This window comes from Mytilus californianus, unplaced genomic scaffold (assembly GCF_021869535.1).
Source record: "Mytilus californianus isolate M0D057914Y unplaced genomic scaffold, xbMytCali1.0.p SCAF_8, whole genome shotgun sequence".
NCBI lineage: Eukaryota > Metazoa > Mollusca > Bivalvia > Mytilida > Mytilidae > Mytilus > Mytilus californianus.
The window spans coordinates 33,957,261-34,023,194 of record NW_026262734.1 but is presented as its reverse complement, the minus strand read 5'-3'; the positions used below and the strand labels follow the sequence as shown (position 1 = coordinate 34,023,194).

General features: G+C 33.8%; 1 long non-coding RNA gene across 2 annotated transcripts; it reads right to left on the bottom strand.

Annotated features, from left to right (window-relative positions):
* Positions 1-5,638: 5,638 nt before the first annotated feature.
* LOC127711798 (uncharacterized) lies at positions 5,639-15,088 on the bottom strand. Of its 2 annotated transcripts, none has more exons than XR_007986886.1 (2): positions 14,723-15,088; positions 5,639-6,721 (listed from the first exon to the last, which is right to left on the bottom strand). It is a non-coding gene; the product is annotated as an uncharacterized LOC127711798 (long non-coding RNA). The 2 variants fall into 2 exon arrangements; XR_007986887.1 differs by lacking the exon at positions 14,723-15,088 and adding an exon at positions 8,515-8,552.
* Positions 15,089-65,934: the final 50,846 nt, after the last annotated feature.

Below are 65,934 nucleotides of genomic sequence, written 5' to 3'. Positions count from 1 at the left end.
AACAAGAAGAACCTCTCCGGTGGTTATTACGGGTGCTGTCCCAGAGTGTAATCATATCCAGTTGCATATGCGACACCCGCCTTGTTGCTCATATTAGATGTGTTAATAAGTTATATGACCTGATTTGTTAATTGGCTCTCATCTAACTCAACACAGCATCAAATTCGTAGCTTAAATAGGAAAAGAGTTATGTTGGATATACGTCACTGAGACCTTATTATTCGAATATCTAAATCCTTGTTTTTAACAATATGTATACCAAAAAGTAAAATCACTATAATACTGAATTCGGAGGAAAATTCAAAACGGCAAGTCCCAAATCAAAAGCGCAAACACATCAAACGAATCATATTCCTGACTTGGTACAGGATTTTTTTTTATGTAGACAATTGTGGATTAAACCTGGTTTTATAGCTAGCTAAACCTATCACTTGTATGATAGTCGCATAAAATTCCATTATATTTACAACGATGTGGGAACAAAACAAATAGAAATGATAGGCAAAAAAAATTAGGGGAAAGCCGTCAACATTGTGTTATAATTTTAATCAGTATAAAAACAAACAATTATGTAACAAAGAAGCTTAAGAAAGGATATAGACACAGCACATTAGCACAAATGAACGACAAGAATACAACAATAGCACAATAGCACAATGACGTGATGTAAAAGAACAGAGCCACGTCATATGTATCTAAGAAACACAAAGGTATATAGACAAAGCACATTTTACCTTATTTTTACTCTACATATACATGTTTACTATCCATGTACCTTTCGATTATAGAGCTAATAGTCGAGTGCCACATTGATAGAAAACATTATGTTTAGAGTAAACCTATGGCAAATTAGTAAACATATGGTACAAATAAATGATGTTTATTAGAAATAGGGGATTTATAATATTAAGGGGAGGTACCATGTGGACTCAACAGCGGGTCCTGTTATATTTACTCTGCCCACTTTTTCCCTCCAGTGCTCCAAAGATTTGCTTGAAAAATCTGCAAAGAAAGTAAAAAAATTACTTATACTGATAAAGTTTGATTTTGTCCCGGTTACCACAGCATTGACAGAAACATTAACCTACATATTTAACCTGTTAAAATATAAGGATCGCATATTCAGTTTTTTATTGAAGCATCTTCTGCACCTCACCATTTTTGATGCTATAAATTAGAAATATTTATAATATATTGTTATTGCTCGCAATTTCTTCTAAATATAAACCCATTTAAACTGGTTCACATACATGCTGGCGTCACACCTTTGTGATATGCCACAAACTTTATTGTCTCGTTCACCTGTTAATTTCTTTGAGAACACAGCACAGTCATACTTGAACTCATGATAAACCAAACGAAGTCATTTATCGGTTGTGTGGATATATTTTCCCTTTCTTAGAGTAAGGAATCACTATAAGCAATGTTTTCTATTAAAATTGAATGAATTAAAAACAGACCCCATACTGCAAAGTCATTCTGATACACCTATGAAAATAATAAATTCTTGTCAATATTCAAAAAATGGAGTTGTCGTTGATGCCAAAAAATTGTGCCTTAAAGATATTAGATACTTTTATGAGAATAATATTACTCCAAATAGTCAGTTCAAATGGAATTTACATTTTGGGAAGGAACTACCCTCGGGAGATATTTGGGATACTTTGAATAAGAATTTAGCAAATAGGGAAGCTATACAACTTCAATGGAAGTTACTTCATAATATAATTTACACGGAAGAAAAAATACAAAAAAAATGAATCGGTCAAACGGAAAGTGTCACTTTTGTAATGAAAAAGAATCACTGTTTCATCTTTTTATCTATTGTAAACTGGTGGAAGACGTTTGGCGGGAAATTTTTGAGATAATATGGGAATTTTGTTAAAAATTGAGTATCGAAAAATTACAAAAATCGGAAACGAGTATCATTTTGGTGTCATAAATGCAGATACATCTTATTCTCAAATTTTAGATACGGTGCTTCTTATCACGAAATTGGTTATTTGGAAAACTAGAAACATCGCAAAATATCAAAAGAAAGGGATAAGTAAATCGATGATTTTCAATATGATAAAACATGAAATGCACTTTTTGTTCAAATCTCTTAAACCAAATACGATCATTGAAGCCTTTTCTTCTATGTGCGACACTTTTTGTATATAAATATATATTTTTGCGTGGTCAGGCCAGTGTAATGACCTCTTCAATACTGAATAAATTATCATATACATTGCTCTTAACTCCCTTTATGTACTATGTATTTTCTATTGTGTTTGTAAATTATGTATATTTTATACTTGTAACAAGAACATGTTGTATCAACAGGTACATATTATAAGCAAATATTTACTCACCATATCTTTGAAATAAATCCTTTTTGGGAAACAAAATCTTAAATCAAACTTTTATGAAAGAACTACACATTACCTTTAAGATAATTTTCAACGAATAGCACGTGGCAAAAGATCACTCGACCAGAAATTTATTGTAATAGAATTTAACATAACAAAAGAACGGGTTGATGTATTATAAAATAAACTGCTGAATAAATACAGGTAGCTCTGAGAGAACAAAATACCGATAGAATGAATACTTTTTCCCCGACAAATGGGCCTGTGAAAATCGGGGTCCCCTTAGTTGCTTCCCTGGGCAACTTAGGGTTGCTGTTACAGGTGATTATTAGTAAAATATGTTTTAAAAAAAAAATGAATTAAAACAAAATACTATTTGATTACAAGGTACTTCAATTATAAAACTATAACAGTCTTTTCTTATACCTATATATGTGTCACATGACCACGATATGCACTTATTATCGTATTTACGTCATCGTTCCTCGTTTGTGATATAATAAAATTAGACCGATTAACGAATCAATACTTACCATGAAGGGTGTTAAATGTTGAGCAAAGATCTGCCGAATAATATGAAGCACATGCAATCAACTTCACTTTTTGTTGGAACTCGTGTTGCTTAGTCTATAGTCTTGTATTTAGTATTTGTGATAAACAGTGCTTTTTTCTAGACAGCTGAAAATCATAGATACAAATATTCTTGTTCTATGTCACGAAATATCTTCCTTTCTATAGAACCATTATTAATGTAACAGCACAAATACTTATCGACTTGCGTTTTTCATGGGTATTGATATCGTTTCCTCCTTTTGACATTTGCTGATTGCAACCAATATTATTTGATTATTCTTGGAATATAAAGAAGCAGTTTATACGATTTTTAGAGAATCATATTATTAAATTTTATTGTGATTGTTATTTTTTTAATTATTTGTTTATGGTAAAACACGACGAGAATAAATTGCCAAAACGATATCAATGGCAAAAAAAAGAAAAATAGTTTTATTTCAACACCAATAAAACTATAACAGTGTTCCATATGTGATTTACACTGCAAAAACATTCGACTTTATGATAAATGGTTGTCGCCTCTAGTTTTGTAAGGTTCTTGCGCATTTTGCAACTACTCGAACAACTTCAATAAATGTCATTATCTGAAGTGTTTACAATCAAGATGGTATGAAGTATAATACTTTAAGCAATTCAAATTTTTGTGTATCATAATAAATTTAGAAAAAGTACAGAAAGTCTTCTTAGTTAGCTTGATATATTTCTTTTGTTTAATCAACCCCCCTCTGTAATCAAAACATATCCCTAATGACAAATAACTTGAAAAGGAATGAGAGAGACAACTTTAAGGAGACTGATTATATTTATTCATATATAGAAAATAATACGTAAGTAACTAATTATTCAAAATAATATTCATAGCTGGTATTCCTTACCTAACTTAGTTTGTAACTTAATATAACGGATACTGCGTCAGACATGGTGAGTGTTCCTCATCAATTCAGAAAGAGTATAGATTTTTTTCCTTTGTCTTTTTTTAACATTTTATCTTGTTTTGCTAGAAGAATGGTTAGTCTGTCCTCTATCGACTTCTAATTGTCCTATTTGTAGAAAGGCTCCCAAATATCGCCTTGCAATTGCATTATCCCCCAGAAGGTCATAACTAAAACTGATTATTTTCCTGTTCCCTTTCAGGTCAGGTATGCCGGGCATGCATGTTTTCATTCCTTTTAATTCCAACGAATTTGTCCCTGGTATTCTTTATTCAAAATGACGATACAGATTCGAGTACTTGACATCACGTGTGTCATTTCCTGTTCCCGGGCTATTCCCTGTTCCTGGGCTATTCCCTTTTTACTGTCTCTGCAGGGCCAACACACCTTAAGCATTTTATGCTCTTCTAGATTTGGAAGATAATTCGATGTCAATTACAGACGAATCTTTTCATTTTTTTTCATTGCACTGCACGCTATATATACGTCGTAACAAATTTAAAATGACAAAGGATATAAAGTCTCCCTATAATATTTTATGAATTTTCGACCAAGTATGAAAAATATTATTACCGAAATTAAACATGTTACAGTAAAACGACTATAAGGAACGCAGCAACGATTATTGTACTTATCCATATGAAATTTGAATCTGTTATTCTACAACTACATGTAAGGTCTAACTTTGTGATTATTGAAAAGGAAATTAATTGTCCTAGAATCCGGCACCACACTTGTACATTTTTGTTACATTTAGAATCATTCTTTGGAAGCTATTTTTGCAACCAAATATCTTTACATGTGCATTCCATTATTAAAGTGTCCAGATAAATGTTGCAAGGATTAAGTTGCCCGATAGATCTGTGTAATGAATAAGTATTGTTTCCTCTTAAATCTATTTCGGCTGTCCTTAAACGAAACAAATGTGAGCTTGGTAATACATGAACTTTGTTAGTCTTGTATTATTTTTAATTTTAGTTTCTTGTGTACAATTTGGAGTTTAGTATGGCGTTCATTATCACTGAACTAGTATATATATTTGTTTAGGGGCCAGCTGAAGGACGCCTCCGGGTGCGGGAATTTCTCGCTGCGTTGAAGACCTGTTGGTGACCTTCTGCTGTTGTCTGTTCTATGGTCGGGTTGTTGTCTCTTTGATACATTCCCCATTTCCATTCTCAATTTTATTGTTGTTTGAAAAATGTCAATTGCAATGGTGTGTGTGAGATTTTATAACGATAAAACACATGAAAGAATACGCTTGTTGTCATTTTAGTTGCATTTTATATGATTTATCAAATAATAGAAAAGGGAAAAACAAACATGTGTTATCTGTGACTCAAATTGATAATATCTCAATGGAATTCTTGATACTTAGCATAATATAGTTATACCGCAGTGACACTAGGCCACGATCGCACTACGATTTCTGAAAAAAATGCAAATTTTGACGATCGTAGTGCGATCGAGTAGATCGCAGTAAGGTCGTGGTACGGTCGTGGTGAGGTCTGCATGATCGTGATGAGCGTGGCCAACTTTGAACATGTTCAAAACAATCGTGGTGCGGTCATCATGGTCATGGCCAGGGTTGGCAAAACCCCTGGTTTTATGAGTATTTCCTAGCCCAGTTGGAAATACTGGGAAAACCCGTGTTTTACTGGGTTTTACTGGGTAATACTGGGCAATACTGGGTAATATAAAATACTGGCCTGAATTTTGAAAAGGATTTAGTGATCAAACACAAATGCAATACATTTAAGATATAAACAAATTATGATTTAAAAATAAGTTTGAGAGTCTTTTAATACGAGTTTAATAATACATATATACATTTGAGAGAGTATTATTCTAGCATTTAACTTTGAGACAAGTGTACATGAAAACACAGTAGACAAATATTAATGGAAAAAGCCTTTCACAATAATTCTCCTTTATATCTATTAAATCACCATTCTGTCTAGATTGGTCAAACTGTTAAAATAAACTCAAATAAATCATTTTTTTCAAATATATATAACTAATATTTAGAATATACAATAATATGTAAGAAAAATTACTTTTAAATGATATATATATATGTGTACATCATTAATTAATAATTATTAAGATTAGAACACAGATATGTATTTATATATATATATATAACAATAAGCAGCCTTTTCATTTCTATAAGAGTTAATGACATGACCCTGTTGGGTGTTTATTTAGCAATGTAACAATTCACTTCAACACTGCAATAAAATGCCTTTTTTATAAAGTTTGGATTATTGAAACAATGCTTAGAAATTAACATAATTAACAAGGTATCCTAAAATGTGCAAATCTTGTATTCTGCCTACATAGAATTAATGGAAAAGGGAATGAAATTGAATTTTCAATCTTCTAGAAATGACTCTTAATGGTTATCTGTATAAAATGTATCTGTTATATTCTAAATTTACCCGTTGTCCTTAACCCGTTTTTAAATATATGTCTTATATTGTTAACTTTATCTTTGACATGTACGAATTAGCTTAAACATTACAGTAACCTGTTAACGAGTCACTCTATCGAGAGATTTCTAAACCTTAGCTTGAATGCGATGACTTTTTTTATCAACTGTCAAGTTATTTCAATAATGATAACGGCTACTTAATAATTTACAACACAGAATAACACCTGCAGAGGTTACATAGATTTAATGAAAAACATTTAATTGATGCTGCAAAATTATGTTTTACATAAATCATGTTATTTCTTTGTCAGAGTTTTTACCAGAACACATAAACCACAATAAGCATATTAAGATGTTTCGGTTTTACCAAATCCGCCAAATATCACAACTGTATTTGTATCTCAAAAGTGGTACGTCTCTTGGTTCAATAAAACCTGAAACGAAACAAAATAATGAAGAACCTATCTTTAAATCAATAAATGGCTCTGCACTTCTGGACAATATTGAATTAGAAACCTCATTCAAATGACAAGAAACGTTATTTATGAACAGACAACCATGGCAAGGAATAGACAGTTATCAGTATTCATTACATTGGGTATATTCAACTTATTAAGAGTAACAAATGAAATACTCATAAAAAGATGAGGAAAAAACAAGTGGGCACATTAATCATTGATGTCGTCATATATGCGTTTGTCTAATGTCTCAATATTTTGTCGGCATTAACTAACCATAATTTGTTTTAATTCTTTAGTAATTTGATAATTACACACAATTAATCGGATTGAGATGCACTTTTTATGTAAAAGCTATTCATATTTCCCTCATTTATTCTAAAAGATGTTCGTCTGCAAAAGAGGTATATCTTATCTATCTGAACCATTGTAAAATCCACAAACGTTATTCACTTTCCGCTATATAGATGATGTTTTATCACTAAATAATTCAAAATTTGGTGACTATGTTGAAGGCATCTATCCCATCGACTAGAGATAAAGGATACAAAAGATACAGTTACGTCGGCCTCATTTCTTGACTTACATCTATTAATTGACAATGAGGGTCGGTTGAAAACAAAACTTTACTACAAAAGAGATGATTTCAGCTTCCCAATTGTGAACTTTCCATTTCAATGTAGCAACATTCCAGCAGCGCCTGCATACGGAGTATATATCTCCCAATTGATACGATATTTCCTATCATGATTTCCTTGATTGAGGGTTGCTGCTCACTAGGGAGCTATTAAACAAAGAGTTCCAAATGGTGAATCTGAAATCATCCCTTCGTAAATTTTACGGACGCCATCACGAGTTGGTTGACCTTTATGAAATCACAGATGATATCAGATCTGTTCCTACAATCCCCTTCCCTTTTAACGAATATGACCTACCGAATTAGACTATTTACCGGGTTTGTAATAATATGGCAACACTACGGGTGCCACATGTGGAGCAGGATATGCTTACCCTTCCGGAGCACCTGAGATCACCCCCAGGTTTTGGTGGGGTTCATGTTGCTAAGTGTTTAGTTTTCTATGTTGTGTATTGTGTTCTATTATTTGTCTGTTTGTCTTTTTTCTTTTTTAGCCATGGCGTTGTCAGTCTATTTTCGATCTGTGAGTTTGACTGTTCCTCTGGTATCTCTCGCCTTTCTTTTATTGTTTGTTTTTTGTTTCTATTTTACCTTGGATATGTAAAATGGATGACTTACCCACCTTACGATAAGATTTTTTGATGTTTTCAATCCTGAAGATATGCATCCTGCTTTGAACTAGGCCAACATTGGGTCAATAGTCCACATAGTACAATGCAACCCTACCCAAACACAATATTCCGACTCCTATTTAACCAGTCTTTGTTCTCACTCATTTCACTCCTTTCAAAGTCTTCGGTTTAACCAATGAAGTTCCGCACTCAATGCAAACACGCTATCACTAGACAACTGAGGCGGTGACGTCATATCATTGGTCGCATATTATTTAAAATTTTCATTGTATGTTGGTGTACGCTTTTGAAAATTTTACTCATAGTTCAATATGTTGAGATATCGAGAATAACACCTTCGTATTTCCTGTCCAACTACTTGTGGACTGAAAGTGTGGCTGCTTCTCTATTTGTATTTATAGAAATACTATAGAATTGACCTATGTGTTGAACATCTGCATTTAAAATATCAACATATGTATGTTAGTTTGCCAATAATAATGCAATATGAAAGTACTTACATTTCAAAGTTGCCATATTTCTATGTTACTTCCCCTGTTGGTTATGACAAGTATCTGGTTAGATGTTTTGTCGCATGCAATGCTTAACGGATTCTTTAAATTTTCAATGATTAAATTCGCTGTTTTCGAATTGAGTTTTAATCTCATGATTGCACCATTAGTTGTGTCACTGTAGTATAATCGATCATCCTTTTTTCAAAATAGTAATTCCTCAAATATCACAAGTTCCATTCCCCTTCTGTGCTAAAACAACTTCTTTTCGATAATTTACTGAATCTAACTTAGAAATTTTTATTGATAATTTGAACAGTAAATTAACAAAAAGATAATTTACACTCATACCCACAATTGAGAAACTTATACAATTTCTACCATTTCATTGTACTGTTGCGTCAACTAAAGTCTAAAACACAATTTATTACAATTTCGCAAATTAAAAGTACGACTTTACATCACCTAGAATAATATATAGTTAAAATACCTAAGAAAGGACTAATCGATTACTTATAAACATTGCACTGACAATGGAACAAATTCTTGAATAAAACCATCATTTGAGCCTTGATCACTTTACAATATTCTAAGTTTGGAAGAGAAGGGAATAAGGTTTCTTTCTTATTATATGTCTTATTATTCTGAATTTACATGTGATTTAAATGTTTTGAATTTCCTACCATGATGTTACTGCTTTTTGTAACATTTTGATGTCATTGATATAAGTTAATTTCAAACTTTGAATGCAGAAACGGCAGATAATATTCTGTTTTATAACAATGAGAACCTTTTGGCAGAATCATTTATACCCTATGATACTGTTATCTTATCCGCAATGTAATATGAATTGATTTTTTTTATTGAACTAAACTGACTGTGATTTATAATTTGTACTTGTTTTTTGTTTTTGTGTTTTGTTTATTGATGGTGGCGGTATAACTTTCTATTTATATTTATCTAGTGCTGAATTATCATATAATCGTTTCATTGTTTGTATGGTATTGTGTTAACTGGAAATAATCTGTTTATAAAATCTGTTATTCACGATATATATATTATTTCCAATGAAGATGATGAACTAATTCCTAAATGGTTGTTAACTTCTTTAGTTCCTTGCCTAGAGAAAAAGGGTTTTGATGTGTTTCTATTTTTCAGGGCTGGAACAATCGGAGAACCTAGAGAACAAGAGACGATTGACGTCATTTCAAAAAGTCGCAATTTTTTATACTGCTTAGTGATGATACAAAAGGAAATCAAGAATTGATCAAGAGTGAATGGAAATATGCATGGAATTATTACAAATGTGACTTTAGTCGAGAATTAATCATCATAAATTATGGTTTGCTTACATATGATGATGTTGTCAATCAATTCTCCAGAGGATTTTTCACTCTTAAGAAAATTATATATTTCTCTAATTATAACAAAAACATTGAAGATTATATCGTTGCGCTGTTGAAATAACGCCGGGTTTTGTGAGAGAGGAATAACTTTTCTATTTATAACTATAAACACGTGTCGATAGAAAAGAAGATACAAAAATTGATATATAATTGCAATTTTATTTTTTGATACATTACATTTTATATTTCGTTTAATAGTATTTATTATATCATATATCAGATCAGTTTTATTACTCATCAATAGCATAAAAAAACCTGTACAGTTATGTCATTGTTGTAATATCACAGAAAGGAAACACTACGTCTTGGCGCTGCGCCGTATATAATATATTTGTATTTGATATTTTGCTGTTTGCCACAACTACCACTGAAGCTATTTCGCGTACCAGATCTTATTCCAAGTTAATATCATCGGGATTGGTTTTGACATTAGCGATTCTGAGAGGCACATTTTGAAATATTTTTCCATTTCACACAATTAGGGAAAATGTATATGGATGTATCCGTTTTGTGATTTATCATGGATATTTAACATTGATGTTTTCTAACATTGTCTTAAGTCTTTTGATTATAATGTCAGTATATTCTTATTTTCATTTTTGATGCGGTGCTGGTTCACAACTGCTCTAGTTTAAAGGAAAAATTAGAAGCCTCACAAAAATGCTAAATCGTATTACATTCTGTGTGCAACAGCCCAAAGACAAAGGCTTATAGTTCAGTTGCTGTCATGTGTTGTTCTCCTTCTTATTTTCATTTTGTTCATTGTTGTGATATATATCACGCCTTTTGTTTCCTTATATGAATTGTTACTGTTTTTGTAATGTGGCAGCCATTAAAAGCTTACTAAATGGTATGGGTTGCTTATTCTTGAAAGTTGTACGATGATCTATAGTTGTATACGTCCATGTTTGTTGGTCTCTTGTACTCGTCTCATTGAGAATCATACCAACTTAATATATCTCCTGGTATTTTTATTTAATGAGTTGATGGTGGTAAAAGGAGCATAATAACATAAATGTGTGAACCAAATTTTAGCTGAAAATTAAACTTATAGTGTGGAAGCCAATTATTTCAATTTCATTAGATATGTCGTTTGCCTTGTTGACCTTTATAACAGACCATCGAAAACAAGATTCCTTGATTGTGGCATTATTAGAGGCGTTCATGTTATTTAAAAAGATGATGGATATACATCATATACACCAACCGAGCATGTCAGTTTTAAATCAGTAACCTACTTGAAGTTTATATTTGCTGTCAATGAAAATTATGAATTATTCAATGGGTGTAAGTGCTGCAGAAATATTTGTAAAGCGTGTATATTTCAAAACTTATATAGAAATAAGCTTGATGTGTTATGTGACGAAACTAAGACACTTCAAAAATTGACTACGTTGTTTACGTAATGTTCGGTTTAATAAGATTGATAAATTGACGATTCTCCAGAAAGGGAATGTTTTAATAAAAGAGAGACGGTTAGAAATCATTTCCCTGACCGAACATTGTTGGGAACTTATAGTTCAATACAGTATGGGGACAAGAAACGTCAACGTATTTATACATAAAAACCACTTAGTATTTCCTGAGGTCTGCGGAAAAAAGACAGAATAAAATCATTTAGGCATTAACTTTTACAAGAGAGACCTTTTCTTTGGAAAGTATAATTTGAATGCGTATAATGAATGACGGATTCTGCAAACACTCTTAGTTTTGGCTTTAATATCTTCGGAAATAGGCCACTGTTTTGACCTTTCCTCCCAACGTATTTGTAACTTAGGTCCATGATCCAAAACTTCATATCAATTTTAGCAATGAAAAGACAACAACATTTATACATAAGAAAATGCCTGTACCAAGTCAGGAATATGACAGTTGTTATCCATTCGTTTGTTGTGTTTGAGCTTTAATTTTGCCGTTTGATTAGGGAGTTACCTTTTTGAATTAATCGGAGTTCAGTATTTTTATGATTTTACTTTTTTTTTATAATTTCTAACGAAATGTTATGTTTTCATCTCATTTTAAAGATGAATGAAAATAACACTGGAATACTTTTGAAGTTTGACATTTATACATATCAATAAAGAAGCATCTGAAAAGTATTTTCGTTAAATTTGTAATTGAATAATTATCCACGTCTTTATCTGTAATAATACGGTATATGCACCTCCTAATTAGAAATAAATAAGGACAAGTGGTGTTTAGGCCACCGGGGAAGGAAATGTTTGCATTCTCATTAAATGCCATTTGGGCAAAACCAAATCGATTTCATTAAGATGATTCAGATGTATACAAAACATATTTGAATAGTAGTAAATGAAATTCACTGAAAAAGATATACAATGTTATTGGAACAATTATTTGTATACCCGAAGCACTACATGTAAAAGTGAATAATTTTAATAAAACTCTCATTCTCTTAACATCAGTTGAAATTCCCAATTTTCGTAAGTCAGTTCTACAATAACATGTATTTAAAGACAGCTAAGAAGCATAATGGAATCATTAGTTGACTAAAAAGGCATAGAGACTATGATCTGTTATATTCTAAATTTACCCGTTGTCATTAACCCGTTCTTAAATATATGTCTTCTATTGTTAACTTTATCTTTGACATGTACGAATAAGCTTAAACATTACAGTAACCTGTTTACGAGTCACTCTACCGAGAGATTTCTAAACCTTAGCTTGAATGCGATGACTTTTTTTATCAACTGTCAAGTTATTTCAATAATGATAACGCTACTTAATAATTTACAACACAGAATAACACCTGCAGCGGTAACATAGATTTAATGAAAAACATTTAATTGATGCTGCAAAATTATGTTTTACATAAATCATGTTATTTCTTTGTCAGAGTTTTTACCAGAACACATAAACCACAATAAGCATATGAAGATGTTTCGGTTTTACCAAATCCGCCAAATATCACAACTGTATTTGTATCTCAAAAGTGGTACGTCTCTTGGTTCAATAAAACCTGAAACGAAACAAAATAATGAAGAACCTATATTCAAATCAATAAATGGCTCTGCACTTCTGGACAATATTGAATTAGAGACCTCAATCAAATGACAAGAAACGTTATTTATGAACAGACAACCATGGCAGGGAATAGACAGTTATCAGTATTCATTACATTGGGTATATTCAACTTATTAAGAGTAACAAATCAAATACTCATAAAAAGAAGAGGAAAAAACAAGTGCGCTCCTTAATCATTGATGTCGTCATATATGCGTTTGTCTAATGTCTCAGTATTTTGTTGGCATTAACTTACCATAATTTGTTTTAATTCTTTAGTAATTTGATAATTACACACAATTAATCGGATTGAGATGCACTTTTTATGTAAAAGCTATTCATATTTCCCTCATTTATTCTAAAAGATGTTCGTCTGTAAAAGAGGTATATCTTATCTATCTGAACCATTGTAAAATCCACAATCGATCGTTATTCATTTTCCGCTATATAGATGATGTTCTATCACTAAATAATTCAAAATCTGGTGTCTATGTTGAAGGCATCTATCACATCGACTAGAGATAAATGATACAAAAGATACAGTTGAGTCGGCCTCATTTCTTGACTTACACCTATAAATTGACAATGAGGTCGGTTGAAAACAAAACTTTACGACAAAAGAGATGATTTCAGCTTCCCAATTGTGAACTTTCCATTTCTATGTAGCAACATTCCAGCAGCGCCTGCATACGGAGTATATATCTCCCAATTGATACGATATTCCAGGATTTGTATGTCCTATCATAATTTCCTTGATAGAGGGTTGCTGCTCACAAGGGAGCTATTAAACCAAGAGTTCCAAATGGTGAATTTGAAATCATCCCTTCGTAAATTTTACGGACGCCATCGCGAGTTGATTGACCGTTATTGAATAACCGTTTCACAGATGATATCGGATATGTTCCTTATGTCGTAACTACAATCCCCTTCCCTTTTCACGCATATGACCTACCGAATTAGACTATTTACCGGATTTGTAATAATATGGCACCACTACGGGTGCCACATGTGGAGCAGGATCTGCTTACCCTTCCGGAGCACCTGAGATCACCCCCAGTTTTTGGTGGGGTTTGTGTTGCTTAGTCTTTAGTTTTCTATGTTGTGTATTGTGTTCTATTATTTGTCTGTTTGTCTTTTTTTCTTTTTTAGCCATGGCGTTGTCAGTTTATTTTCGATCTGTGAGTTTGACTGTCCCTCTGGTTTCTTTCGCCCTTCTTTTATTGTTTGTTTTTCGTTTCGATTTTACCTTGGATATGTAAAATGGATGACTTAACCACCTTACGATAAGATTTTTTGAGGGTTTCATTCCTGAAGATATGCATCTTGCTTTGAACTAGGCCAACATTGGGTCAATAGTCCACATAATACAATGCAACCCTACCCAAACACATTATTCCGACTCCTATTTAACCAGTCTTTGTTCTCACTCATTTCACTCCTTTCAAAGTCTTCGGTTTAACCAATGAAGTTCCGCACTCAATGTAAACACGCTATCACAAGACAACTGAGGCGGTGACGTCATATCATTGGCCGCATATTATTTAAAGTTTTCATTGTATGTTGGTGTACGCTTTTGAAAATTTTACTCAGAGTTCAATATGTTGAGATATCGAGAATAACACCTTTTGATTGCCTGTCCAACTATTTGTGGACTGAAAGTATGGCTGCTTCTCTATTTGTATTTATATAAATACTATAGAATTGACCTATGTGTTGATCATCTGCATTTAAAATATCAACCTATGTATGTTAGCTTGCCAATAATAATGCAATATGAAAGTACTTACATTTCAAAGTTGCCATATTTCTATGTTACTTCCCCTGTCGGTTATGACAAGTATCTGGTTAGATGTTTTGTCGCATGCAATGCTTAACGGATTCTTTAAATTTTCAATGATTACATTCGCTGTTTTCGAATTGAGTTTTAATCTCATGATTGCACCATTAGTTGTGTCACTGTAGTATATTCGATCATCCTTGTCAATAGCAATTCCTCGAATATCACAAGTTCCATTCCCCTTCTGTGCTAAAACAACTTCCTTTCGATAATTTACTGAATCTAACTTAGAAATTTGCTTATTGTCAGACACATACACTTCGCCTTTACTATCAACACAAATACTATTTGCGTGAAAGCCCAAACCTTCTTCTTTTATAATACATCCATTCAGATTTGAAAGAACAAGTTTTTTCTTATGAACTGTATATATAACTTCATTGTGATATGCAACACATTTTGAATTATAATTTAGAATATGTTGTACCGTTTTTGTTGCCAAGTTGACAAGACTAACACCCTTTTTACCCATTGCCACTAGAAACGTTTTATCATCAATAGCAGATACATCTACAGGAAAAACACTTAAATCAATGCGCTCTCTGCTTTTTCTAATTATATTGTAAGTCCATACTGCGCGTTCATTTCCGATCATAATAACCACTTTCTGTGGAGTCAGGCAGCTCTTATATATTTTACCATCCTTTCCCAAATCAAACTCTATGGAATTGTAACCATACAGACGAGACGCAGTCGTTCGTAATCGGACTGAAATTTGTAACCCTGAAAACCTTCGTGAGTCTATCATATTTCTTCGCTCTTCTACTGCAAGCTTAACGTTCCCAATGTCGTAAAAACGGTAGTTATGTCATTTGTTTCTTCTTTGAGAAACGACAATTTGAAAAGCTTGAGAAAGTCTTCAAACGTTTCAAAGACAGATTCTTCTTCACATTGTTTGCGATCGATGTTCTTTGCTGCAATGAAAGTACGACATTCGGAAGAATTTGTGATAAGTAAATAGAGAGTGTTTTCCAATGATGATAGCACATTGCATCTTTCTAGGACAGCCTGTATGTTTTTAGAAATTTGAGCCCTACATTGCTGGTAATAACGGTCTAGCTGATTTCCAATCTTATCTTCTAATTCATTTAAATACTCATTCGTATCCTTACAGAAATCGGAAACTTGAGCTTTGATTTGATATTTCTGAAAATTTAAATCAGTTAAATTCAGTTCTTGTTCTTCTATTAATTGCAGATAATTTGTCTTCAAATTACCAAGTCTTAATTCCAAATCAGTAATTAAAACTGATGTCCTATGCTGGCATCCTGTCGCAGCGTTGGCAATACTCTGGACATCGGAGCAACTTTTATGAATCGATGGCGCGCACAACTTGCAGTAGATTTTATTGTGGGATTTGCAGTGCAAGAAAGAATTCTTAGGGCATTTGTCAGTACACGTGCAAGGTCCTGTAATGACAGATTTATCCACTTTTCCTGCTTCTGACATAGGAATGATGACATGAAATTTTCCGAAATGTTTTTCTTTACATTCGATACAAATTGATTCTGAACAGTCAAAGCACCAAAATTCTATTGTATTCTTGTTTTCTGCACTAGGACAAGACCCACACAACTGTTTAGGTGATTCTGTCATAGCCATTTTAGAATCTGTTTGGCAATAAAGTGTTGTCCTTGTCAAATTTGAATCCTGTTTAAATAAGGACAAGTTGTTATGCTGTTATGTATTTGTACTATTGATAAATATCTAGTATCATCCCAATGTTAAACTCGGATGCAGCTTACCCTTCCTGGAAAACTTTTCATTAAAGTAAATTTTCTATTATCAGTTTTAACCGTTTGGAGAAATAAATCAGTAATCTATCAATCAATGAACCAACAAAAGATATTTACTAGATTAAATTGCTCATCTATGGATGCAAAATTACAGGTCAAGAATTTGAAGCTAAATTGCAGGTAGTCATAGCATTCTTTTATAGTATAGTGTTATTTTTGTGATTCAACTCATGATTTTGCAGCAACTTTGTATAATTTAGTGTTGAACTTATTTGTTGCTTTTCGTTATAATTTTTGGGGCCCTTTATAGCTTGCTGTTCGGTGTGAGCCAAGGCTCCGTGTTGAAGACCGTACTTTAACATATTATTGTTTACTTTTACAAATTGTGACTTGGATGGAGAGTTGTCTCATTGGCACGCATACCACATTTTCTTATATCTACACGATGAATGTGGCGGGATTCAATATGTTTGTGAGTGCTCAATCCTCCCCTTTAGCTAAGACAGTGGTGTAACAGCACAACATAAGACCAAACTATAAAACTCATTTGAAAAAGGCTTTACTTTTGTTCAATCCTGGTCAAGATTATAAAGGACAGGATAACATCGAAAACAAACAAATAGTCTTTTTGTTATTTCTGATTGCTTTTAAGTCTCTGTTGATATACTATTTCATGATCAGGAATTGCATACCTGTAATAAGAAGAAAAGGATACGTGCAAAAATAGACTTTTAAGGTATATCGACATCATTCGTAAATATAACTCAACATGCAGACATCTTATACGTTCGGGTATTTCACATCCAATCTTTTATGGTAATATTCTTTACAAAGCACAAAAATGTCAGTATTCACTTCAAAAGCTAACAAAACCTTTAAACAGACTTATTAAGAAGGGATATAGTTACGATACTGTTGTCAGGTCATTAAAGATTGCATGTTTTGGCTTTAATATTGATTCACTTATAGGGTCTTTGCATCGGAATTAAACATATTTATTCTAAAACCAGTTGTTGGCATGACACGGGTTATGTTCTTCTCATATATTTTATGATGGTATAATACTAAACCCCTAACAGGAGGTATTGTGCCTGATATTCATATGATGAAGACATAATCTTTCAATCAGTTTAATTGAGGTCTGGAGCTGGCATGTCAGTAACTGCTAGTAGTCTGTTGTTATTTATGTATTATTGTCATTTTGTTTATTTTCTTTTGTTTCCTATTCTGACATCGGACTCGGACTTCTCTTAAACTAATTTTTACTGTGCGTACTGTTGTACGTTTGTTTTTTCTACATTGGCTAGAGGTATAGGTGAGGGTTGAGATCTCAAAAAACATGTTTAACCCCGCCGCATTTTTGCGCCTGTCCCAAGTCAGGAGCCTCTGGCCTTTGTTAGTCTTGTATCATTTTTAATTTTAGTTTCTTGTGTATAATTTGGAGTTTAGTATGACATCCATTATCACTGAACTAGTATACATATTTGTTTAGGGGCCAGCTGAAGGACGCCTCCGGGTGCGGGAGTTTCTCGCTGCATTGAAGACCCATTGGTGGCCTTCGGCTGTTGTCTGCTCTATGGTCGGGTTGTTGTCTCTTTGACACATTCCCCATTTCCATTCTCAATTTGTTTTTGCATACTTTTAAATATTTGAAATGTTTAAAAGTTCATATATCATTTTACACTTATCTATAGTTGAAGTTATCTTGGGTGTTGCGTTACCTTCTCATCTTCTCTTATTTAGTCACTTTTTAGAGGTAAACCTGCCCTGTAGCATCAAATTATATATTAAATTATTATTATTCACTATATACGATTTCATTGCTGTCTTTTATCTGAGAGTAAAATAGAAGATTATTTTCGAAGACAACAAAATTCACATTATATTTCCATATACGGACCGACAGTTACAACATATAAATAACTTTTGTATTATTTAATGAACACTATATGTCTTAATTAACTTTGCGGTATAAAACCTCCCGACATTAATCCACCGATATTAAAATGTAAATTGTAAATTTTCTAAAACATTAACGCTCTTTCTGTATTAGAATGATCAAAGAACATTCTTTTTATCTTATATTTATTGATAATGCATTCATCATGTTCATTGTACTTAAATTTCCATAATAACGTATACCGTTTTAATCAGTTATCTATGTCATGAGACTTTTGGTAGTCACGTGTCATAAATTGTTGTCCGCATGGCAATTTTTGATATTCCCTTAGGTTGTATAAAATCAAATATATTCTCGCTAAATTTTGTCATCTTGTATTGTATGGAGCAGATTTTGTTTTAATTTGTAAGTCATTTTCGTAAATTTAACATCGATCTTAAATAAAACTGCGACGGTTATAATATTTTATTATTATTTATCTAGCGGGGAATCTTTGTATTTGCGGTATGCACTTATAAATAATCACGGGCTCACAAGTATGGTTATGTCATTGAAATGTGTAACGGAAACAAATCCATACATTATATCTTGGTCATATTCCTTTTGTTTGGAAATCAGAGATGGATAATATAAAGTATGTTAAAGACAAAGCAATAATAACAAAACTCTACACTTAGTACTCACACCTTGGTTACATATTTGACGTATATCCCTCAAAGCATTTAGTGCATATAAGGACGTAGAAACAAAAAATAAAGCTGATAGGAAAGCCTCGGTTTGATGATAATAGTTGTTTTCCTTTTGTTCCTTTGGTTGATATAGTCGAGTGTTTTATCAGGTTTTATGGACTTCCTGTTTGACCCTTCCAACGTTTTAACTCACAACCTCTCGCACTCGAGGCGAGCATACTACCACGTGACCAACGATGATGTCAGACTGTTGTCTTGTGTGTATATATTTCTTTGTACTGATATTAATACGATTGGTTCATATACGGAAGTTATATATTTAACATAATCTATCTTTATCTTTATCAAGGACCAGGACAAGATACGATACAATCTACGTCGTGTATTGAAATAAATAATAATTTCACGTAAACATGATAAAAAAATGTACTTTTATATTGTTCTTCCAAACTTTTCCTATACCAACATTTATGCCTGTCTGCATTGTTAATTGAATTCGGGGGTAGACATAAGAAAGTATTTGACTCGTTTACATAATTACTTGTTTTATGTGTAGATTTGATTTATTGGGGTTGACTATTAATTAAGTTGCTATTGTACCATTTGTCATTGATGATTTCATCGATATAGTTCGTTAATATTAATATGATTGAAGGCTTTGGCGGTGTCGTTCTAAGCACATTTGGTTTAAAAAAAAACTTTTTAAAGGAGCATTAGCTATCAATTCATGTTCAGCGATTTCACTTAAATTTTCCAATTTTTTTTTTGTATACTTAATGGTTTATTTAATTACAACATGTTCATTTAAGGTTACGTGAATACGGATTCAAATGAATTGAAATATTGAAATGTAGGCAATTAATATATTTGCGAAGTTTTTTTTTCTAAATTCTGACATGAAAATTAAATTCACTTTACAACTAATAGCGAACTATTGTTTCAATATTCCCCTCAGATAAATGTTTGAAAAAACAAAAATATCATAATTTAACCATGGTATATAATTTTTGTTAAGTATTTAATATTGAATGTTCATGTATATTTCTAACAAATGAGAATAGATACTATTTACCAATGTGAACAAAGCAAGAATAAATTAACCGTACTTGATGTTTCTTCAACTCACAAATTAGCAGATTTCTAACAAATATGAACAATATGCATAAATATGAGAACAAATGTTTCATCCATTAAACAATCATTTTCTACTATTTTATGCACTCGAATTGATATTTAATGGCCATATTATTAACTTACTATTTGAAAGAATTGTCAATCATTCCATTTTAACATATTTAATAAATGATGATATGTCATATCAACAATATACCGAATAACCCTAGAAGGTTGGATTAAGGCAAATAACACAGCTTCGCACGAACTGATAAAGACGTATCATGTACATGTAATTGTATTAAGTAATTAAACAATATCTATTGACAGAAAAACAAATCTCAATTCACAATGTCAATTGTCGAAAACTGCAAATAGTGATACCATTTCAGTATAGACTAATTGCAATAATTATAAGTTAAAACACATAACATCAAATGAATAGAAAATAAAACTGTCATATTCCTGGCTTGATACAAGCATTTTCTAATGTAGAAAATTGTGTATTAACCCTGGTTTTATAGCTGGCTAAACCTCTCACTTGTCGCACAAAATTATTTTATATTTACAATAATGGGTAAACAAGAAAAACAGACATAATAGGTAAAAACGTCAAAATAGGGGTACAACAGTCAACATTGGGATTAAATGTCAATCACTCTAAAACAAACAAATATGTAAACAAAGAAAAAGGAAATAGCATAAAGACAGAGCACACAAGCGTTCTATGAAAGACACTTTTACAACAAAATGACCATAGCACAATAACACAATGGCGGAATTCATAAGAACCGAGCCACGCCAAAAGGATATTGCAAAAAATGGACTACACAGTAAAGGTTAATAATTTACAAATATAAATAAAAGAACAAATACTTAACATATTTGAAATCATAAACGACAACATATTTATCAAGTTTTAACAAGAAATTCGTGTTTCAATGAATATTTCTTGTTCTAATGGGCATTTTAATTTCATAGTAATGTAAAGCAGAATTAAACACAAAATCTTCTTAAAGATAAATAGAGAAAACTTCTGAATTGTGATCTCTTAAATTTATTCCAAATATTTCGAAACCGTCAGATACATGTATATATATTCGGCATAAAACCATGTATTGTTGATTACCTCTTTGTGCTTTTGTAGGTTTTTTTTATCTGTCAGATTGACATTACCGAACATTTATTAATATATTAATCCCTAACAATTGGGTTTTTCATTTCTAACTGTAAAAAAAATATAGCGTAAACATGATATTCTTGCATGAACGTGAATAGAAGTAGCGTTATTCGTTAGTTAACATTTTCAAAATGCATAGGTTGGCTATAACCGTTATGTATGTGAAGTTAGCAGCTGGTTCGTTATTCGATATTCGATATTCAATATCAAACCGGCTGCTAGCAGTCGGTTGGATGTTCAAAATTTAGTTGAAAATCATAAAAAAAATAAATACTTGATTACATTAAAAGCACGATTTTCATAGTTAGGAGGACTGATAAGATACGTAGGAAATCGTTAAATGACCTCTTCAGGCTGTCGTAAATTCTCGTTGTCCTCGAATATAAACCCTTTTCTAAGTTGCATATTTGTCTTTATGTAATATGGATTTTTATCAATAAAACAACTTCAAATATGTACTTTTATATATGATATTTCTTAACACAAAAGGCAAACCCTATCAGTCTAGAAACATTTAGAAATATAAATAGAAATATTTATAGAAAGCCAAAAAAAGAAATATATAGTGAAAACCTACCTGAGACCGCTTAAATAAGGGTGAGACCCCCCCTGGTCTTTCAATGTCCATAAAATTCAACTTAATCATAGACTCTGTATATGTAAAGGTTGTATTAGAAGGATTTCCCAGAATAATGTCATCTTCGATATCTACGGAGGGCTGAGATTGTCACTTTTCAGCTAAAAATTGTCAAAATTTTAGAACAAAGGGCACAGGGCAATGGTGAGAGCCCCCTGATCTCTCAATCTTTCTAATATTATGCAGATATTTAGTTAATAGGTAGATACAAACGTGACTTAAGGGAATTTGGGTACACTTCCTGTCTTCTATGTTTACGGAGCGCCCAAAGTGCCAGTTGGATATTCAAAATATATAGTGAAAACCTACCTGAGACCGCTTAAATGAGGGTGAGACCCCCCTGGTCTTTCAATGTCCATAAAATTCAACTTAATCATAGACTCTGTATATGTAAAGGTTGTATTAGAAGGATTTCCCAGAATAATGTCATCTTCGATATCTACGGAGGGCTGAGATTGTCACTTTTCAGCTAAAAATTGTCAAAATTTTAGAACAAAGGGCACAGGGCAATGGTGAGAGCCCCCTGATCTCTCAATCTTTCTAATATTATGCAGATATTTAGTTAATAGGTAGATACAAACGTGACTAAAAGGAATTTGGGTACACTTTCTGTCTTCTATGTTTACGGAGCGCCCAAAGTGCCAGTTGGATATTCAAAATATATAGTGAAAACCTACCTGAGACCGCTTAAATGAGGGTGAGACCCCCCTGGTCTTTCAATGTACATAAAATTCAACTTAATCATAGACTCTGTATATGTAAAGGTTGTATCAAAAGGATTTCACAGAATAATGTCATCTTCGATATCTACGGAGGGCTGAGATTGTCACTTTTCAGCTAAAAATTGTCAAAATTTTAGAACAAAGGGCACAGGGCAATGGTGAGAGCCCCCTGATCTCTCAATCTTTCTAATATTATGCAGATATTTAGTTAATAGGTAGATACAAACGTGACTAAAAGGAATTTGGGTACACTTCCTGTCTTCTATGTTTACGGAGCGCCCAAAGTGCCAGTTGGATATTCAAAATATATAGTGAAAACCTACCTGAGACCGCTTAAATGAGGGTGAGACCCCCCTGGTCTTTCAATGTCCATAAAATTCAACTTAATCATAGACTCTGTATATGTAAAGGTTGTATTAGAAGGATTTCCCAGAATAATGTCATCTTCGATATCTACGGAGGGCTGAGATTGTCACTTTTCAGCTAAAAATTGTCAAAATTTTAGAACAAAGGGCACAGGGCAATGGTGAGAGCCCCCTGATCTCTCAATCTTTCTAATATTATGCAGATATTTAGTTAATAGGTAGATACAAACGTGACTTAAGGGAATTTGGGTACACTTCCTGTCTTCTATGTTTACGGAGCGCCCAAAGTGCCAGTTGGATATTCAAAATATATAGTGAAAACCTACCTGAGACCGCTTAAATGAGGGTGAGACCCCCCTGGTCTTTCAATGTACATAAAATTCAACTTAATCATAGACTCTGTATATGTAAAGGTTGTATCAAAAGGATTTCACAGAATAATGTCATCTTCGATATCTACGGAGGGCTGAGATTGTCACTTTTCAGCTAAAAATTGTCAAAATTTTAGAACAAAGGGCACAGGGCAATGGTGAGAGCCCCCTGATCTCTCAATCTTTCTAATATTATGCAGATATTTAGTTAATAGGTAGATACAAACGTGACTAAAAGGAATTTGGGTACACTTCCTGTCTTCTATGTTTACGGAGCGCCCAAAGTGCCAGTTGGATATTCAAAATATATAGTGAAAACCTACCTGAGACCGCTTAAATGAGGGTGAGACCCCCCTGGTCTTTCAATGTCCATAAAATTCAACTTAATCATAGACTCTGTATATGTAAAGGTTGTATTAGAAGGATTTCCCAGAATAATGTCATCTTCGATATCTACGGAGGGCTGAGATTGTCACTTTTCAGCTAAAAATTGTCAAAATTTTAGAACAAAGGGCACAGGGCAATGGTGAGAGCCCCCTGATCTCTCAATCTTTCTAATATTATGCAGATATTTAGTTAATAGGTAGATACAAACGTGACTTAAGGGAATTTGGGTACACTTCCTGTCTTCTATGTTTACGGAGCGCCCAAAGTGCCAGTTGGATATTCAAAATATATAGTGAAAACCTACCTGAGACCGCTTAAATGAGGGTGAGACCCCCCTGGTCTTTCAATGTCCATAAAATTCAACTTAATCATAGACTCTGTATATGTAAAGGTTGTATTAGAAGGATTTCCCAGAATAATGTCATCTTCGATATCTACGGAGGGCTGAGATTGTCACTTTTCAGCTAAAAATTGTCAAAATTTTAGAACAAAGGGCACAGGGCAATGGTGAGAGCCCCCTGATCTCTCAATCTTTCTAATATTATGCAGATATTTAGTTAATAGGTAGATACAAACGTGACTAAAAGGAATTTGGGTACACTTTCTGTCTTCTATGTTTACGGAGCGCCCAAAGTGCCAGTTGGATATTCAAAATATATAGTGAAAACCTACCTGAGACCGCTTAAATGAGGGTGAGACCCCCCTGGTCTTTCAATGTACATAAAATTCAACTTAATCATAGACTCTGTATATGTAAAGGTTGTATCAAAAGGATTTCACAGAATAATGTCATCTTCGATATCTACGGAGGGCTGAGATTGTCACTTTTCAGCTAAAAATTGTCAAAATTTTAGAACAAAGGGCACAGGGCAATGGTGAGAGCCCCCTGATCTCTCAATCTTTCTAATATTATGCAGATATTTAGTTAATAGGTAGATACAAACGTGACTAAAAGGAATTTGGGTACACTTCCTGTCTTCTATGTTTACGGAGCGCCCAAAGTGCCAGTTGGATATTCAAAATATATAGTGAAAACCTACCTGAGACCGCTTAAATGAGGGTGAGACCCCCCTGGTCTTTCAATGTCCATAAAATTCAACTTAATCATAGACTCTGTATATGTAAAGGTTGTATTAGAAGGATTTCCCAGAATAATGTCATCTTCGATATCTACGGAGGGCTGAGATTGTCACTTTTCAGCTAAAAATTGTCAAAATTTTAGAACAAAGGGCACAGGGCAATGGTGAGAGCCCCCTGATCTCTCAATCTTTCTAATATTATGCAGATATTTAGTTAATAGGTAGATACAAACGTGACTTAAGGGAATTTGGGTACACTTCCTGTCTTCTATGTTTACGGAGCGCCCAAAGTGCCAGTTGGATATTCAAAATATATAGTGAAAACCTACCTGAGACCGCTTAAATGAGGGTGAGACCCCCCTGGTCTTTCAATGTCCATAAAATTCAACTTAATCATAGACTCTGTATATGTAAAGGTTGTATTAGAAGGATTTCCCAGAATAATGTCATCTTCGATATCTACGGAGGGCTGAGATTGTCACTTTTCAGCTAAAAATTGTCAAAATTTTAGAACAAAGGGCACAGGGCAATGGTGAGAGCCCCCTGATCTCTCAATCTTTCTAATATTATGCAGATATTTAGTTAATAGGTAGATACAAACGTGACTTAAGGGAATTTGGGTACACTTCCTGTCTTCTATGTTTACGGAGCGCCCAAAGTGCCAGTTGGATATTCAAAATATATAGTGAAAACCTACCTGAGACCGCTTAAATGAGGGTGAGACCCCCCTGGTCTTTCATTGTCCATAAAATTCAACTTAATCATAGACTCTGTATATGTAAAGGTTGTATTAGAAGGATTTCCCAGAATAATGTCATCTTCGATATCTACGGAGGGCTGAGATTGTCACTTTTCAGCTAAAAATTGTCAAAATTTTAGAACAAAGGACACAGGGCAATGGTGAGAGCCCCCTGATCTCTCAATCTTTCTAATATTATGCAGATATTTAGTTAATAGGTAGATACAAACGTGACTAAAAGGAATTTGGGTACACTTTCTGTCTTCTATGTTTACGGAGCGCCCAAAGTGCCAGTTGGATATTCAAAATATATAGTGAAAACCTACCTGAGACCGCTTAAATGAGGGTGAGACCCCCCTGGTCTTTCAATGTACATAAAATTCAACTTAATCATAGACTCTGTATATGTAAAGGTTGTATCAAAAGGATTTCACAGAATAATGTCATCTTCGATATCTACGGAGGGCTGAGATTGTCACTTTTCAGCTAAAAATTGTCAAAATTTTAGAACAAAGGGCACAGGGCAATGGTGAGAGCCCCCTGATCTCTCAATCTTTCTAATATTATGCAGATATTTAGTTAATAGGTTACTACAAACGTGACGAAAAGGAATTTGGGTACACTTCCTGTCTTCTATGTTTACGGAGCGCCCAAAGTGCCAGTTGGATATTCAAAATATATAGTGAAAACCTACCTGAGACCGCTTAAATGAGGGTGAGACCCCCCTGGTCTTTCAATGTCCATAAAATTCAACTTAATCATAGACTCTGTATATGTAAAGGTTGTATTAGAAGGATTTCCCAGAATAATGTCATCTTCGATATCTACGGAGGGCTGAGATTGTCACTTTTCAGCTAAAAATTGTCAAAATTTTAGAACAAAGGGCACAGGGCAATGGTGAGAGCCCCCTGATCTCTCAATCTTTCTAATATTATGCAGATATTTAGTTAATAGGTAGATACAAACGTGACTTAAGGGAATTTGGGTACACTTCCTGTCTTCTATGTTTACGGAGCGCCCAAAGTGCCAGTTGGATATTCAAAATATATAGTGAAAACCTACCTGAGACCGCTTAAATGAGGGTGAGACCCCCCTGGTCTTTCAATGTCCATAAAATTCAACTTAATCATAGACTCTGTATATGTAAAGGTTGTATTAGAAGGATTTCCCAGAATAATGTCATCTTCGATATCTACGGAGGGCTGAGATTGTCACTTTTCAGCTAAAAATTGTCAAAATTTTAGAACAAAGGGCACAGGGCAATGGTGAGAGCCCCCTGATCTCTCAATCTTTCTAATATTATGCAGATATTTAGTTAATAGGTAGATACAAACGTGACTAAAAGGAATTTGGGTACACTTTCTGTCTTCTATGTTTACGGAGCGCCCAAAGTGCCAGTTGGATATTCAAAATATATAGTGAAAACCTACCTGAGACCGCTTAAATGAGGGTGAGACCCCCCTGGTCTTTCAATGTACATAAAATTCAACTTAATCATAGACTCTGTATATGTAAAGGTTGTATCAAAAGGATTTCACAGAATAATGTCATCTTCGATATCTACGGAGGGCTGAGATTGTCACTTTTCAGCTAAAAATTGTCAAAATTTTAGAACAAAGGGCACAGGGCAATGGTGAGAGCCCCCTGATCTCTCAATCTTTCTAATATTATGCAGATATTTAGTTAATAGGTAGATACAAACGTGACTAAAAGGAATTTGGGTACACTTCCTGTCTTCTATGTTTACGGAGCGCCCAAAGTGCCAGTTGGATATTCAAAATATATAGTGAAAACCTACCTGAGACCGCTTAAATGAGGGTGAGACCCCCCTGGTCTTTCAATGTCCATAAAATTCAACTTAATCATAGACTCTGTATATGTAAAGGTTGTATTAGAAGGATTTCCCAGAATAATGTCATCTTCGATATCTACGGAGGGCTGAGATTGTCACTTTTCAGCTAAAAATTGTCAAAATTTTAGAACAAAGGGCACAGGGCAATGGTGAGAGCCCCCTGATCTCTCAATCTTTCTAATATTATGCAGATATTTAGTTAATAGGTAGATACAAACGTGACTTAAGGGAATTTGGGTACACTTCCTGTCTTCTATGTTTACGGAGCGCCCAAAGTGCCAGTTGGATATTCAAAATATATAGTGAAAACCTACCTGAGACCGCTTAAATGAGGGTGAGACCCCCCTGGTCTTTCATTGTCCATAAAATTCAACTTAATCATAGACTCTGTATATGTAAAGGTTGTATTAGAAGGATTTCCCAGAATAATGTCATCTTCGATATCTACGGAGGGCTGAGATTGTCACTTTTCAGCTAAAAATTGTCAAAATTTTAGAACAAAGGGCACAGGGCAATGGTGAGAGCCCCCTGATCTCTCAATCTTTCTAATATTATGCAGATATTTAGTTAATAGGTAGATACAAACGTGACTAAAAGGAATTTGGGTACACTTTCTGTCTTCTATGTTTACGGAGCGCCCAAAGTGCCAGTTGGATATTCAAAATATATAGTGAAAACCTACCTGAGACCGCTTAAATGAGGGTGAGACCCCCCTGGTCTTTCAATGTACATAAAATTCAACTTAATCATAGACTCTGTATATGTAAAGGTTGTATCAAAAGGATTTCACAGAATAATGTCATCTTCGATATCTACGGAGGGCTGAGATTGTCACTTTTCAGCTAAAAATTGTCAAAATTTTAGAACAAAGGGCACAGGGCAATGGTGAGAGCCCCCTGATCTCTCAATCTTTCTAATATTATGCAGATATTTAGTTAATAGGTAGATACAAACGTGACTAAAAGGAATTTGGGTACACTTCCTGTCTTCTATGTTTACGGAGCGCCCAAAGTGCCAGTTGGATATTCAAAATATATAGTGAAAACCTACCTGAGACCGCTTAAATGAGGGTGAGACCCCCCTGGTCTTTCAATGTCCATAAAATTCAACTTAATCATAGACTCTGTATATGTAAAGGTTGTATTAGAAGGATTTCCCAGAATAATGTCATCTTCGATATCTACGGAGGGCTGAGATTGTCACTTTTCAGCTAAAAATTGTCAAAATTTTAGAACAAAGGGCACAGGGCAATGGTGAGAGCCCCCTGATCTCTCAATCTTTCTAATATTATGCAGATATTTAGTTAATAGGTAGATACAAACGTGACTTAAGGGAATTTGGGTACACTTCCTGTCTTCTATGTTTACGGAGCGCCCAAAGTGCCAGTTGGATATTCAAAATATATAGTGAAAACCTACCTGAGACCGCTTAAATGAGGGTGAGACCCCCCTGGTCTTTCAATGTCCATAAAATTCAACTTAATCATAGACTCTGTATATGTAAAGGTTGTATTAGAAGGATTTCCCAGAATAATGTCATCTTCGATATCTACGGAGGGCTGAGATTGTCACTTTTCAGCTAAAAATTGTCAAAATTTTAGAACAAAGGGCACAGGGCAATGGTGAGAGCCCCCTGATCTCTCAATCTTTCTAATATTATGCAGATATTTAGTTAATAGGTAGATACAAACGTGACTAAAAGGAATTTGGGTACACTTTCTGTCTTCTATGTTTACGGAGCGCCCAAAGTGCCAGTTGGATATTCAAAATATATAGTGAAAACCTACCTGAGACCGCTTAAATGAGGGTGAGACCCCCCTGGTCTTTCAATGTACATAAAATTCAACTTAATCATAGACTCTGTATATGTAAAGGTTGTATCAAAAGGATTTCACAGAATAATGTCATCTTCGATATCTACGGAGGGCTGAGATTGTCACTTTTCAGCTAAAAATTGTCAAAATTTTAGAACAAAGGGCACAGGGCAATGGTGAGAGCCCCCTGATCTCTCAATCTTTCTAATATTATGCAGATATTTAGTTAATAGGTAGATACAAACGTGACTAAAAGGAATTTGGGTACACTTCCTGTCTTCTATGTTTACGGAGCGCCCAAAGTGCCAGTTGGATATTCAAAATATATAGTGAAAACCTACCTGAGACCGCTTAAATGAGGGTGAGACCCCCCTGGTCTTTCAATGTCCATAAAATTCAACTTAATCATAGACTCTGTATATGTAAAGGTTGTATTAGAAGGATTTCCCAGAATAATGTCATCTTCGATATCTACGGAGGGCTGAGATTGTCACTTTTCAGCTAAAAATTGTCAAAATTTTAGAACAAAGGGCACAGGGCAATGGTGAGAGCCCCCTGATCTCTCAATCTTTCTAATATTATGCAGATATTTAGTTAATAGGTAGATACAAACGTGACTAAAAGGAATTTGGGTACACTTCCTGTCTTCTATGTTTACGGAGCGCCCAAAGTGCCAGTTGGATATTAAAAATATATAGTGAAAACCTACCTGAGACCGCTTAAATGAGGGTGAGACCCCCCTGGTCTTTCAATGTCCATAAAATTCAACTTAATCATAGACTCTGTATATGTAAAGGTTGTATTAGAAGGATTTCCCAGAATAATGTCATCTTCGATATCTACGGAGGGCTGAGATTGTCACTTTTCAGCTAAAAATTGTCAAAATTTTAGAACAAAGGGCACAGGGCAATGGTGAGAGCCCCCTGATCTCTCAATCTTTCTAATATTATGCAGATATTTAGTTAATAGGTAGATACAAACGTGACTAAAAGGAATTTGGGTACACTTTCTGTCTTCTATGTTTACGGAGCGCCCAAAGTGCCAGTTGGATATTCAAAATATATAGTGAAAACCTACCTGAGACCGCTTAAATGAGGGTGAGACCCCCCTGGTCTTTCAATGTACATAAAATTCAACTTAATCATAGACTCTGTATATGTAAAGGTTGTATCAAAAGGATTTCACAGAATAATGTCATCTTCGATATCTACGGAGGGCTGAGATTGTCACTTTTCAGCTAAAAATTGTCAAAATTTTAGAACAAAGGGCACAGGGCAATGGTGAGAGCCCCCTGATCTCTCAATCTTTCTAATATTATGCAGATATTTAGTTAATAGGTAGATACAAACGTGACTAAAAGGAATTTGGGTACACTTCCTGTCTTCTATGTTTACGGAGCGCCCAAAGTGCCAGTTGGATATTCAAAATATATAGTGAAAACCTACCTGAGACCGCTTAAATGAGGGTGAGACCCCCCTGGTCTTTCAATGTCCATAAAATTCAACTTAATCATAGACTCTGTATATGTAAAGGTTGTATTAGAAGGATTTCCCAGAATAATGTCATCTTCGATATCTACGGAGGGCTGAGATTGTCACTTTTCAGCTAAAAATTGTCAAAATTTTAGAACAAAGGGCACAGGGCAATGGTGAGAGCCCCCTGATCTCTCAATCTTTCTAATATTATGCAGATATTTAGTTAATAGGTAGATACAAACGTGACTTAAGGGAATTTGGGTACACTTCCTGTCTTCTATGTTTACGGAGCGCCCAAAGTGCCAGTTGGATATTCAAAATATATAGTGAAAACCTACCTGAGACCGCTTAAATGAGGGTGAGACCCCCCTGGTCTTTCATTGTCCATAAAATTCAACTTAATCATAGACTCTGTATATGTAAAGGTTGTATTAGAAGGATTTCCCAGAATAATGTCATCTTCGATATCTACGGAGGGCTGAGATTGTCACTTTTCAGCTAAAAATTGTCAAAATTTTAGAACAAAGGGCACAGGGCAATGGTGAGAGCCCCCTGATCTCTCAATCTTTCTAATATTATGCAGATATTTAGTTAATAGGTAGATACAAACGTGATTAAAAGGAATTTGGGTACACTTTCTGTCTTCTATGTTTACGGAGCGCCCAAAGTGCCAGTTGGATATTCAAAATATATAGTGAAAACCTACCTGAGACCGCTTAAATGAGGGTGAGACCCCCCTGGTCTTTCAATGTACATAAAATTCAACTTAATCATAGACTCTGTATATGTAAAGGTTGTATCAAAAGGATTTCACAGAATAATGTCATCTTCGATATCTACGGAGGGCTGAGATTGTCACTTTTCAGCTAAAAATTGTCAAAATTTTAGAACAAAGGGCACAGGGCAATGGTGAGAGCCCCCTGATCTCTCAATCTTTCTAATATTATGCAGATATTTAGTTAATAGGTAGATACAAACGTGACTAAAAGGAATTTGGGTACACTTCCTGTCTTCTATGTTTACGGAGCGCCCAAAGTGCCAGTTGGATATTCAAAATATATAGTGAAAACCTACCTGAGACCGCTTAAATGAGGGTGAGACCCCCCTGGTCTTTCAATGTCCATAAAATTCAACTTAATCATAGACTCTGTATATGTAAAGGTTGTATTAGAAGGATTTCCCAGAATAATGTCATCTTCGATATCTACGGAGGGCTGAGATTGTCACTTTTCAGCTAAAAATTGTCAAAATTTTAGAACAAAGGGCACAGGGCAATGGTGAGAGCCCCCTGATCTCTCAATCTTTCTAATATTATGCAGATATTTAGTTAATAGGTAGATACAAACGTGACTTAAGGGAATTTGGGTACACTTCCTGTCTTCTATGTTTACGGAGCGCCCAAAGTGTCAGTTGGATATTCAAAATATATAGTGAAAACCTACCTGAGACCGCTTAAATGAGGGTGAGACCCCCCTGGTCTTTCAATGTCCATAAAATTCAACTTAATCATAGACTCTGTATATGTAAAGGTTGTATTAGAAGGATTTCCCAGAATAATGTCATCTTCGATATCTACGGAGGGCTGAGATTGTCACTTTTCAGCTAAAAATTGTCAAAATTTTAGAACAAAGGGCACAGGGCAATGGTGAGAGCCCCCTGATCTCTCAATCTTTTTTAATATTATGCAGATATTTAGTTAATAGGTAGATACAAACGTGACTAAAAGGAATTTGGGTACACTTTCTGTCTTCTATGTTTACGGAGCGCCCAAAGTGCCAGTTGGATATTCAAAATATATAGTGAAAACCTACCTGAGACCGCTTAAATGAGGGTGAGACCCCCCTGGTCTTTCAATGTACATAAAATTCAACTTAATCATAGACTCTGTATATGTAAAGGTTGTATCAAAAGGATTTCACAGAATAATGTCATCTTCGATATCTACGGAGGGCTGAGATTGTCACTTTTCAGCTAAAAATTATCAAAATTTTAGAACAAAGGGCACAGGGCAATGGTGAGAGCCCCCTGATCTCTCAATCTTTCTAATATTATGCAGATATTTAGTTAATAGGTAGATACAAACGTGACTAAAAGGAATTTGGGTACACTTCCTGTCTTCTATGTTTACGGAGCGCCCAAAGTGCCAGTTGGATATTCAAAATATATAGTGAAAACCTACCTGAGACCGCTTAAATGAGGGTGAGACCCCCCTGGTCTTTCAATGTCCATAAAATTCAACTTAATCATAGACTCTGTATATGTAAAGGTTGTATTAGAAGGATTTCCCAGAATAATGTCATCTTCGATATCTACGGAGGGCTGAGATTGTCACTTTTCAGCTAAAAATTGTCAAAATTTTAGAACAAAGGGCACAGGGCAATGGTGAGAGCCCCCTGATCTCTCAATCTTTCTAATATTATGCAGATATTTAGTTAATAGGTAGATACAAACGTGACTTAAGGGAATTTGGGTACACTTCCTGTCTTCTATGTTTACGGAGCGCCCAAAGTGCCAGTTGGATATTCAAAATATATAGTGAAAACCTACCTGAGACCGCTTAAATGAGGGTGAGACCCCCCTGGTCTTTCAATGTACATAAAATTCAACTTAATCATAGACTCTGTATATGTAAAGGTTGTATTAGAAGGATTTCCCAGAATAATGTCATCTTCGATATCTACGGAGGGCTGAGATTGTCACTTTTCAGCTAAAAATTGTCAAAATTTTAGAACAAAGGGCACAGGGCAATGGTGAGAGCCCCCTGATCTCTCAATCTTTCTAATATTATGCAGATATTTAGTTAATAGGTAGATACAAACGTGACTAAAAGGAATTTGGGTACACTTTCTGTCTTCTATGTTTACGGAGCGCCCAAAGTGCCAGTTGGATATTCAAAATATATAGTGAAAACCTACCTGAGACCGCTTAAATGAGGGTGAGACCCCCCTGGTCTTTCAATGTACATAAAATTCAACTTAATCATAGACTCTGTATATGTAAAGGTTGTATCAAAAGGATTTTACAGAATAATGTCATCTTCGATATCTACGGAGGGCTGAGATTGTCACTTTTCAGCTAAAAATTGTCAAAATTTTAGAACAAAGGGCACAGGGCAATGGTGAGAGCCCCCTGATCTCTCAATCTTTCTAATATTATGCAGATATTTAGTTAATAGGTAGATACAAACGTGACTAAAAGGAATTTGGGTACACTTCCTGTCTTCTATGTTTACGGAGCGCCCAAAGTGCCAGTTGGATATTCAAAATATATAGTGAAAACCTACCTGAGACCGCTTAAATGAGGGTGAGACCCCCCTGGTCTTTCAATGTCCATAAAATTCAACTTAATCATAGACTCTGTATATGTAAAGGTTGTATTAGAAGGATTTCCCAGAATAATGTCATCTTCGATATCTACGGAGGGCTGAGATTGTCACTTTTCAGCTAAAAATTGTCAAAATTTTAGAACAAAGGGCACAGGGCAATGGTGAGAGCCCCCTGATCTCTCAATCTTTCTAATATTATGCAGATATTTAGTTAATAGGTAGATACAAACGTGACTAAAAGGAATTTGGGTACACTTTCTGTCTTCTATGTTTACGGAGCGCCCAAAGTGCCAGTTGGATATTCAAAATATATAGTGAAAACCTACCTGAGACCGCTTAAATGAGGGTGAGACCCCCCTGGTCTTTCAATGTACATAAAATTCAACTTAATCATAGACTCTGTATATGTAAAGGTTGTATCAAAAGGATTTTACAGAATAATGTCATCTTCGATATCTACGGAGGGCTGAGATTGTCACTTTTCAGCTAAAAATTGTCAAAATTTTAGAACAAAGGGCACAGGGCAATGGTGAGAGCCCCCTGATCTCTCAATCTTTCTAATATTATGCAGATATTTAGTTAATAGGTAGATACAAACGTGACTAAAAGGAATTTGGGTACACTTCCTGTCTTCTATGTTTACGGAGCGCCCAAAGTGCCAGTTGGATATTCAAAATATATAGTGAAAACCTACCTGAGACCGCTTAAATGAGGGTGAGACCCCCCTGGTCTTTCAATGTCCATAAAATTCAACTTAATCATAGACTCTGTATATGTAAAGGTTGTATTAGAAGGATTTCCCAGAATAATGTCATCTTCGATATCTACGGAGGGCTGAGATTGTCACTTTTCAGCTAAAAATTGTCAAAATGTTAGAACAAAGGGCACAGGGCAATGGTGAGAGCCCCCTGATCTCTCAATCTTTCTAATATTATGCAGATATTTAGTTAATAGGTAGATACAAACGTGACTTAAGGGAATTTGGGTACACTTCCTGTCTTCTATGTTTACGGAGCGCCCAAAGTGCCAGTTGGATATTCAAAATATATAGTGAAAACCTACCTGAGACCGCTTAAATGAGGGTGAGACCCCCCTGGTCTTTCAATGTCCATAAAATTCAACTTAATCATAGACTCTGTATATGTAAAGGTTGTATTAGAAGGATTTCCCAGAATAATGTCATCTTCGATATCTACGGAGGGCTGAGATTGTCACTTTTCAGCTAAAAATTGTCAAAATTTTAGAACAAAGGGCACAGGGCAATGGTGAGAGCCCCCTGATCTCTCAATCTTTCTAATATTATGCAGATATTTAGTTAATAGGTAGATACAAACGTGACTAAAAGGAATTTGGGTACACTTTCTGTCTTCTATGTTTACGGAGCGCCCAAAGTGCCAGTTGGATATTCAAAATATATAGTGAAAACCTACCTGAGACCGCTTAAATGAGGGTGAGACCCCCCTGGTCTTTCAATGTACATAAAATTCAACTTAATCATAGACTCTGTATATGTAAAGGTTGTATCAAAAGGATTTCACAGAATAATGTCATCTTCGATATCTACGGAGAGCTGAGATTGTCACTTTTCAGCTAAAAATTGTCAAAATTTTAGAACAAAGGGCACAGGGCAATGGTGAGAGCCCCCTGATCTCTCAATCTTTCTAATATTATGCAGATATTTAGTTAATAGGTAGATACAAACGTGACTAAAAGGAATTTGGGTACACTTCCTGTCTTCTATGTTTACGGAGCGCCCAAAGTGCCAGTTGGATATTCAAAATATATAGTGAAAACCTACCTGAGACCGCTTAAATGAGGGTGAGACCCCCCTGGTCTTTCAATGTCCATAAAATTCAACTTAATCATAGACTCTGTATATGTAAAGGTTGTATTAGAAGGATTTCCCAGAATAATGTCATCTTCGATATCTACGGAGGGCTGAGATTGTCACTTTTCAGCTAAAAATTGTCAAAATTTTAGAACAAAGGGCACAGGGCAATGGTGAGAGCCCCCTGATCTCTCAATCTTTCTAATATTATGCAGATATTTAGTTAATAGGTAGATACAAACGTGACTTAAGGGAATTTGGGTACACTTCCTGTCTTCTATGTTTACGGAGCGCCCAAAGTGCCAGTTGGATATTCAAAATATATAGTGAAAACCTACCTGAGACCGCTTAAATGAGGGTGAGACCCCCCTGGTCTTTCAATGTCCATAAAATTCAACTTAATCATAGACTCTGTATATGTAAAGGTTGTATTAGAAGGATTTCCCAGAATAATGTCATCTTCGATATCTACGGAGGGCTGAGATTGTCACTTTTCAGCTAAAAATTGTCAAAATTTTAGAACAAAGGGCACAGGGCAATGGTGAGAGCCCCCTGATCTCTCAATCTTTCTAATATTATGCAGATATTTAGTTAATAGGTAGATACAAACGTGACTAAAAGGAATTTGGGTACACTTTCTGTCTTCTATGTTTACGGAGCGCCCAAAGTGCCAGTTGGATATTCAAAATATATAGTGAAAACCTACCTGAGACCGCTTAAATGAGGGTGAGACCCCCCTGGTCTTTCAATGTACATAAAATTCAACTTAATCATAGACTCTGTATATGTAAAGGTTGTATCAAAAGGATTTCACAGAATAATGTCATCTTCGATATCTACGGAGGGCTGAGATTGTCACTTTTCAGCTAAAAATTGTCAAAATTTTAGAACAAAGGGCACAGGGCAATGGTGAGAGCCCCCTGATCTCTCAATCTTTCTAATATTATGCAGATATTTAGTTAATAGGTAGATACAAACGTGACTAAAAGGAATTTGGGTACACTTCCTGTCTTCTATGTTTACGGAGCGCCCAAAGTGCCAGTTGGATATTCAAAATATATAGTGAAAACCTACCTGAGACCGCTTAAATGAGGGTGAGACCCCCCTGGTCTTTCAATGTCCATAAAATTCAACTTAATCATAGACTCTGTATATGTAAAGGTTGTATTAGAAGGATTTCCCAGAATAATGTCATCTTCGATATCTACGGAGGGCTGAGATTGTCACTTTTCAGCTAAAAATTGTCAAAATTTTAGAACAAAGGGCACAGGGCAATGGTGAGAGCCCCCTGATCTCTCAATCTTTCTAATATTATGCAGATATTTAGTTAATAGGTAGATACAAACGTGACTTAAGGGAATTTGGGTACACTTCCTGTCTTCTATGTTTACGGAGCGCCCAAAGTGCCAGTTGGATATTCAAAATATATAGTGAAAACCTACCTGAGACCGCTTAAATGAGGGTGAGACCACCCTGGTCTTTCAATGTCCATAAAATTCAACTTAATCATAGACTCTGTATATGTAAAGATTGTATTAGAAGGATTTCCCAGAATAATGTCATCTTCGATATCTACGGAGGGCTGAGATTGTCACTTTTCAGCTAAAAATTGTCAAAATTTTAGAACAAAGGGCACAGGGCAATGGTGAGAGCCCCCTGATCTCTCAATCTTTCTAATATTATGCAGATATTTAGTTAATAGGTAGATACAAACGTGACTAAAAGGAATTTGGGTACACTTTCTGTCTTCTATGTTTACGGAGCGCCCAAAGTGCCAGTTGGATATTCAAAATATATAGTGAAAACCTACCTGAGACCGCTTAAATGAGGGTGAGACCCCCCTGGTCTTTCAATGTACATAAAATTCAACTTAATCATAGACTCTGTATATGTAAAGGTTGTATCAAAAGGATTTCACAGAATAATGTCATCTTCGATATCTACGGAGGGCTGAGATTGTCACTTTTCAGCTAAAAATTGTCAAAATTTTAGAACAAAGAGCACAGGGCAATGGTGAGAGCCCCCTGATCTCTCAATCTTTCTAATATTATGCAGATATTTAGTTAATAGGTAGATACAAACGTGACTAAAAGGAATTTGGGTACACTTCCTGTCTTCTATGTTTACGGAGCGCCCAAAGTGCCAGTTGGATATTCAAAATATATAGTGAAAACCTACCTGAGACCGCTTAAATGAGGGTGAGACCCCCCTGGTCTTTCAATGTCCAGAAAATTCAACTTAATCATAGACTCTGTATATGTAAAGGTTGTATTAGAAGGATTTCCCAGAATAATGTCATCTTCGATATCTACGGAGGGCTGAGATTGTCACTTTTCAGCTAAAAATTGTCAAAATTTTAGAACAAAGGGCACAGGGCAATGGTGAGAGCCCCCTGATCTCTCAATCTTTCTAATATTATGCAGATATTTAGTTAATAGGTAGATACAAACGTGACTAAAAGGAATTTGGGTACACTTTCTGTCTTCTATGTTTACGGAGCGCCCAAAGTGCCAGTTGGATATTCAAAATATATAGTGAAAACCTACCTGAGACCGCTTAAATGAGGGTGAGACCCCCCTGGTCTTTCAATGTACATAAAATTCAACTTAATCATAGACTCTGTATATGTAAAGGTTGTATCAAAAGGATTTCACAGAATAATGTCATCTTCGATATCTACGGAGGGCTGAGATTGTCACTTTTCAGCTAAAAATTGTCAAAATTTTAGAACAAAGAGCACAGGGCAATGGTGAGAGCCCCCTGATCTCTCAATCTTTCTAATATTATGCAGATATTTAGTTAATAGGTAGATACAAACGTGACTAAAAGGAATTTGGGTACACTTCCTGTCTTCTATGTTTACGGAGCGCCCAAAGTGCCAGTTGGATATTCAAAATATATAGTGAAAACCTACCTGAGACCGCTTAAATGAGGGTGAGACCCCCCTGGTCTTTCAATGTCCAGAAAATTCAACTTAATCATAGACTCTGTATATGTAAAGGTTGTATTAGAAGGATTTCCCAGAATAATGTCATCTTCGATATCTACGGAGGGCTGAGATTGTCACTTTTCAGCTAAAAATTGTCAAAATTTTAGAACAAAGGGCACAGGGCAATGGTGAGAGCCCCCTGATCTCTCAATCTTTCTAATATTATGCAGATATTTAGTTAATAGGTAGATACAAACGTGACTAAAAGGAATTTGGGTACACTTTCTGTCTTCTATGTTTACGGAGCGCCCAAAGTGCCAGTTGGATATTCAAAATATATAGTGAAAACCTACCTGAGACCGCTTAAATGAGGGTGAGACCCCCCTGGTCTTTCAATGTACATAAAATTCAACTTAATCATAGACTCTGTATATGTAAAGGTTGTATCAAAAGGATTTCACAGAATAATGTCATCTTCGATATCTACGGAGGGCTGAGATTGTCACTTTTCAGCTAAAAATTGTCAAAATTTTAGAACAAAGGGCACAGGGCAATGGTGAGAGCCCCCTGATCTCTCAATCTTTCTAATATTATGCAGATATTTAGTTAATAGGTAGATACAAACGTGACTAAAAGGAATTTGGGTACACTTCCTGTCTTCTATGTTTACGGAGCGCCCAAAGTGCCAGTTGGATATTCAAAATATATAGTGAAAACCTACCTGAGACCGCTTAAATGAGGGTGAGACCCCCCTGGTCTTTCAATGTCCATAAAATTCAACTTAATCATAGACTCTGTATATGTAAAGGTTGTATTAGAAGGATTTCCCAGAATAATGTCATCTTCGATATCTACGGAGGGCTGAGATTGTCACTTTTCAGCTAAAAATTGTCAAAATTTTAGAACAAAGGGCACAGGGCAATGGTGAGAGCCCCCTGATCTCTCAATCTTTCTAATATTATGCAGATATTTAGTTAATAGGTAGATACAAACGTGACTAAAAGGAATTTGGGTACACTTCCTGTCTTCTATGTTTACGGAGCGCCCAAAGTGCCAGTTGGATATTCAAAATATATAGTGAAAACCTACCTGAGACCGCTTAAATGAGGGTGAGACCCCCCTGGTCTTTCAATGTCCATAAAATTCAACTTAATCATAGACTCTGTATATGTAAAGGTTGTATTAGAAGGATTTCCCAGAATAATGTCATCTTCGATATCTACGGAGGGCTGAGATTGTCACTTTTCAGCTAAAAATTGTCAAAATTTTAGAACAAAGGGCACAGGGCAATGGTGAGAGCCCCCTGATCTCTCAATCTTTCTAATATTATGCAGATATTTAGTTAATAGGTAGATACAAACGTGACTTAAGGGAATTTGGGTACACTTCCTGTCTTCTATGTTTACGGAGCGCCCAAAGTGCCAGTTGGATATTCAAAATATATAGTGAAAACCTACCTGAGACCGCTTAAATGAGGGTGAGACCCCCCTGGTCTTTCAATGTCCATAAAATTCAACTTAATCATAGACTCTGTATATGTAAAGATTGTATTAGAAGGATTTCCCAGAATAATGTCATCTTCGATATCTACGGAGGGCTGAGATTGTCACTTTTCAGCTAAAAATTGTCAAAATTTTAGAACAAAGGGCACAGGGCAATGGTGAGAGCCCCCTGATCTCTCAATCTTTCTAATATTATGCAGATATTTAGTTAATAGGTAGATACAAACGTGACTAAAAGGAATTTGGGTACACTTTCTGTCTTCTATGTTTACGGAGCGCCCAAAGTGCCAGTTGGATATTCAAAATATATAGTGAAAACCTACCTGAGACCGCTTAAATGAGGGTGAGACCCCCCTGGTCTTTCAATGTACATAAAATTCAACTTAATCATAGACTCTGTATATGTAAAGGTTGTATCAAAAGGATTTCACAGAATAATGTCATCTTCGATATCTACGGAGGGCTGAGATTGTCACTTTTCAGCTAAAAATTGTCAAAATTTTAGAACAAAGGGCACAGGGCAATGGTGAGAGCCCCCTGATCTCTCAATCTTTCTAATATTATGCAGATATTTAGTTAATAGGTAGATACAAACGTGACTAAAAGGAATTTGGGTACACTTCCTGTCTTCTATGTTTACGGAGCGCCCAAAGTGCCAGTTGGATATTCAAAATATATAGTGAAAACCTACCTGAGACCGCTTAAATGAGGGTGAGACCCCCCTGGTCTTTCAATGTCCAGAAAATTCAACTTAATCATAGACTCTGTATATGTAAAGGTTGTATTAGAAGGATTTCCCAGAATAATGTCATCTTCGATATCTACGGAGGGCTGAGATTGTCACTTTTCAGCTAAAAATTGTCAAAATTTTAGAACAAAGGGCACAGGGCAATGGTGAGAGCCCCCTGATCTCTCAATCTTTCTAATATTATGCAGATATTTAGTTAATAGGTAGATACAAACGTGACTAAAAGGAATTTGGGTACACTTTCTGTCTTCTATGTTTACGGAGCGCCCAAAGTGCCAGTTGGATATTCAAAATATATAGTGAAAACCTACCTGAGACCGCTTAAATGAGGGTGAGACCCCCCTGGTCTTTCAATGTACATAAAATTCAACTTAATCATAGACTCTGTATATGTAAAGGTTGTATCAAAAGGATTTCACAGAATAATGTCATCTTCGATATCTACGGAGGGCTGAGATTGTCACTTTTCAGCTAAAAATTGTCAAAATTTTAGAACAAAGGGCACAGGGCAATGGTGAGAGCCCCCTGATCTCTCAATCTTTCTAATATTATGCAGATATTTAGTTAATAGGTAGATACAAACGTGACTAAAAGGAATTTGGGTACACTTCCTGTCTTCTATGTTTACGGAGCGCCCAAAGTGCCAGTTGGATATTCAAAATATATAGTGAAAACCTACCTGAGACCGCTTAAATGAGGGTGAGACCCCCCTGGTCTTTCAATGTCCATAAAATTCAACTTAATCATAGACTCTGTATATGTAAAGGTTGTATTAGAAGGATTTCCCAGAATAATGTCATCTTCGATATCTACGGAGGGCTGAGATTGTCACTTTTCAGCTAAAAATTGTCAAAATTTTAGAACAAAGGGCACAGGGCAATGGTGAGAGCCCCCTGATCTCTCAATCTTTCTAATATTATGCAGATATTTAGTTAATAGGTAGATACAAACGTGACTAAAAGGAATTTGGGTACACTTCCTGTCTTCTATGTTTACGGAGCGCCCAAAGTGCCAGTTGGATATTCAAAATATATAGTGAAAACCTACCTGAGACCGCTTAAATGAGGGTGAGACCCCCCTGGTCTTTCAATGTCCATAAAATTCAACTTAATCATAGACTCTGTATATGTAAAGGTTGTATTAGAAGGATTTCCCAGAATAATGTCATCTTCGATATCTACGGAGGGCTGAGATTGTCACTTTTCAGCTACAAATTGTCAAAATTTTAGGACAAAGGGCACAGGGCTATGGTGAGAGCCCCCTGATCTCTCAATCTTTCTAATATTATGCAGACATCCAACTGGCACTTTGGGCCCTCCGTAAACATAGAAGACGAGAAGTGTACCCAAATTCCTTTTAGTCACGTTTGTATCTACCTATTAAGTAACTGTCTTCTTAATATTAGGCAGATTGAGAGATCAGGGGGCTCTCACCATTGCCCTGTGCCCTTTGTCCTGAAATTTTGACAATTTTTAGCTGAAAAGTGACAATCTAAGCCCTCCGTAGATATCGAAGATGACATTATTCTGAGAAATCCTTTTGATACAATCTTTATTTATACAGAGTCTATGAATTCGTCGAATTGTATGGACATTGAAAGAACAGGGAAGTCTCACCGTCATTTAAGCGGTCTCGGGTAGGTTTTTGCTTTATATTTTGAATATCCAACTGGCACTTTGGTCCCTTCGTAAACATAGAAGACAGAACGTGTACCCAAATTCCTTTTAGTCACGTTTGTATCTACCTATTAAGTAACTGTCTTCTTAATATTAGGCAGATTGAGAGATCAGGGGGCTCTCACCATTGCCCTCTGCCCTTTGTCCTGAAATTTTTACAATGTTTAGCTGAAAAGTGACAATCTAAGCCCTCCGTAGATATCGAAGATGACATTATTCTGAAAAATCCTTTTGATACAATCTTTATTTATACAGAGTCTATGAATTTGTTGAATTTTATGGACATTGAAAGAACAGGGGGGTCTCACCGTCATTTAAGCGATCTAAGGTAGGTTTTCGCTATATATTTTGAATATCCAACTGGCACTTTGGGCCCTCCGTAAACATAGAAGACAAGAAATGTACCCAAATTCCTTTTAGTCACGTTTGTATCTACTTATTAACTAACTGTCTGTTAAATATTAGGCAGATTGAGATATCAGGTGGCTGTCACCATTGCCCTGTGCTCTTTGTCCTGAAATATTGACAATTTTTAGCTGAAAAGTGACAATCTAAGCCCTCCGTAGATATCGAAGATGACATTATTCTGGGAAATCCTTTTGATACAATCTTTATTTATACAGATTCTATGAATTTGTCGAATTTTATGGACATTGAAAGAACAGGGGGGTCTCACCGTCATTTAAGCGGTCTCGGGTAGGTTTTCGATATATATTTTGAATATCCAACTGGCACTTTGGGCCCTCCGTAAACATAAGAGACAAAAAGTGTACCGACATTCCTTTTAGTCACGTTTGTATTTACCTATTAACTAACTGTCTGCTTAATATTAGGCAGATTGAGAGATCAGGGGGCTCTCACCATTGCCCTGTGCCCTTTGTCCTGAAATTTTGACAATTTTTAGCTGAAAAGTGACAATCTAAGCCCTCCGTAGATATCGAAGATGACATAATTCTGAGAAATCCTTTTGCTACAATCTTTATTTATACAGAGTCTATGAATTCGTTGAATTTTGTGGACATTGAAAGAACAGGAGGGTGTCACTGTCATTTAAGCGGTCTAAGGTAGGTTTTCGCTATATATTTTGAATATCCAACTGGCACTTTGGGCCCTCCGTAAACATAGAAGACAAGAAGTGTACCCAAATTCCTTTTAGTCACGTTTGTATCTACCTATTAACTAACTGTCTGCTTAATATTAGGCAGATTGAGAGATCAGGTGGCTGTCACCATTGCCCTGTGCCCTTTGTCCTGAAATTTTGACAATTTTTAGCTGAAAAGTGACAATCTAAGCCCTCCGTAGATATCGAAGATGACATTATTCTGGGAAATCCTTTTGATAGAATCTTTATTTATACAGAGTCTATGAATTTTATTGACATTGAAACATGTGAAAGAACAGGGGGGTCTCACCGTCATTTAAGCGGTCTCATGTAGGTTTTCACTATGTATTTCTTTTTTTGGGGCTTTCCATATATATTTCTATTTATATTTCTAAATTTTTTCTAGAGTGATTGGTTTTTGTTTTTGTTTTAAGAAATATTAGATAGAAAATTACAGTTTTGATGTCGTTTTATTGATAAAAATCTATATTACATAAAGACAAATATGCAAATTACATAAGCATTGATAAGGGTTTATATTTGAGACAACTTGAAGAGGCCATAAAACGATTTCCTACGTATCTTTTCACTCCTTTCAACTATAAAAATCATGCTTTTAATGTTATCAAATATTATATTTTTTTGTGATTTTCAACTAAATTTGAATATCGAACCGACTGCTAGCAGCCGGTTGGATATTGAATATCGAATATCGAATAACGAACCGGCTGCTAACTTCACATCCATATAACCGTTCACATTATGTACGTACCTCGAGTAACGTACGTATGTCATTTAATTGGAAATATCTTCTATACGCATGATACGGAACTGTATGTACCGATTATCAGCTAGGTTGTTTGAATACTAATATCGCCAAATATCAGCGGCGAGTATACGAACCAATATAAAGCTTATTGTCGAGTGAGCACAGCGAACGAATTTTAAAAAGCTTAAGATTGTGTCAAGCAGCTGATATTTACAATAAAAATATGCAGAAAACTAGATAACTAATTTACTAGTATCAGGCTGTATTTCCGTATTTTGCATGATAGAAACCATTGTTTTGTTTGTTTCACTAGCACACCGGAAGGTGTCTTGATAAGTTCAGGTCAACATCGGTTCATCATTATTACATCGCTGATATGTCCGGGTCGAAGTTACAAAGGCCAGATTAACGTATTTTAAATCACAAATGCGTCATATGCAATTTCATTAAAAGCTGAGCAGAGTGATATAGACAGAGAGACGACCGATAAGGGGTTTTCGGAATGTTAAATGTTCTTTCTAGTAACGGTTCATTGAGTTTCAACCTATTTCTTCAAATCAATCGAATAATGATCCAGCTGGCATGATTTAAAAATTTCTTGTTCTTAGGTAAATTGCTATCTTATGGATTTGATTTACGTGAAAACAATTGGATATATGACTGCCAATGGTATTTCTAAGCATCAAAATCTTCTATTATTTTAGATAAGATGTTTAGAACTTATTTCGAAGTATCGTGTCACTCTCCACGGGAATTAAGAGACGTTCTTCTAATTGATATTATAAAAACTCAATCTCTCGATCGTTTAATCTGTAATTTAACAATTGCTGACAGATGTCCTCTAAAATGTCGCTGCTTTTACCAGCCTAGTAGATCTAGAACTGTAGTGGATTGTTCCGGAACGGGAAGGAGTAGATCGCCATCTGCGTTGACACTGCGAACTGATCTTGAGATAGATTTCTCAAGTAATAGATTATCAAGTATGATCAACAATAATCATGCAACAAAACTACTAGTAATGGAAGCATACTATATTATTATAGCAAATACATAAGCAAACTGGATTTATCAAACAATAACATTGAAATAATACCTGACGATCTAATGGTTAAAATAAGAAATGTAAGTTTTATTAATTTGACAAGAAACAAAATAACGAACATTCCACGTATGTTGTCAATTTTAAACCCTTGTCAGATACACATTGGAGAAATCGTTATTCACTGTAAATGCAAAGACATTTGGCTTCAAAATTGGCTGCCATCATTTCATGGCAAATGTTTCAATAATACGAGAGCATATTGCAAGTACAATAATGAAAAAGTTCACATATTGAATATGACTAGACATCAGCTTGGATGTAGACTTTACAATGACTATATCTTATGTTTGAACATTTCACTTGCCGTGTCAGTGTTTATTATAACTGTATCATCGCTTTCTATATATACCCTCCGTTTTGAACTTTTCATTATGACACGAAAATTTCTGAAGTACTGCAAAGGCTTTGTTGTTCCATCAGACGCATATGCATATGACATCTACATTTCTTGCAATGAAAATGACGTTTTTTTGCGAAATTGGATGACGTCATCATTTATTCCTTTTCTTCAAGAAAAAAAACTCCGTGTGTTTTTACCTGATCGAGATTGTCAAATAGGGCGACTACGTGAGGAAGAAACAATTGATATAATGTCAACGAGTCTTAATTTCGTAATTTTGCTGTCCGAGGATTGTGAAAGTTCAACAGAAATGTGGAGTAAGAAAGAATGGAAATATGCATGGTACAATTATAGGTATGATATCAATCGAGAAATTATCGTTATAAATTATGACTTGCTGGAGTATCAAGATGTCGCACACAAATATTAAAGAGCATTTTTAAAAATGAATAGTTTTATAAATTTTTCAAAAAATGATAAACTCATAAAGGCAGAGGTGTACTCGAGACTACAACATCACCATGATGCAGTATTCGGAAAGAAATGCTGCAATGGACCACGTGCAACAAGGCGTGGTAGTAATCTAAATACTGACATTGAGACGAAAAATCATAAATCTACAGTTATAACCTAAGCATTAAATCATGTCTACAGCAATAAAGTATTACAAAATACTTATAAGTACTAACAATTTATTCAACATAAAATAGACACCAACATAGATCTCAGCATTATCACGCATTTATGTGATATCTTATTAAGAATTAGTTATTAAAGAATTCATGGAACAATCTACGTAGAGGAAAACTAGGAAATGTTGTTAGTAGGAATAATATGACTTTCAAAAAGTCTTACGAATCGTTCATGTTTATTAGTCCATGTAAATTTTATACACTTGGGATTATTCTTTAACGTTACGAATTGTCTAGGAATCGACATTTCGTACATGGCAACGGAATATTGTGATGTCTTCAATAATAAACAAACACACCCAAACTTTTCACCTGAAAATCTTCTTTTCGTCAAATATTTTTGACACAGGAACAGGACATATGACATGTATGACATCATACTTGTGTGTGCAAAAGACTAGATCAACTATTACACAACGAGAGTGTTGACCAGAAGAGAAATAGGTTAAACAACTTGTGAGAATTGAATATCGCTTACTATCAACTTTCTTTTTTTAATTCTAATAGTTATAATAAACTCGCCGAAGACTCGTTTTTTATTTTTTTGAAATTGAATAACTCGGGTTCATATCTAACGATATCCAATTCTCACTCGTTATGAGACTATCAGACGAAACGAACTGGTTAAATTGCTTGAGAAACATACATATTTAAAGATAAACACAATTAAAAATCAGCAATTGACCATGAACTTTAGGCCCTTCCGTTTTTATAGTTACATAGTTGTTTTATGTGTTTGTGGAATAATTAGCCACTTGATCTAGTATTCATAATAAAATTACATATTTAAAGTGATTGTGTTATGGATTTTATACGCATCTTTCGTTTTGAGGTTTTTAACGACAGGAAAATGTGTTCAACACTTCGGGAGAAAAACGGTTTTATCAATTGATTTGCATATTATGTCTACATATCTTTAAAGAAGATGATGCGTGATTGTGAAGTTGGTTGACGTCATCAACCGTCCTGTGTCATTGAGAAGAAACAAAACCTCCGAGTATTTTATTCTGACCGAGATTGTATGAATTAGAAAGTCCACTTGCGAAGTAAATCATCAATGACTGTCCATCAAGAACGCATGAAAATACAAGTCTTATAATTGTGTTCACCAGACGCGCGTTTTGGTTGAATAAGACTAACATCCTTCTAACAAAACAAGATAAAATGATAAAAAAAAAGACAAAAGAAAAACACTAAACTCTTTCTGAGATAAGGAACAATCACCATTTCTGGAACAGTATCCATTGTATTCAGAGTTTAAGTTAAAATCTAAGTGAGGTAACGAATACCAGCTATAAATAGTGTTTTATATAATTATTCACTAACGTACACTATTTTCTACATATGAACAAATATAACCAGTCTTTTAAAAAGTTGTTTCTCTCATTCTTTTTTCAAGTTATTTGTCATATCGTGATATGTTTGCATTACAGATGGGCGTTCATTAAAGACGAAAAATATACCTAACTTACCCAGAAGACTTCCTGGTCAATTGTAAATTTCTACTGCTACACATTTTTAATTGCGCCAAGTATTATACTTTATACCATCTTGATCGTAAACACTTCAAATAATGACATTTACTGAAGTTGTTCAAATAGTTGTAAAATGAAAAGTATCTATCAAAACTAGAATCGACACTCATGTATCATATAGTCGACATTTTTGCAGAGTAAATCATACATATAACAATTTTACAGTTATATTAGTGTTGAAATCAAATTGTTATTCTTTTTTTTTTTTTGCCAAAGCTATCGTTTCGTCAAGTTATTATCGTCGTGTTTTACCTTAAACAAATAATTCTTACCATTATAATCACAATTAAAGATAAAATTATTGTTAAACTGATTACATTGAGTGTCTAAAAATCAACTTAACGGATTCCTAATATTCCCAGAAAAACTAAATAATATTGGTTGTAATCAGCAAATGTCAAGAGGAAACGATATCAATAGCAATAAAAAAACGCAAAACAGTCGCACAGCTAGTGCCAATTGTAATATCAGTGAAACAAATTGTATAAATGAGTTGTCGAAAAATTGATTTTGGCATTCATTGTTTTGGCAAACCATTTTTTTTTAATGAAAATAAGACAGCAGAATTTGGAGGTGACGAATTTCATCATAACAGTGTAAATATGTGTATTGATTAGGAATGACGTTGCATGATCGTTGGTTATATTGACACAAAGCTGGGTAAATGATATTGAAGATGATAGCACATATTTCATTTATCGTCTTGAATATTCATAAAATCTGTGTCTCGGCAAGAAGTGGGCATTCCTTTAGACCTTATTGCATCTATAACTATTTGTCAAAATATTATGCAGTTTTCCAATTTTTATCAGCAGTGCATGTGGAGATCTGTGGATACTGAACAAATGATGGTCCAAGAAATAGTTTTCTTTGCTACTGCTACCCTGTTTAGACAGTAAACGTTATGTCGGGCTATGTTATGTACTGAAAGAAAACAGACAAACGAGACAAGAATTTTTTTAGCATCATATCAAAGTGGAATATTTCTATTTAATAGCATCGGACATGGTGAGGATTAAAAGTTGCAGAAAAATGACTTGGTATGCGACCCTAATATTTTGACGGATTGAAATGTGTAGGTTCATTATTGTGTTATCGCTTGGTTAACCGGGGCGATTTCAAACTCCATCAGTATAAAAAAGTAATTTTGAATGTTTGATACGCAGTATCAGGACAATGTAAACATTACAAAAAGACAACACAACTGTTTAATTAAAATAGAAGGAAGTATAATGATGACAGAAATCGATCATTGAAAGCATACAGTTTGTTACACATTGATTTTTCAATTTGCATTTTTTGGCTGGGTAAAACTATAAAAGCATATTACTCAGCTAATTTTCGTATTAATTTGATATGTTTTGAATTAGCATTTATAATAATTAACAAAATGGCTTCAACACAACAGCATTTTTCTTACAGTATTGCACACTTATGAAGCGTCGAATTTGTGCCGAACTCACCGTAGACATTTATAACGTCGTCGACAATTGTTTACCCTAGAGATTAACCTACCGCAGAATAGAACTGGAAAATTATATACTTTTTTTTATCGTAAATCAATTTGAAAATAAATGTATCATGATGTCAATTTCAGCAGTTCGTATCTCAAAAAGGAAAAAGGTTACCCTTATTGTTTTTTTTCTTATCGCAGGGTGTATCAAACAACCAAAATTATATAATTATGTGAAAAAAAAATCTGTTGAGAAGTGAGTAAAAGACTGTTGCAGCCTTAGCTTAATAGAAAACACGTGTGTGTTTATTCAATTTTCCCACTCACCAATGAGGAAGCTTTACTTTTGTTTGTTTCATAATTTTGGCTTTCCAAACTATAGATTCCTAGATTTTGACACATAAATGAGCTCCAATACCGGGAAGGCAACATGCAATTGACTAATCGACAAACCAAGCTTTAAGGCGTTATAAAAAGTTTACAAATTAAGTTTTATTGACTTTACTTGACCAAACATTTAAAGGGAGGTAAAACTTTTTGAACAAATTTGATTTTATACTTTGAAGCTGTTCTGTGCATCACAAATAGTTTTTGGTCTTCGTAAAAGATTTGAACTAGATTTTAGTAACTACGAGCACTATGATAAAGGTGCTTTAAATCTTTCTCTTTGTGTTAGTTGTTTTTTCGTTGTTGTTTTTTTAACTATGCCGATCTATTGAGCCATATGTAACTTATTTTTACAGTTTGTTTATATGTTGTGGTGTAAGTCTGTTACAACACTGTCCCAGGATAGGAGGAGGGTTAAACGCTAACAAAAATGTTTATCCCCGCAACATTCTTAATGTGCTTGTCCCATGTCAGAATACAGTAGTTATACTTTGCTAATGTTCGACATGGTTTGTTTTTCGTAAATTGCATTTTTATAAATTTGGCTGATAGTTTCCTCGTTTGAATGGTTAGCATTTTTCTTGTCAATGTATGGTAAGGATTTTCTCATTGGCGAAGGTCGTACGGCAACCTATAAATACTTAAATTCATTCACATTATTAGAACTGTTTTGAAATATTTTCTCATTTGCCATCATACCACATCGATGTATTTAAATATTCAAATTGTATAGAACATTTATCAAATAAATTGACTAGAAATCAAAGGACTGACTCATTAGATTTAACTTCTTAAGAATTAAGGTACATGCTAATTATTGAACAATATCTAAATACTATCAATGACTACTGAACTCAGTTTTACAAAATACAACTTTTAATATGTTCGATTACAAATTAATGCTTAAAAGTGATATAACCATTAATCTCAAATTTTTGAATGGTTTGTTTGAATTGATTTAAGCTTATATAATCAGTTACATGTGTACATTATAGTTAATTCCAATCAAATGTCTTTCTATCAATTGTTGAGGCATTTAAGATTATAACATAATTTTTGTGTTTGTTGCACAAATAATTTATGTAAATATGTTACCAAATTAATGATATTTGTTCAATAATGTCATTGTTTGGAAAATTGTAACATTGTAAAAACGTTACAAACAGTATCGTATAAAACATTACGTCATTTAGTACATGCTCTTTTTTTTTATTTTGTAATCAAGTAAGGTTCACACCTCATAATTACCTGTTGGCTTACTATGACAGTTCATAACGTCGGCATAAGTTGGCATCAGTGCAGTATGGATAACTTTAAATAAGAAATCAATGAAAGAATCAATTTTCATAACAACCAACGAAATGGATGCTGTGTTCGAGTTTAACGATAGTCAATTATCTATTGCGTGATGAAAAATCAGGTGATATAACTTATTAACATAGCTTATAGGAGCAACACGACGGGGATCTTATAACCCTCTGGGGCAGTACCTGGGGTAACCCCTGTTGCTCAGTCTTTGGTTTCAGACGTTGTATTATGTAAACTTGTAATTGTCGTTTGTTCGTAATTCCTTTTTTTTTGCCAAGGAATAACCTTTACATTTTTGACAAATATACCTTGGTATCTATCACCTCACTTGCATCATAGGGACTATTCATCAAATACAAAAAAGCAGCAAAATGTTCTAATTTATTTTGTTCCACCAATTCTTTTGTCATAAAAAAAACGGTAATTCGTCAGTTACAAAGACTTATATTATTTTAGTAATGTAAAAATATCTTCTTCAATTTTATTATCAAAATTTGAGAACTTAATGACCTTTCTTGAAGTAAAAAATCCTCGAAAGAACTTTTTAACAGTGTCATCGCAATTTACGAAATCGTAATTAATGACAATAAGGTTCCGACTGAAGTCCCATTTGTAATAATTCCAAGCATATTTCCATTCTTTCTTATTCCACTCCTGAGTGCCATTGGTAATGTCACTAAGAAGTATTATAAAATTACGACTTTTGGACATGACATCAATCGTCTCTTGTTCTCGAGGAGCTCCGAATGCACTGTCCCTGAAAAATAAAAACACATCAAACCCTTTTCTCTCAAGATAAGGAACTAAAGAAGTTAACAACCATTTCCGGAGTAGTGGATCATCCTCATTTGCAGAAATATATATGTCGTGTTTGATACAATTTGGCGCTACTGGCTTCATTACAAAGTTGAAAAAAGATCTGGTTAATATAAAAAATTCAGACCGAAGCTTAAATATAATCAATGCAATGGTTATCACTGCAACAAATGCTGAGCATATCGAAATGTTTAACAACGAAGCATTGTTATTTGTCTCAGAACATCCAAGATCTAATTTATTTATTTCAGTAATAGAACGTAGTAGTCCATTGTGTTCGCATAAAACCTCTGTGTTTCTAGCACAGCTTTGGTATTGTAACGGTAACCAAGTCTTCAACCAAAGATCCTCGCATTCACATTTCATAATAATTTGTCCTAAAGCGATCTGACATGGCCTCAGCATCTGTAATGACCTTGGAATCCGTTTTATTGCATTGCTTGTCATATTGATCAGTTGTATTTTTCTAAAACGATATAGCACTAGATCAGAAATTGTTATTATTTGGTTGTTTGAAAGATCAAGTTTCTTTATCCTTTCAAAAAAGTTCAACCCAAACTGTTCTATCCTTTTTAAATAGCTTATGCTATTGTTTGTGAAATCTATTTGAAGATTTTCATACAAGGGCAGAGCTGACGGAATTCGTGTGAGTCCAGACCCAGAACAATCAACCACTGTTCTATTGTCTAAAGCTGGCTGATAAAAACAGGTACATTCTGATGGACATCGTTCAGCTAATGACAAGTTACAAATTAATTGATCCAGCTCGGAATTATCTATGATGTTTTTCAAGGTTTTCATCTTCAGTTGTGTTGGAGAATCACAAACCATAAACATATTTATGTTATCAAAAATGATAATTAACATTTCAGATGGTTTTGCTATTGGATAAACTTGACAGTCGCAGTTCCAAGGATTTCCCTCCAAATACATAACCCAGAAATATAATTGTCCTGCATGTTTAACGTTTATTCCATTTTCATTAAAAATCGGAAAGTATGTTAAATTATTATAGCTTACATCGATCGATCCGTGCAAAGCAAACACGGAACTGTCATGACTTTTCCATTTCAATTTGTTTGTTATGGAGTTTATAGAGTTATGTGAAAAATTTGTAGTACAAAATGTTATTTGTGTCCATAATATATTTGTAATATCTCGGATGGTAAGATGGTTGTATGAAACATCAAATGTAAACAAAATTTCATTCACGTTGATAAAAAATCCAGGCTCGATATATTTCAGTCGGTTATGAGACTGGTCAATTTCACGAATCCAAGTCATGTTTAGAAATGTTTCTTTTCTGAAGTATTCCACAAGGTTATGATGTAGTATTAATGTATCAAGTAATCCCAGACATGAAATTAGGTTGATATTTTTAATTTTATTGTATTGTAAATACACTCGAGCAATGTTCGGATAATCACAAATATTACTAGGTAAACTATGCAAACTTTCATTAGGACTGAGTATGATATATTCCAGAGAAAACTTCGAAGTATCATACAGACTGAGTATGCTTTTGAAATCTGACAATTTGGTTACGTTAAGGAGAACATAATCTTCTAACTCATAATATGGATCGCAAATACAATACTATATGTGATTACAAGATGATTGACATCTTAACTCACCACGTTGAAATTTCTCTTGTAAAATTTCTGGTAAAATTAGTCTTGAACCATTCGAGGACTTATTCAATTTTATATTCTGGAATTCTTGATATAGATGTTGTGTCGATTTGAGCAATTTCGGATCTTGATCTAAAGATTCACTTGAAGATTTAGTAATATAACATAATATTACAACTAAAAGTACAAAATACAACTCTGACAACATTTTTTAATAAGAGAGCGTTGGTATTGTGAATACGGTATGCAGTCAACTGACAGAATATCAAATTTATATCGGATTCATTACTTAGATACTTATTTCATTGTCAAAAACAAAAGTTAAACAGTGAATTAAACAAAAGATTCAAATCTTATAAAAGTTTTTTCTTTAAGTTTATATGAATGCTCATGTTATTTATGTATTATGTACACAATATACATTTGTCAACTTAAACAATGACTAGCTCATCAAATCGTACAACATAAACATTATGTATCATAATTAACAATGTTATATTGCAAGATTTATTCATTTGGTTATTTTATTTTAAATAAGTTTGGACAGATGAACATGAATCAACTGCTTTTGTCGTGTATATATGACAAGATAAAATAAGTATCGCTATTCATAAGTATCAAATCCTAACAATCAGATTCATAATAAATATCACAAATAAAAAGTAAAACACTAAAACATGTAATTTAGGTTGATAAACAACGTCACTATCTTGACTTTCTGCTATAAAACCAAAGTATCTAAAAGCTTTACTTCAAGACCATCGTACATTATTTGTTAGTATTTCATCGAAAAATGTTTTTATATAATCGTTAAAACCAGTTGAAATATTAATTCCACAACATAATGATGTATCCACACTATACTCCTAGAATTATTCAGTTGTTTACATTCCATATCATACATATGTTGATTTTAAAAATAGCTCAAGTAGTCGAAAGTTCATACAAGGTCAACGCATCGAAATTAAATTATACTTTTGATATTGTATCTGCAAAAGAAAAGATAGTTTGTTATGACGTAGAACGTAGTATATTTTCTATAATAAAGTGTCAATTTTAACATCAAAATAATTATACCTCAAAACTTAAATCCTGTACAATCTTATTACCTATTGCGAGAGATTTCGGAAAGTCAGTCATGAAAATAATAGAATAAAACTTCAACAATGCTATTTATAGGTCCATAAATAACCTGGTGTATATCTGGGTCACAAACCAACTCGTTAATCGAAACCTTTAATGTTGGCATTTTAATGGATTAAAACATTAAAAATCTTCATATGTGTTCATTAAATTGCCAAGGGATTAGCAAGGAAAGAAAACGCTACAGACTATATACTTGATTTCAACAACAAAAGTGATATATTTTAATGGCACAAGAAACCCATTTCACATAAGATATAAGAACGAAAATTAATAATAAATTGCATGGAAAACACCACCATAGTTTAGGTGAGACAAACTCGCCAGGTGTTTCTTTCTTTTTAAACAAAATAGTCGATTTTAAGTTAATAATCGAATTTTGTGAAAATGAAGGAGGAATAATCATAGGTAATTTGGAAATTCAAGATAAGATATTTACTTTATTAAACTTGTATGCACCAAATGAAGTTCACGCAAGGAAAACATTCTTTAAAATAAGTACACGGTTTGACTGAAGAGCATACCATTGGTGCATTAAAAGTAGGAGGAGATATGAACGACCTTCTCTCTAGTATGGATACAAAAAAATCAAAAACAACATAAAAAGTTTTAAAAAACAGGAAAAGTAAAATCACAAAAATACCAAACTCCGAGGAAAATTCTAAACGAAAAGTTTAGATGCATGAAATGGTTGATTTAACCTGATTTTATAGCTAGATAAACCTCTCACTTGTATGACATTCGCATAAAAATCCATTATATTGAGAAAACTGTGTGAACAAAAACAAACAGACATAATAGGTAAAAATGTTAAAAAAAAAAGGGGGGTACAGCAGTCAACATTGTGTTTTAATCTTAATCACTATAAAAACAAATAAATATGTCATGTCAATAAACAAAAACAAAAAAATCATATAGATAAAGCACATTAGCAAAAAGGCAAGTCAAGATTACCAAAAATAACCACAGCAATAACACAATGAAGGGATGAAGAAATACCGAGCAACGACGAATGGATATTACCATGATTACCAAATCAAACTAAATACCGGTAGTAAAAGTAGTACTTTACAAAGACAAATGAAAGAACACTATAACACGTAATCAAGATGATAAACAACGTCAGTACCTAGAATCTATACTTCATGACAATCGTGTATTATTTGTGATTTTGATGTGGAATATTTATCAACAAGGTCTTGATATATTTTGATGAACTAGTTTTAGAAAAAAGAACGAAACGTTCTTTGACATAACCCTGTTTCATCAACTTTCTTCTCAGACACTGATAACAGTTTACACAGTCTGAGTAGGAGCTGCAAGCTCGTGAATATCGAACGAGTTAGGAAATATGAATCCATGTGCAGGTGTAGTTGGTATATAGCATCTAAGGTGGGGGAAATTGAAAATTTTAAAGTCAAAATCGTCTCGTTTGTCATAGATTATGGTACTACTTAGATGATGAGGATAGTCCTAGGTCTACATGACCATGACCGAAACACCTCTTTTAGTATTAGAAACACAGACCAGATCTGGATTTCTATTTCAAAAATACACAAACAATAATTTTACTACAAACATGCTAGTGTGAATTTCTGGAAAAAAATATGAAAATAAATACTGGAAAATTTATTCCAAAACAAGAACTATTAATCAAACACTGAGTATGCCAGCTCTAAATTACTCTAAATGTATGCACATAGAAAATGGAATTAATTATGAAGGATTATAATAAGATATACTGGATTAGTCCTGGACCCGATTGATTTTAATATGTAAATAAAAAGAACATCACCAATATATCTGAATTTGAATTTAAATGTTCTGGCATTTTATTTTTGACAAGTGTCTAAAGGAATTCCGACTCATATGAAAATAAGAAGAGGTCGGCAAGGAGAGGCGCACAGGACGTTCCCGTACAATTGCCGACAATTTTATGAAAAGTCTACCTCCAAATTCAACAAAAATGTTGTAAATAAGAAACTCCAGCATAATGATCACTTTTCATGTGTGTAGCCAGTTTTACCTTTTTGTTCACTATTTACAAAATATACCCTATGACATCACACAGTTATAAACTTCTTTTTTTTTACATCACTCTTAAAATTGTTTTTTTTAATTCCCACTTTTTATTGATTAATGATTAAAATTGTGCACTTGATGATAGTTTGAAACCTTAAATACACCTATCTTTTGTAATACGTCATTTGGATTGTTGAATATTTAATTAAATTAATGATATTTCTGTTTTGATTTAGTTTTTATAAAGTACATAATCTGATAGTAATTGACATTTTGTCTTAACTGTCATTTTGATCTTAATATCATTTGAAAAGTATAAACAATAAACCATTCCGTTATGGTCAGCCTTTGAGGTCAAAATATCCATTACGGTAAATTCAGTACGGACAATTTGCGTGCAGATGATTCAGCAGCATTTCAGACCATCTAGTTTGGGGTTGATTTGTACAGGTAAATCGCAACTTATTAACATAGATAAGGTAGATCTTAAATGAGTAGAGGCGAAATGTCTGAACAGTGCTGATTTTACCACAGTTGATAGGTCTGAAATTGATTTGAAGATTGCGAATAAAAAACTGAAATTAAAACATAATATACACAATTACAAGCTATTTAGTAAAACATATATAGATCAACTGTAGATGTCTTATCAAAGGGACTATCTAACATTCTTTTACTTCAGGGTCTAGGACGATTCGTAAATTTGAACTTCAAACTCCTTTACATCAAACTTTGTGATTTCTCTTGTTATTTCACTGACTTAAAATCAGCTTTTGAAGATCTCATCATTTATTCCAATAATATATAGCTCACTACATATCTAATCTTGAATCTTACGACATTATACTGATTCGACACTTGTGGTTGATTTTGAATCACCAACATATTTTGGATGAAAAAACAAACAGGATTAAAAAAACATATCTCTGGCAATTTGTATCTATATTTTTCCGTTTATAAGACTAACTTTACAATTTCAATCAACTGCAAGTAACTCAAACTTTAAGATACAATCAGTTTACCTTCAAACCTGGTATTTAGGAAGATCTGTTTTTAAAAAAAATAGACAATTAATGTTTGACCATAGAATGCTTTCTCTTTGCAACTGAGCCCAAAACTGGTTGGAAAAACCCCCAATATTGAAATATTAGGGAACAAAATCGCTTTTCGTATATAATATAAAAAATTGAGTTGTCCATCATTATATCAAAAATTGTACCAGAAAATGTTTTTAGTATATATCTTCCTCTTTCATCAAGTGTCTGCCTATATAGCATTGGATGAAAGAGTAATACATATACAAAAATAAAGATCATAAAGACTTTGATATTAAAGATGTTCAATTAAGGAAATAAAAACACTTAGCACTTGAGAAGATACTTAATATTTAAACATAAATCTTCATACCTACATATTACTAATGCTTATCTTCGTTCTTTTAAGTTTGTAGAGTCATGGCGCATGTTCAAGATATATTACGATTGGTTCATTTGTGGTATATAAAAAAAGTTTGTTTCTGGTTTCAGAAGCTAGCATATTCTGCAAGATGATTCGCAGTAATGTGGTATGACGTTTCGTATTGAATATTCTTTCTGTGCATACGGAAAATCCGACATGGTCTAACTTGCCAGAACATCTACGTCCATTATTACAAATTCTAAATCCTGAGCAAGCCTCAAAGCCTATAACAAATTTTGAAGGAAGTGCTGCTAGCACAATTTCATAGAAAGGCTTTAAGATGTAGTTCATCTTCACGTTATATACGTGATTGCATTTGCACTACATAACAGAAACTAGATGACATAGATGTGTTGTTTGTTGAGATGGATACTAGTAACAACAGCACACTGATAGAAAGTTCGACGTCTTATCGTTTATACTATCATGTATACGCCTTTGATAAAGATTTACGTAGTTTTCCAAGTTATATTTGTGAGTTTCCGAAAATTGTTCTCATAGATTTATAATTCAACAAAATTACAGACATTGATCTTGTACCATGCATTACATTCCTAGATACATTTATACTTAAACATAACCTTGTTGAATACCTCAGTAATACAACATTTCTTCATTTGAAATTCATTCGTTTAATTGACTTGTCTCACAACCGACTTAAATATATTGAGCCTGGATTTCTAATTAATGTGAATGGAAGTTTGTTTAAATTCGATGTATCTTACAATTATCTTACTACCCTTAATATTACAAACATATTATGGACACAAATCATATATTGTAAAGCAGATTTTTCTCATAATTCCATACATTCATTCTATTACGAACGTACTCAAATGGAAAAGTCAAGACAATTCCATGTTTTCGGTTCATGGAGTACTGGATGGATCTTTTAATAACTTTACATACTTTTCAATGTTTAATGAAAATGGTCTTAACCTGAAACATGCAGGAAAATTAAATAACTGGGCGATATTTGCAAGAGATAATCATTGGATTTGCGACTGTAAAGTATACCCGTTTGCCAAATCAATTGAACTTTTTGTTCCAGTTTTTAATCAGCTGCAATTTTTTATGACTTATGAGCTTGATCAATTAGTATGTCACCTGTCCTTAGCTGACTGGTGTCCTCCACAATATCGATGTTTCTATCAAACAATTACAAGGTATTTAGTAAAAGAGGGACGATAGATACCAGAGGGACAGTCAAACTCATAGATCGAAAACAAACTGACAACGCCATGGCCAAAAATAAAAAGACAAACAGACAAATAATAGTACAGATGACACAACATAGAAAACTAAAGACTAAGCAACACGAACCCCACCAAAAACTGGGGGTGATCTCAGGTGCTCCGGAAGGGTAAGCAGATCCTGCTCCACATGTGGCACCCGTAAAACATAAATTATTATAGATCAACTGTAGATGTCTTATCAAAGGGACTATCTTACAATCTTTTACTTCAGGGTCTAGGACGATCCGTTAATTTGAACTTCAAACTCCTTTACATCAAACTTTGTGATTTCTCTTGTTATTTCACTGACTGAAAATCAGCTTTTGAATATCTCATCATTTATTCCAATAATATATAGCTCACTGCATATCTAATCTTGAATCTTACGACATTATACTGATTCGACACTTTTGGTTGATTTTGAATCACCAACATATATTGGATGAAAAAACAAACAGGATTCAAAAAACATATCTCCGCCAATTTGTATCTATATTTTTCCGTTTATAATACTAACGTTACAATTTTAATCAACTGCAAGTAACTCAAACTTTAAGATACAATCAGTTTACCTTCAAACCTGGTATTTAGGAAGATCTGTTTTTTTAAAAAAGAGACAATTTATGTTTAACCATAGAATGCTTTCTCTTTGCAACTGAGCACAAAACTGGTTGGAAAAACCCATAGTATTGAAATATTAGGGAAAAAAATCGCTTTTCGTATGTAATATCAAAACTTGAGTTGTCCATCATTATATCCAAAATTGTACCAGAAAATGTTTTTAATATATATCTTCCTCTTTCATCAAGTGTCTGTCTATATAGCATTGGATGAAAGAGTAATACATATACAAAAATAAAGATCATAAAGACTTTGATATTAAAGATGTTAAATTAAGGAAATAAAAACACTTAGCACTTGAGAAGATACTTAATATTTAAACATAAATCTTAATACCTACATATTACTAATGCTTATCTTCGTTTTTTTAAGTTTGTAGAGTCATAGCGCATGTTCAAGATATATTACGATTGGTTCATTTGTGGTATATAAAAAAGTTTGTTTCTGGTTTCAGAAGCTAGCATATTCTGCAAGATCATTCGCAGTAATGTGGTATAACGTTTCGTATTGAGTATTCTTTCTGTGCATACGGAAAATCCTACATGGTCTCACTTGCCAGAAAATCTACGTCCATTATTACAAATTCTAAATCCTGAGCAAGCCTCAAAGCCTATAGCACACATTTTGATGGAAGTGTTGCAAGCACAATTTCATAGAAAGGATTTAAGATGTAGTTCATCTTCACGTTATATACGTCATTGTATTTGCACTACATAACAGAAACTATATAACATAGATGTGTTATTTGTTAAGATGAATACTAGTAACAACAGCACACTGATAGAAAGTTCGACGTCTTATCGTTTATACTATCATGTATACGCCTTTGATAATGATTTACGTAGTTTTCCGAGTAATATTTGTGAGTTTCCGAAAATTGTTCTCATAGATTTATCTTTCAACAAAATTACAGACATTGATCTTGTACCATGCATTACATTCCTAAATACATTTATACTTTAACATAACCTGGTTGAATACCTCAGTAATACAACATTTCTTCATTTGAAATGCATTCGTGTAATTGACTGGTCTCACAACCGACTTAAATATATTGAGCCTGGATTTCTAGTTAATGTGAATGAAAGTTTGTTTACATTCTTACAATTATCTTACTACCCTTAATATTACAAACATATTATGCACACATATCATATATTGTAAAGCAGATTTTTCACATAATTCCATACATTCATTCTATTACGAACGTACTCAATTGGAAAAGTCAAGACAATTCCACGTTTTCGGTTCATGGAGTACTGGATGGATCTTTTAATAACTTTACATACTTTTCAATGTTTAATGAAAATGGTCTTAACCTGAAACATGCAGGAAAATTAAATAACTGGGCGATATTTGCAAGAGATAATCATTGGATTTGCGACTGTAAAGTATACCCGTTTGCCAAATCAATTGAACTTTTTGTTCCAGTTTTTAATCAGCTGCAATTTTTTATGACTTGTGATTCACCAAGCCAATTAGAAAATAAAACATTTTTTGACATCGTAGCTTCTTCTGAGCTTGATCAATTAGTATGTCACCTGTCCTTAGCTGATTGGTGTCCTCCACAACGTCGATGTTTCTATCAACCTGCTTTAGAGAATAGAACAGTGGTTGATTGTTCTGGATCAAGATTAAAAAGATTTTTCTCAGTTCTTTCTTTTTATGGTAATTTGGAAATCAATTTTTCTAATAATAACTTACGAAAATTGAAATTGATTGAACGGAGTAAGTTAGACAATTTTAAAAGAATGAGAAAAATTGATCTTTCAAACAACAATATTGAAACACTTTCAAATATAGCGCTTTATAGGTGTGGAAAACTACAACTAGTCAATATGACAGGCAATGCCATTAAAAGGATTCCACGTTCTTTACAGATGTTGAAGCCATGTCATATTTCATTGGGAAAAATTATTATGAAATGTGCATGCGATGATGTTTGGTTGAAAATATGGTTACCATTACAATACCAAATCTGTGCAAACAGCACACAGGTTTTATGCAATAATAATGGACTGCTTCGTTCTATTACTGAAATAGAAAAAGAATATCTTGGCTGCAAAGCTTCAGTTATAAATGTTTCATTGGTAAACAGTTCAATATGCGCTGCTTTTTTTGTAGTAATAACATGTGCAATGTTTATATACAAGCTTAGGTTTGAATTATTCATATTAACAAGAACAGTTATAACTTTCTTCAGGAAACCGTTATCACCAACCTCGGTAATACACGACATATATATTTCTTCCAATGAAGACGATGAACTTATTCGTAAATGGTTTCTAACTTCTTTAGTTCCTTGCCTTGAAAAAACAGGTTTCGATGTGTTTCTATTTTTTAGGGACGGTACATATGGAGAACCTCGGGAACAAGAGACGATTGACGTCATTTCAAAAAGTCACAATTTTATAATACTTCTTAGTGATGATACACAAGGAAATCAACAATGGAACAAGAGAGAATGGAAATATGCATGGAATTATTACAAGTGGGACTTTAGTCGAGAACTAATCATCATTAATTACGATTTGCTTACATATGATGATGTTGTCAAACAATTCTTTAGAGGATTTTTCACTCTAACAAAAGTTATAGATTTTCTAATTATAACAAAAACATCGAAGAAGATATCGTTGCGCTGTTGAAATAACGCCAGGCTTTGTGAGTGACGAATATTTATAACAATAAACACACGTTTCGATAAAACAAATTAAATATTTGATATGGTATTTCAGTTTTATTTTTGAATTGAAGTTTGATAGATTAATTTTATATTTCATTTACTTGCATTCTTTATATAACACTATCAGATCAGTTTCGTTATTCATCAATAGCATGAAAAAAACATGTTCAATAGTGACGTTGTTGTAGTATCTCATTATGGAGACAATAAATCTTGGCGCTGCACTGTATAGAAAATATTTGTTTCTGATATTGGGCTGTTTGCTACAACTACCAATGAAGCTATTTCGCGTACCAGATCCTATTCCAAGTTATCACCATCGGCAATTCAGATAGGCATTATTTGAATATTATTCCCTCACACAATTACAGAAAATTATATGTATTTATCGGTTTTGTGATTTATTATGGATATTTTACATTGATGTTTTGTAACATTGTCTTAGGTCTTTTCAGACATGTCAGTATATTCTTATTTTCATTTTCTATGCGGCGATGGTTCACAACTGTGCTAGATTAAAGGAAGAATAAAAGCCTCACAAAAGTGTTAAATTGTGTTACATTCTGTATGAAACAACCCAAAGTCAAAGGCTTATAGTTCAGTTACTGTCATTTGTGGCTCTACTACTTTTTTTTTATTTTGTTTATTGTTTTGATATATTTCACGCCTTGTGTTTCCTTCTATGAATTGTTTCTGCTTTTGTAATGTGGCGGCCATTTATAACTTACTGAATGGTATGAGTTTTGCTCTTTGTTGAATGCTGTACGATAATCTATAGTTGCATACGTCCATGTCAGTTGGTCTCTAGTTGATAATTGTCTCACTGAGAATCATACCTGCAAAATATATTTCCTGGTATTTTTATTTAATGAGTTGATGGTAGTAGATGGAGCATTATAACATAAATGTGTGAACTAAAGTTTAGCTGAAAATAAAACTTAAACTGTGTAAGCCAAACATCTCAAATCCATTTCATATGTCGTTTGCCTAGTTGACTTTTATAACAGACCATAAAAAAGAAACATTGATTTTGGCATCATACTCCTTACCGCTATTTGAAAATCTGTCCCGGTTGACTCGAGATTCTGTCCCGCCTGAACTATTGACGTCAAATAACAATCACTTTTCCATTGTTGCGTCAGATATTTTGTATTATGACGTCAAAATTTTCCAGGAACCTTTGTGATGTCCATCAATGGCGACAAATAGCGATAAGGTGTAATAGAAGCGTTCATGTCAATCAAAAGATGGTGTATATACAGCATGTACACCAATCGAACATGTAATTTTTTATTCAGTAACATATTTGAAGTTTATATTTTCTGTCAAAAATAATCTTGAATTCTTCAATGTTTGTTAGTGCTGCAGAAATGTTTTTAAAGCGTTTATACCTCAAAACATATATAGAAATTAGTTTGTATGTGTTATGTGACGATACTAAGACGAGTCAATAAATGACTAAGTTGTTTTCGTAATGTTCGGTTTTTTAAGATTGATAAATTGACGAGTAGATGCAAACATTTTATGTTTGTATCATACCAGAACAAATTGAACCATAAAACAAATAATTATGTAAATTCTGCAAAGTTGTTAGACCATGTTCAAGGACAGGAACACGAACTTTAATTAGATAAACAGGCTTAAATTATGCCGCACAACAGGCGCTTAACAGACTCCAGACAGGAAGTTCTTTAAATAATGTTTTAACAACAGAGAGATGGTTATGACTCATTTCCGTGACCGAACATTGTTGGGTATTTATACATTATAAACAGTAAAATGAATCCTCCACTTCAGAACGAGACGAGAAACGTCATGGTAATTATACATTTAATCACCGGATAATTCTTGAGATCTGAGGAAATCATTTAGGTATGAAACTTTTACAATTCGAGACCTTTTCTTTCGAAAGTATCATTTGAATGCGTATAATGGGGGAAGGATTCTGCAAACAATCCTTCTTTTGGTTTAAATGTCGTCGGAAATAGGCCACTGTTTTGACAATTCCTCCCAACGCATCTGTTACTTATGTAGATAATCGAAAACTTCAAATAATTTAAGCAAGGAAAAGACAACAACATCTATAATTTATAATGGAATGTTCAATCGTCATCTCATTTTATAGATGAGGGAAATAACACTGGACTACTTTTGAAGTTTGACATTTAAACATAAAGAGGCATCTGAAAAGTATATTCGTGAAAGTTGTAAGTCAATAATTATCAACGTCTTCATCTGCAATCATACGCTATATTCACCTCCTCATTTGAATAGTAGGAACATGAAATTAAAAACCAATTGTTTAGAGAACAATTTAAAGTCTTTCCACAAAAAAAAACATGTATTTTAGTATGAAAATATGAAAATCGATTTTAAAATGTCATTTCCAGTGTGAGATGAAAACTTACTGTGAGCTTATTAACCAAAAACATGGTTTCTATACAATTTTGTTTGAAATAATGGAGACAATTTGTTACTTCAGGTTTGAAATATGCCCTTCGGTATAATATAATAGTTTACCTGACATTGATACCAAAAATATATGGTTCTTTCTACTTTTCAATCAAATAAGTACAACAAATAGCTACTTCCGGTTCACACAAGGTTACTTCTGGTTGACCTTTTCAATGTCATATGGCTTGCAAGAAGTAACATGGCTCTTATATTTACAAATATAAAGTTAAGGCAAAAGTCAAAATCTAGAACATCAAACTTACGTATGAGTTTGACCTTATTTTCAAGGTAATAAAATAAGGACCTCAAATCAAAAGACTATAGGTCTCTACTATATATGGT